Here is a 72,089-nt window from a genome sequence, read left to right as displayed (position 1 = left end):
TAATTCTTCCCTGTCATAGTCTGGTTTTAATCCTGGTATAGGGACGCTTTAATAAAGTTTATTGCTGGTATGATTTATTGATATTTTGGAGAAATGATTTAGGATATGAGAGAAGGGGAATTATAGTTCTGCCCGGAACATAAGTTTACTCTATTGTAGGGGTTGAAAATTAATCACCAGGGGATAGCTTGCTAAAACTGCGTTAAGCAGGTTAGAAAGAAACAAGGAGAAATATAACTGAATAAACAAAAGGAAGAAATGGAGGCTTTAGATGTATTGACACATGAAACTGCTTTCTTGACAATAGGAGCCCAGACATTTAAACGAGGAAAGAAGAATGGAAAAGAAGAATTTTGATTAGGATAAATAAAATTGTAAGTAATGTAGTTATCTTCTTGTAAGTGCATTTGAGGAGTACTAGATGTGTTAGTTTGGCAGTATACACTTGATAACTGCAATCACTCTTTAAAATGTTGGTGTCTTTTGGTTTAAGGAATACACAGATTCATTTAATTTTTGGGGATGGTGTGTATATATTAGTCTGTATACCTGACAGAGGTTAGTACAGAAATGTTGATCAATACACTCCTTGAAATGGAAGTGGTTTAATGTTAGATAAATATTGCACAATAAGATCGCTAAATGTAGAAAAGTTTATGTAAAAAGAAGAACTAGAGTTGTTGATTCTAATAAGTGTAAAGTATTGATTCAATGTTTTTTTTTAAAGTATTTTGTTTAGACCCTAATGAAGTACCTTTTACGGATGAAACGCAATGGCTGGGTCTGTGTTTTTTAGTGTGATGGAAATGGATACTTAATAAAAAAAACTTCATGGAAAAAGACACCAACGTCTGGAAATTTATTGAAAAACGAGATATGTAAAGTAAATGAAAACGAAAGAGTGATTACAGATACATGCAATTTGAATCGGAAAGTTAACTTGAGCAAGGAAATTAGGTTGCCCTCCTAATATTGTAAAAATGTTTACCAATGATTGAGTTTTTTAGGCAGTCAGAACTCCAGGAATGGGCATAAGAGAACAATAAGATTGGGCAATTTGATTGATGCCGTCCAGATACACCACTACTGGCTGTCTTTTGGAAATTCATATTGGAAATCTGTTTGATTATATTTATTTCATTATAATCACATAATTGATTCCAAAATAAGGAACTTTATTCTGGATTATTTGATTCAGGTGTCTCTTATACTCATTCACTAGGCCATATTAATGATATCCCTCAAGACAGGAGTGGGTCAATAGATCGTCACCAGCAGTAGCACCAGCATATCCAGCCCCTAGCATATTTTAAAGGGTCTGTGGCATCCAAACCTCATGACGGTTCCCTCTCACAACATGACCTTCTGGCAAGGTTAGGGTCTTCCATTTCATAAATCTGTGGGAGGTGAGCACAAGGGAATTCTGGGTGTTACAGCTGACCTGCCCGGGGCTCTGCCATCCCATCCTTACCCTAGATATTTTCTTTAAGAGCTTGCAGCAATTATTCCATCTTGCTCCTGGGGGTGGAACTCTAACCGGACTAAAATATGTCGGGATCAAAGGAAATATACTTACTGGATCAACTTTTACCTTAAAGACAGATTGAGCATTATCTTTATCACCCCATTTTTCTCCATAGAGCATTTAAAGAGGAGTTCCACAAGAATCAATAAACTACTCACTTTTGTTCAATGTCTACATCAAACCACTCCCGGAAAAAATACATTCCTTCAACTTCCGATGCTACAGCTATGCTGTTTGTACGTGCATACTCCTTAAACTTAATAAACGAAATGACCTTTTGCTTCCTAAACTAGATGACTGCTTCAAAGTCACTGACTAATGGGTGATAGCCACCTGCAATGCCTTTAAAACAGAAATGCTAACTTAGTGGAAAGGAACAAGGTACAATCCACTAACAAAGTGACCTGAAGAACTAGGAACATGGCCATCAACTTCCACTGAGTTATAGAACTTACATATTACCATTTATTCAGCCCTCTACATGATCTCACAAATCAAGGAATGCTCAAATCTACATTCCACACCACAAGGACACTCAAGTTCATCTTACATTATCTATGATTACCACTGAAGACCCAGGAAACCCCACTTGCCTATCTTATCATCTCTGGTCAATGCCAGTGGACTATTCCATAAAGTATCACTATCTACTATGTGACACATCAACCAAATTTGCAATGCAGGAACAAGAAAGCATCAAAACCCTAAATTGGCGATGACATCTCTCCAGCTCTGAAGGCTCTGCATTGGCAGAAGATTTGCCTTCGAAGTACTGTGCATAGTGAACAAGGCAGTGAATGGAAATTAACCAACATTTCTGCAGATGAAACTCCAGAAATACTGCTAGACAGGACGCAATGCTCCAGATTGACACACAAACTTCTGCCATATAAGAAAACTGTTAGTGGTACGCCCTTCTCCGTCGAAACAGCTAAACTATGGAATTCACTCCCAGCAAAGATATGGTCTGCCATCAATTGCCTAAGTGTAGAGGATTGCTGAGTTCATCACTCTTTCACACTCGAACCTCGCAATACAGAACAGAGTAAGGATCTATCAACAGTAAGTGAGACTCAGTGTAACACCGATAAAAATGGAAGGACCATGACCCAAAAATTAAAGTGTCCCAGAAAAGCACATCTCACACATCAACATCATTAACAAAGATGGAATACTATGTTACATTCCGAAACGAGGTTGAACAAAGGCCTGCTTCTGATGATATGCACATCATTTATTTTTTTTGTATGTTCTTATATAGCGCTCAATCACCGGGGAGGTATCTCGGCGCTTGCCTTGGGAACCCGTCCTGGCTTTTCCCTGTGAGATAGCCCCTACAGGGCATCCCCAAGGTGAAAGCCCAGCATCCCGCCGCGGGGGGGCCGTTGTGGAGATTAAGCAAGCTTAATGCCCAGAGTTGCAGAGTGTGAACCCATGATTAGGTCAGGCACCGAAGCGAGAATAGTCGAGTCCGTGGACATTTGAGCTCAAGACCCTGCCGCGTCGGGAATCGAACCCTGGTCCCGGGTCTGACCTCTGCTTCAGGGTCTGCCTGCTCTAACCAGTGAGCCACACTTCACACTTGCCTGAATGGGGAACCCAATGTACCCCTGGCAATGTTGACAGACCAGCCCCCCTGCTGCTTTTGTTACTGGGTGCTGATTTAGCAGCCCTGCTGCAAAACCGGCCCCCAGAAACATAAACAGCCCCCACCGTTGCAAAATCGGCCCGCACCATTCCAGCCTCCCGGGGAAATGCCAGATGCCCCCTAAGGCCACTCCGGCCCTGATGAACATCTAAGGAGACCTAAACAGCACCAATGACATCCTTAAAACTTTCATTACTTAGAATACACACCTGTTTATTACAAATAAAAAGCCACCAATAAAACTGTCTTCCTGTTCTTGTACTCCTTGGCCTGACCTGCATGTGAACCATCACCAATTGAGCATTACTCGCATACAAGGGTTTAATTCATAGCCCTATTAAATGAGTCTGTCAGTCCACGTGGCCTTCTGCCTAAACTCTACAGAACTCTTCTCCCCACCTCACTGACCCAACCTGTACAATAATCATGACCCAAAATATGTCTAATGGTAACCTCGAAAACAATACCACTTCGATTAATGCCATCCGATGGCACAGTGTAAAAGGAAAACCAAAAACAGTAGAATACATGTGCCACGCTGCACGCGTGCCATTGCTTTTGATTATAGAGACACAACGAGGAAACCAAATCGCCAATCGGCATGCAACTGAAGCTTCTGCATGAAAAACAATGAACAACGACCTTGCTCTAGACTAGAAACGGCATGAAACTAATTGCCATACAAAACCATAACGTTGCATAGTGTGCTATTAGAACACTTACAAGTAGCACTAGGGGCTAGCTCTAAGCTACACAGGGAAGAACACTACCGGTCTCCAAAACACTGCAAGGCCTTGTCAGTGGTAGTAGGCGCTATATAAATCTATAAAGCAATACTTGTGCGAAAGGCAGCATTAGGCTTTCAGATAACTTGCTCCATCAGCACTTATTTATTCGTAGTGGTTTTATATGAGTCTTGAACCTGATGGTGTCTTGTGTTTAGGTGCCTTCTCCCCTCGCACATCTCAGTGACTCTCCTTTCCCTTTCAAGTATAGCTTGGGGGTGTTCTGGACTGTTCACAATCTGTCTGGCAGCCTAAACAAATCTCCGTGATTGTCCTAAATGTTTAAGCAGACACTTGCCTTATTGGCAAGGACAGGACACATCTTTCAGACTCACTATGCCTTCGGGCATTTCTCCCTCCTCCAGTCCCTAGGTTGTCACCAAAACTCACTAGAAATAAATGCAAACCGGGAAGATACTGCTGAATAAGGTTAGAAGACAGACTGGGCTGGGCCATCAGCTCATCTAGACATGACCGTATATCTCTAAATCACAAAAAAAGAAAGCAAGACGAAGAGCCCGAAGCACCCACACCCTTTAATTAGGCCTGGGTGGTGAACCCCATTAGCAGAGTTTGCATTGTTTTCTGCACTCCGCACTCCACTGAGCTCATGGAGTGCAGAAAACTCAGCTGCGCTCCTTCCTTGCTCGCGTTCGCCAATGGGATGTTGGCGAGCGCGAGCTGCTGCTCGGGTAGAATTTCTACTCGAGTGGCAGGAAGATCAGCACAAATGGCACTTTGCGCCGCACTCACTGCTTGCAGAACTCCACAGAGTTTTGGGGAAAGATACTTGTGTAAACAACTGTGTTTGAAAAGGATTGAAGGGTAGTAGAAGTAAAGCAGTTTCTAGTGTGTGTATGTTAAACAAGCATTGGCAAAGCCACAAAATCTGGCCTTGGCACTCTGGTTAATGATTTACATTTCGTTTTTATTGCAAGCATGTACCTCAAAAATCAAATGAATTTTGTTACCTAATCATATGCACGCAATAAAAACATTTAAAATTTAAAACTACACATTTTACTTGTGATGTGCACCACACATTTCATTAGTATCATTTTTTAAGGAGACCAGACTAAATAAAGCCTTAACAATGCACTCAAATTGCAAGCAGCTATAATGTTACAGTGTCACTTACACACTTTATAACAGCAACTTTACAAAACAAGCATTTGCAATGCAATAGGTCTCGCATTAGGAAAGTTTGAGCTATTGGTATTGTAAATGACAAATTTTGTATTTATGTGTTGGTTTTGAAAATAGCTAAATTAATAGCTTAGTCATTTACAATGCCAATAGTTTTAACTTTCGCAAATGTGACACCTATAGCATTTGTAATGCAATATGTGTTGTATTTTCGTGACTTAAATGTATTGCTATTACAAATAACAATGGCTTTTTTTATAATAATTAATACTTAAATAAAAGTTATTGTAAATTATAATGGTAATAGCTTAAACTTTTGTAAATAACTTTTGTGAAGATTATGTTCAGTGTATTTTATTGTGACGAAAATCCAAGAACAGAAGTGAAATATTAACATCTTTTTGTGACATTTTTAATAAAGCTTGAAACATTGAGAGAACATATTTGAACCAGTTGTTGTTGAATGGTTGCACAGATTGATGCTGTGGTGGCGCTGAGTGATGTTGTGGTGGCGACGAGTGATGCTGTGGCGTTCATTGATGTTGTGGTAGCGCATAGTGATGTTGTGGTGGTGCTGAGTGATGCTGTTGTGATGCGATAGATACAATGAGGGCGTTAGATAGAGGGAGGGTGATAGAGTGAGGGAGGGTGATAGAGTGAGGGAGCTCAATAGATAGTGTGAGGGCGATAGATAGATAGAGTCAGGGGATAGATAGATAGAGTGAGGGCGATAGATAGATAGAGTGAGGGTGATAGATAGAGTGAGGGCGATAGAAAGAGTGAGGGCGATAGATAGATAGAGTGAGGGCGGTAGATAGAGTGAGGGCGGTAGATAGAGTGAGGGCGGTAGATAGAGTGAGGGCGGTAGATAGAGTGAGGGCGATAGATAGAGTGATGGCGATAGATAGATAGATAGATAGATAGATAGATAGACAGATAGAGTGAGGGCGATAGATAGATAGGATGAGGGCGACAGACAGATAGAGTGAGGGCGATAGATAGATAGACAAAGTGAGGCGATAGATAGACAGCGTGAGGGCGAAAGAGTGAGGGCGATAGATAGAGTGAGGGCGATAGATAGATAGAGTGAGGGCGATAGATAGATAGAGTGAGGGCGATAGATAGATAGAGTGAGGGCGATAGATAGATAGAGTGAGGGCAATAGATAGATAGAGTGGGGCGATAGATAGAGTGATGCGATAGATAGAGTGATGCGATAGATAGATAGGAGTGAGGGTGATAGATAGATAGGTAGATAGATAGATAGATAGATAGATAGATAGATAGATAGATAGATAGATAGAGTGAGTGAGGGCAATAGATAGATAGAGTGAGGGTGATAGATAGAGTGAGGGAGATAGTTAGAATGAGGGTGATAGATAGGTGGAGGTGTAGAGAGAGAGGTAGAGAGAGGGGTGCAGAGAGAGGGGTGTAGAGAGAGAGGGGTGTAGAGAAAGAGGGGTATAGAGAGAGAGGGGTGTAGAGAGAGAGAGAGGGGTGTAGAGAGAGAGAGAGGGGTGTAGAGAGAGGGGTGTAGAGAGAGGGGTGTAGAGAGAGGGGTGTAGAGAGAGGGGTGTAAAGAGAGGGGTGTGGGGAGAGGGGTGTGTAGAGAGAGGGGTGTGTAGAGAGAGGGGGTATAGAGAGAGGGGGGTGTAGAGAGAGGGGGGTGAAGAGAGAGAGCGTTGTAGAGAGAGGGGTGTAGGGAGGGGGTGTAGAGAGAGGGGTGTGTAGAGAGAGGGGTGTGTAGAGAGAGGGGGATGTAGAGAGAGGAGGATGTAGAGAGTGGGGTGTGCAGAGTGAGGGGCATAGAGAGAGGGGCGTAGAGAGAGGGGGTTGTAGAGAGAGAGGGGCAAGGGGGTTGTAGAGAGGGGGCTGTAGAGTGGGGGTGTAGAGAGGGGGGTAGAGAGAGAGGGTGTAGAGAGAGAGGGTGTAGAGAGAAGGGGGTGTAGAGAGAGGGGGGTATAGAGAGAGGGGTGTAGAGAGAGGGGTGTAGAGAGAGGGGTGTGAGAGAGTTAAGGCGGGCCTTTATTTAAGATGACTTATTCATTGCACTTCCTTAATTAACTATGCTGGGCCCCAAGTCACAAGAGCCTGTTCCGAACTTTTAAAATAAACTGTTATGGGAAAGAGAAAACACAGTAGCTTCAGCCTACGCCACCAACTAATCATTTCAAATGCATCATCTGACATGAAAAAACACAAAATGCTAGCTTGGAAACCTATGCATACATAGATTTTATAGCACAACCACCGGTGCTGTCAAAGCGCAGGGTCTGAGGAAAAGAGTCTCTTTGGCAGTCCTAGTGCTTTCAGTGGGATGAAAAGTTCAAGAGCCCACAGAGACGGGGGTAGCGTTAGCCGTTTATAGCGCAGGCGGAAATACAACGAGGTATCATGATCTGCGCACAAACTGTAGATACTGACTGTTCTCACTTTAAATTAAAAATAAAAGGCTGGTAAAATGTCATCACGCAAAGTTGAACTACGGCATACATAATAGAATATTTAAAATGGTGCATTAAAAAATAAACGTTTTGCCTCATTGCCTATTAATTATATATTTTATTGTTATATAAACTGAGGGAGCTTGTGCTTTGCCCAGGAGTGAATATCATTTGCTAAATTCCTGTTGCACAAGCAGAAAAAATCCAGGAAACAAATGCACACACACAAACAGCATATATAATAAGTCTTATTTTAAATGATGGTGACTCTAGAAAAGTTAAGTTGTGTCTCTGTAGTGGTACAAGGGCCGGGTGATACGTGAGCCTGTTATTGCAACAGCATGGGGGTATTGGCCTGCTCGCTGGACATGAAAGGGTGCCCGCAGAGAGGCGCTTAATTACCCATGACAAAGGAAAGGCAGATCGCCGTGCTGGGTGCTCGACTTAAAAAGCATGAGCCAGGGAATGAGGTTAAAGGAATTAGACAGACAGAGAGACAAGGCGGAAACGCGTTCTTTGGAATGAAAATGGACACCAATGCAATTCAGGAATTTCCAGGGTGATCTGGGCTTCCTCCTGTAGTGCAAGGGAAAATCCCACATCAGCTAAAGATAACACACCAATGCAGGGGTGTATCGATGGACTAGACCAGGAGTTGTTAAAAGAAATACCGAGTACACAACATAGGTGTTGAATGCGAAAAGCAAAAACTTGTGATCACTACTGTGCAGTGATTTGCCCACTATGTAGTGATAAACAGGTTCAAGGGTTGCCATACTACTATTACTGTGCCGTAGCCAAACACATTGACATACACAAATGTTTCGGTAGAGGAGTGAATGGAATTAACATGACGTTTCACATATTCACACTACAAAACCAAACCGTAGTAACTGCAAGATCTACTGATGCACATTCTGGGGGTCCCACATTAATTTCCGTATATGCGAGTTTTAGATTTCCTTTCACGATACATCTAGGACATTTATCACAAGGGAATGGGAAGGGGATCAACAGGCAATACAAATACGCCAAAAACACCCTGGTGTCCATCATTCAACTCGTCGCACGCTGGTATAATAATAATTTAGCTATACAGAATTGAAAACATAAGCCTTGCATGCAAATCACAAGACATAGGGCACTGGCGTAGAGATGGACGGGGAAGTGGCAGCGCCTGTGTTCGTTTCTCCTGCGAATATAGGTACCTAGATATTTGCAATACCTTTTACACTTGATGCGATTAAGAATAAAAAAAAGAAAATCTAGGCAGCTGCTCAGCGGGCACTATTTTTAGCATTATAGAGTATTAAGAGCTTACGATCTAAAGTCCAAATACTTCATCCTTTCAATGGGCATCTCTCACACCGAAGGGTGCGAGCTAGACTCCAAACAACCTTTTAGCAATGACATCCTTCTCGTAACGGGGCGAATTACCTAGTGCTTGCAGCGGTGCCAAACTACAACACTTTAGTGTAAGAGGGCTGTAAAGTAAATCACATGCGTATTAGTCCTCACAGGGACCCGAAGTTAATCGTTGAGAACAGCCCAATTTCTCAAAACTCTGCATCACCAAGCGGATTATGATGCAAATTTGCGATTAATATTACATTCAGTGGAGAATTTGGTTCAGACATTTACCCTCTTAATTCAACACTACGATTAAAGAGGCTGTGCATCACCCGAGAAACAATTCAGAATATCCCCATAATGATGTGGCCAAAAGGTGACTAACCTGCCAAGGAGTGGGCGGTAGCTTGCTGAGGTGAGTGTGACATCACATTGAGCACAGATTAAAAGCAGTAGCTTGTCCTTTCCTTTTCAAAACAGTATTTATGCTCGGTTTATACAACAGCCAGTCACTAAAATCCCTAGTGAAATGTAGAAGTGGGATGTCAATTACAAACACTACTCACTTTAAAGACCGTATGGCCGGGAAAAGGGTTGAGCAACAGGCAAACAGTATAGTGTATTTTTTATTTCTTTTTTACACAGGACGTGCCAGTGTGCTGTACGTTCCGAAAAGCAGATCCAATATAGGGCAAATCCACTTGCACTAAGTAAATGAATAGCCTATTGAGTTTCATAGATGTGCTTCAGTACATTGAGCTTTAAGCCATAAAGTATACGTAGTATAACCATCACTGTGTCGCTTTAGGTTACCTCACAAACTAGATCACTTTGCAAGTTTCTAAACTAAATATATGCACAGTGGTACAGGAAGGTACAGCCCATGACACGGATGCAGCCCATTAGCAGTCGTATTAAGTCACCCGCACCACTGTTTCTCAGAGACTTTGTAGCTGCAGAGGGTGCCAAGTTAAAGCTTGCACTGCGAGTGAGAGGACAGGCAATCGTTACTCAACACCATATTAAACAAGCAATGTCCTGAGCAAATGGTGGGGGCCTGAAGCAGTGGAGTGGGAGAGGTGAGGGGGGAGTCAAGGGGAGATTAAGGGACAGAAGGCAAGCGGCCGTGAAGTGCAGGCGGGGGGCGGGGAGCAGAGCCTTTGAAGAGCCAGAGTCAGTGAAGTGAATAATTAGGGGAGGAGAACTGGCAGGCTGATAGGCAGAAGGCTCAGGCAAGCTTGTGCACGAGGCGTGCACTTCCCAAAATCCGCTGGAGAGCCCTTGGCCTTAAGTATGGTTTGGCTGCATTAGGGCACTTTTCCTATTCCTGCGGAATAGGAAAGGGGCGAGCCCTAAGGAGGTGGAAAATAAATTAAAACCAAAGGGGATGATGGACGGACTGCTGAACATTGCAAGCACTCACCCCCAATCCACTGATCTGGGTTTAATCCATTATCATTCTTTAGCTCACTCCACCACCCCAGTTCAGACATGGCCATAAACCGGTCCCAGGATGCTTGTTTCTGGTCCAAGGAAAGACATGGCTTGGCAGTTCAGGCTGGACTGTTCCCATGAGGCACAGGGTCAGACTGATTTGCATATGGCCATGTCTGAACTGAGGTGGCGGAGTGATCTAAAGAATGATGATGGATTAAACCCAGATCAGTTGACTGGGGGTGAGTGCTTGCAATATTCAACACTCTGTCCATCATCTCCTTTGGTTTAGCTTTGTTTGCCCTAAGTTGGCAAGGAATGCCCAGACGTGGGTCCCTTGCTCACTTTGCCACTGGATTCAAGCTAGCATGGCTGATGACAGCCGATTAGCCAGAAACCGGTCCCAGGATGCTTGTTTCTGGTCCAGGGAAGACATGGCTTCGCAGTTCGGGCTGGACTGTTCCCATGGGGCACAGGGTCTGACTGATTTGCATATGGCCATGTCTGAACTGGGGTGGCGGAGTGAGCTAAAGAAGGATGATGGATTAAACCCAGATCAGTTGACTGGGGGTGAGTGTTTGCAATGTTCAACACTCTGCCCATCACCCCCCTTGGTTTTGCGTGGAAAATAAATTGCCATTTCATTGGGCACCGGAAGTGCAGGTAAAATAAACAATGCAGAGGAGTGGTTCACACTCTCTTAAGAATGCCTGATGGTTTGGCCGTCCGTCTCGGGCTGGCCACACCATTACGCACACTTTGCATGTTCTCCACCCAGGCTGCATTACAGTCTGGGTGGAGAACATGCCCAGGCACCCTGTCCCCTGAACCATGGCGCTCAGACCAATCACATCGCTGCATTGCAGTATTGTGGTTGGCTTAGGAAAGCCTTGAAGCCAGGGTGCTTCCTCTTCCTACTTCCTTTCCTTTAAGTCCTGGAAACAGGCAGAGGAGCGAGAGGCGTGGCAGACACACAGGTAAGTCAATGTTAATTGTTTTTTCCATTCCCTTCCCCGCTACCCGCCCCCCACCGCCCTTAAATATCAGTCACCACTTATCTTAAAGGTATATAGATGTAGAACTATCAATAGTCCATACTTAATTATATGTACTTACCTTCACAGCATTGTGGTAGTCTATATTTTGGCTATAGTATATTTGCACTACGATATTTTAAACGCATTTTGTGACATTCACCGGTTTCACACCATTTCAGTGCAACAGTAAAATAAAACAAGTCTTAATTTTAGGGTTGTTTTCAGTGACAATTTGGTAGAGAAACTTTTCTTAATTTTTTTAACTTACCTCTATTAACTTTAAACCATTGCATGTGTGTGTCTCATTGAAAGAGATATGCTGCACGACTTTCCTCTCTAATTGTGTTACAATAACACTTTTGATTCTGCTAAAAACGAAGTAAGGCTACATGAAAAGAGATGCTTACCTCTCGTGATTTAAAAAAAAAAGAAATCATATTAGAAAACTTAATATGTATGGTAAATACCAGAGTCAAAGTGATATCGCAGATTTAAATAGAGATATGTTTCAAGTAACGAGTTTACAAGTATGTCTGCAAGTTTATGCAAGTCCCAAAAAATTAACAGTGAAGCAGAAGTATTAGATGAACCCTTCCAGTATATTCATCTTCTAAAATACCTCAAGCTCATTAACTGTATTATGGCCTGTGGATACCACTTTCAAAGTCAAAATCTATCTTGCCCTCCTCAGCCTCAAAATTTAATTTCTATTACCTTTGTGTCTTAGGGCTGTTCCATGTTCTACTTCAAATACATGTATTAGGTTTCCAATTCTATTTATGAAAATTCGCAGAAGCATGTAATCTGATATTTTCTGTCATGTTTTTTTTTTACACAAGAGCTCCATAATGTAATCACAATATGGTTATTGAAGTTCATAAATGTGCTTATTTTAAGACAATTGTGTTGAAATGCGTATGTTGGTTTCACGCAATTGAGGAGATGACACTAGCAGGTAGATGCACCAAGCATTTTTGTGAGCGCAAACGGTGCGAATCGCAAAATTCGGCCGTTTGCGCCCGCAAAAATGGCATTTGAGATGCATCAAGGGTTCATGCCCTCGCAATTTTAGAATTCGCAAATAATTGCGAGTTCTCAAATTGCAATTGCATTTAAGGAATCGTAATTTGCGATTCCTTAAATGCAATGCATGAACCATTCCAACATTGCGAATTCGCAATCTGGGGTCGCTATTTACCGCAAATCTAAACTACGTGGTAAAAAGCAAAAACTTAGAAATATGCACTTTAGTGCATTTTTCTAAGTTGTATATTACACACACACATGTCCTTGGGACATGTGTGTGCGCAACACCAGTGAACATTACCATTTCAGGGGTGCAACAGGGTGTCCTTTGGACACCCTGGCACCCTTGAAATTGCGGCACGTTTGCGATTCGCTAATTGCGAATCGCAAAAAGGGAATGGCTTTCCCAATTATTCCTATAGCCCATAGGAATGAATGGGAAAGCCATTCCTTATTTGCGATTAGCACTTAGCGAATCGCCAATAAGGAATCAGTAGGAATCGCAAATAACATTGCGATTCCTACATGCATCCTGTTTTGCGAGTCTTTAATAGCGATTCCCTAAAATTCGCTATTAAGGACTCGCAAAACACAACTTTGATGCATCTGGGGGTAGGTCCGGTAATATGTTGACACAGGGACAGGGAGACAAAAACACTTGAATTGGGAGGCTCGGACACTTGGAAGAGAGAGCATGGGTGAAGTGCAAACACTGACACCTAGATTGAGAATAAACACAATCCACACACAGGGACAATGAGGCACTGGCGTGCGCACTGTAACATTTGGATTTTGTTGGAAGGTCCCAAAGCTCAACCCCATTAATCCTGCTTCCCCCCAACACATACACACTATGGCAGAACCCAAACAAGTTGTACAGCATGACACCCAACAACACCAAAGAGCAAGGAATGGGCAAATTTGCTCCTTATAAAAATTCACAAAACTTACAGTCATAATTTCAAGTTGGAGTGTGAGGAAAAATGTCATAACAGCAGAGTGGTGGTGCTGGAGGATCAGCAGTGAGAGGCCTTGATGTGCCACTTTAGGTGAGGGTTCAGCAGGAAGTGGTCATGGTGTGAGACTTGCAGGACAGGACTCTGAAATAAGAGGTTTCAATAAGAGGAGGAAGAGGACTGGAACAAGAAGAAGAAGTCAAAATATGGGATGTGTGTGGAGAAGGTTCACTCGTTAGAGGGGCCCAGCAGTAAGAATATGAGACTGAAGATGCTGCCTGAAGAGGAAGCGTTTATGACATGAAACTGGTTTTGCAGGAAGCTCAGGAGTGGCAGTTTAAAAAAAAATAGAAGACTTAAAGGGGTGTGCCTGAGGTAGGAGGTTACAATATGAGACTAGTGGTGTACGAGGCTCAGGTCTCCATACTAGACGGAAGGGTTTGATTTAGAAGCCATTAAATGTGATACGAGTGGTAGGGATCAGGGCCCTGATTTACTAAGCCATTGCGTTGCGCCTACATCATGTAAGGTGACACAAGACAACGCAAGGACTTAAGTCAGATATACCAAACGATGCAGAAGCAATCCTGGTATGTTTTTGGGGAGTTGCGTGGTGCAAGTGCTGCACTGTGTCGGCCTGCGCTGTGCAGGAGTTAGTGTATGCAAGGTAGGTGATCTTACACAAAATCCAATGGAACAGTAATGCTGTGGGTTTTGCAAACATATCACTGTGTGACGCATTGTCATGCAGAGTAATACAAGGATGAAAATGCATCAGAATGCTATGTATGGTCAATGCAGACACACACAATGACACAAGGCCAACAGTATAAAAAGATCTCCAACCAAAAACTCTCTGGCAAGTTCATCTATGCCATGGAAGTAGTTATTTTCAATTGGGAGTTGTTGCAAAACAGAGAAGGAGGAAGGCACTCATATTCAAGCAAAGGATCTCCCTCATTGATCTCAGGGAGGAGGAGGTGTCCAGCTATACAGACACAAGAAGGAGAGCATCCTGGATTTGTTGGCAGGAATTTGATCAAGTCTTCAACCAGCACCAGGAAGGTCCAATGCCATCCCCTCATGTCAAATTGATCGCAGTCTTACACATGTTGGGCTCTGGATCTGTTCAGAAGACCTTAGGAATGCAGACTGGCTTATCACAGTGTGCCTTTTCAGCATTTCTACCATCTGTGCTGGATGTTATCATAACGCCAACGACACAGTACCTGCTGTTTCATAAAATCAGCCCATAACAATTAGCCACCTAGCAAGGATTTTAGAACATTGCAAGATTTCCACATGTTCTTGGAACAAAGGATTGCACCCATGTGCAATGGGTGCCACTTGCAGCTTCAGCACATATATATTGCAGTAGGAAACACAACTATTCCATCAATGTGCAGGCAATTGTGGACCATAATGTAGTCTTCACCAGTGTCCTAGGCAAGTACACTGAAACAGCCCATGAAGCCTATATATTTCGACACAGAACGATAAATTAGCATTTCCAGAATGGAAGATATAGAAATTTACCCATAGCTGTGTAAAGAAACCAAACAGATCGCCAATTATGTACCTGTAGGGGGTCATATTTACAAATCTCTCATGCAATGCAACCCAGCAACAAAAGTTAGGCTAAAGGGCGCGAGGACAAATCCACCATATCTGCAAAGATATTGAGCATTTTTAGGCTCTCCATGTGCTTGAGCACTGCGTGCAGTCTACTAACAACACAGGCATCATTGCACAGTCTTGCAAGGGTGTCTGTTATGGTTTGTAAACGTATTGTTGCCAGAAACGTATACAATTCTGCTGAAAAATAATACTTAACACCATTGTCTTCTTTCCTTCACTTTAATACATGTTGACAGAGGAAATACTTGGAGTACTAAAGATGTGTCACTATGTTATGCCTGGGTGTTACACTATTAACATGCATTCACATAGTAAGTAGCTGCTTTCAGTCTGGCAAAGTACAGAAATCATTGAGTTCAATATAGTCCATCTTCGAAACATGCAAATAAACTGTTTTCATATATGTGTCTGTGACTTACAATACTTCATTATTCTGTATCTCCAAAAGATATATAGTACTACATGTCATATGTGCCAAATATACATTGTACATCAGTAAGTGAAATTTTCCTAAAATTCTAGATTAATATGTCCTCAATTTAGAGAAGATCAACATATTCTATGCCCATTTTTGCATACAACTATTGATGCTCAACATATGTTGAGTGTACACTGTAAAACTACATTCTGAACATGCATGTGTCAAACTTCCCTTTTTCACAACCACAGGCACACTAACATTCCAAACCGTAAGAGAAAGTCAAATAGTTGTTGTACATTGTTTCCACAACTGTCACCCATCCAGCATTAATATCTAAGTTGTCAACTACTCTTAATATGTTTTACTATCTCTTTCATCGGGTAATCAAGGTTATGACCTAGAGCATTGCTTAAGGACCCTGTTTACAACAACCGTGACTGAGGGACAGAACAATTCACTATCTCATTGAGAATGACCAGAAATGTAGTGGAGAGAACTTTTGGCATCTGGAACTCTTGTTTGAGATGTTTGGACCAGTCTGAAGGACGTGCCTCTACACACCTCCATTGGTGTGTACAATAGTATTGCTATGTGCAATTCTGCCCAACTGATGTGAAAAAAGACATCTTTAATGGCACTCTGAATATCAAATACTATCTGAGGCAGAAGACAATGAAATTTCGATGGTAGATATTGTGCACTCACAGGAAGGGAGCACAAGAATAAATATTCATTTTTTGCATACATCAATAACATTGTTAAGAATTCATCCTATAACTGTGCAGATGTGTCCAGTCGATAAACATTTCTATTTTTATAAAGAAGTTCGAAGTAATGTTTTCTGTTCATGTCAATTAAATGATTGAAAAGTTCATAATATGTACAACAGCCCTCATGGTTATCCATATATCACTGAATTAACTATGTGGTATAGCAGCAGTTGGAGTTGGAGTTCCTTTGCAATGTCACACACCTGAGGCTTAAGCAAAACATAGATGTGCAATCTGTTGATGTATGATGATTACAGAGTAGAGGCATCTAACATGTATCAATATAGTCAAACATAAACCTCATCACAAATTTTAATGCCATAAGAGTAGTATTGCAGATGTTGTCTCTCAATGTAATGATCCTAATAGGCATTTGGTGATACTCGTTCTGACTCCATGAGTCATGCTGAATGTGTAGAACACTAACAAAGCAGAAAAGGTGATGTGTGTTGGTGTGTATATGTGGAGTATCAATAACACTTCTCAACACACCTCTTGTTTTTCACAGAACGTAATTGGTATAAAGAATCTTCTTACTCTCATCAACAAAATAACATATGCAAAGTATGTAGTATCGGTCATGGATTCATAGGGGCATGTAATCATGTCATTATTACCAAAGTTGTTGAGTTACGAAAGTAAATGAATTCAAAAGCACAATAAATGTTTACATGTATTAAGCCATGCTAACCCACTTTATGTGGCTATGTGTGTGCTGTTAAGTCAAAAATAATGTGGCTTAATGCATGTTGCTTCTGTAGGCTACCTTGTGTTGTGAAGTACTTCCATAGTAGGATTATGGCTGTACCTATGCATATACTCATCTATGTACGCAAATTTTGTCAGTTACACAGCATCACTGAAGCAGGACTGCTGTTTTTGAAGAGCTGGTAATATGCTTAACATCGCATGTGTTCGAAATGGGGGTCTCTAGTTGGCAGTGGTATGCACCCTAGCAAAGTAGGGATTCTTCCTTCTAGTCAGGGTAAGGGAGTTACACACCCAAGATAACCCCTGCTCACCTCCTTGGTAGCTTGGCACGAGCAATCAGGCTTATCTCAGAGGCAATGTGTAAGCTATTTGTAGCTAACACACACATTAACACTGTAAAAACACTATAAATGGACACCACACCAGTTTAGAAAAATAACCAATCTTTAACTAGATCAAACAAGACCAAAATGACAAAAATCTAACATACATAAGCAAAGATATCACTTTTTGCAGGTTTATGCAATTCTGCCATAGAACTCTATGGATGTGTTGATTTTAGCACAAAGTATCAGAAAACCCAAGCAATGCAGCAACTCTTGAGTGCCAGGGAAATGGAGGATTCAGTTCTGCTGCATGCTGGAAAAGTGTTGCGTCGATTCCTTACTGCGCGGAGAAGTAATGCGTGGAAATCCGAAGAATGTTCTGGTCTGTGGGGTGATGCCTTGGAAATCTCTGTAAATATTTTTGCCGAATTCAAATGAAATCGTTGGCAAGCTTTTTAATGAACATGTGTTCCTTTTTTTATTAATGAATAACTGTACACGTTTTCATTATTGTTTTAACATATTAGTTTTATCATGTGAAAGTCACGCAGATTTACTATTTGAGCTATACTGCCTCAGGTTTATTTTAGAAACTATTTCTCAGTGGTTACTAGGAAGGAGTGACCTCTGAGAAAAAATGGATACATAAGTTTTATTTGACGCATAGAGCATGTATTTCTCTATTAATGTATTTCTAATTTTAAAGACATTTGTTGATTATGTTGCATTTATTATTTCGCATAGGGAGTTTTTCCTGCATAGAAAAACACCGTCCTGATGATGGTCTATCTGACGACTGCTACCTAGACCGAAACGTCGACACTCCATCATCTCCTGTTACGTTGCTCTGTCACCAATTCGCAACCTTTTTTTATTAATTAATTTTGGTTGTGTCTTTAAATATCTGGAGTTGATGTTCCTAGTTATGAACTGTAGTGAAAATTTGATTGATCTCTGTTCATGACCTTTTTGCTTTACTTCATTTGTATTTGTCTCCCTACTTTTGTTGCAGTATAAAGAATTTTTTGAACACTGAATACGATTCTTGCTCTATATGTTCTTTTTGCCTTCCACCAATTTATTTGTTACAGTTGATATAAGACGGTTATCCTGTGGATACATAAGAGTGCGTTACATATGTACAACTCATTAATGAATTTAAATCTGTTTCAAATAAGTCCCTTGTAGCACCCCTTGACTTAAACTACTTTGTGCCCAAGCCTACAAGGGTTTATTGGGTTTCCCCTGCCTTTAACAGCCTTGGAAACTTGGCATGGAAACTATGAGTGGAAATCCGGACGTGCTGGGGTTGATGCGGTGGCGGCGAAACAAGTGCTGCATTGATTCTTCCAGCTGCAGATGGGTAATGTGTCATTTTCTTTAACCGGACAGCAAGGCCTGCTTCAGATTTGGAGCGGGAGGTCTTGGAGTTTGGAGACAAGGTGCTCTGGACTTAGGCTTTCTTGAGGTCACGAACAGGTGCTGCATCAATTTTTCAGCCACACTGTGGCTATGCATTGGTTTTACAACGGCATGCACCACATGATGCGTTAGTTTTTCAACCACACGGCAAGCTTGCAGCAGGAAAAACGGTGCTGGAAGTGAGATGCAGGGATTTTTAAGCTTTGAAGAAGCAGAACCACCTACAAAGGCCCCAAACTGGAATTGGCACCACTTGGCATGTCAGAACTCCCAGCAGTAGAATTCAGAAGTATTTGATGGCCCTGAGACTTCTTAACAGGAGGCAAGCACACACAAACCCTTGGAGAATCTTCTGAAGCAGGATACAAGTCAACCTTGCGTCTCAGTTTGTTTTCCTAAGACACAAGGTCGACTTGTATGCTTTTTCAATTGACATACCCTGATGAAGGGCTGAAGAAGCCCAAAATGCATTGGGATGATTTGAATTTCGCAGGATGCATCTGATTCATGAATTAATGAATAATTTGCAAATGAGATGTTATTCATTACTAACATTCTAGTTATTCCTGAATGAAGAAATTCTTGAATGATTCAAACAAGCTAAGTAACTAAATTGTGTACCACTCAATGATAATTATCAACGAATATTGGATTATGTTCCTTCTCTGGTAACTCAGCAGTGCATGCAAGGGACATTTACTCCAGGGGGGAGCGTTACTTATACATATTCATTACGCTTTTGATCAGACAGCGATACCTTACTACACGCCCTCAACCCATCAAATGAATTATCACAAGCTCTTATTCAACAGAAACAAACTGAGTGCATGAGATAACCAAATTACTTACTTTCCAAATGTGGCAATTTAAAAACCACCTTCACAGAAAGGTGTGTTCTCAGTTCAGGGAACCCAAACTCCAAATCTCTATCTCTTCCCAATTGAAAGTTATCCTTGTAAAGGGTTACAAGGCAGCTCAAATGGTAACCTATGGGAGAGATAGTCCTTGCAATAGTGAAAAACAAATTTAGCAGTATTTCACTATCAAGACATGTAAAACACACCAATGCATGTCCTACCTGTCACATACACTGTACCCTGCCCATGGGGCTACCTTGAGCCTACCTTAGGGGTGCCTTACATGTAATAAAAGAGAAGGTCTGTCCCTGGCAAGTGTGTGCATGCCAGGTTGACACTGCAGTTTAAAATTGCACTCAAAGACACTGCAGAGGCAGGCCTGAGAAATGTTTGCAGGGCTGCCATGTGGGTGGCACAATCAGTGCTACAGGCCCACTTGTAGCATTTAATTGTCAGGCCCTGGGCACACACAGTGCACTTTAGTTGGGACTTACCAGTAAATCAAATATGCCAATCATGGATTACCAATTACCAAAACAATTTACACAGAGAGCACATGCACTTTAGCACTGATCAGCAGTGGTAAGGTGCCTAGAGTCAATAAATACAGGTAGGAAAAAATAGGAAGAAGAAGACAAAAAGTTAAAGGATAACCCTGCAAAAAGGTCCAGGTACAACAACATGACACACGCTCCACCCCATCTTCACGGCCGGTGATAGAATCAAGTACAACCATGTAACTGAGCTCATCTGGACAGACCACGCTATCGTCCACTTCACCATCACAGGACCCCCAAGCTACTCCCAAGCTGCTCAGCATTTCGTACCGCAGTTGGAACAAGGTCTCCAAGAGCCAATGGACCGATAACCTCAACCACCACAACCAACATAGAGAAGGCTGTCAAGAACTTCTCTGCCTGGATCACAGATGGCGTTGACAGGGTAGCCCCAGCAAATCCACCAAGCTCAAGAGGTCCGTCAAGCAAGCCCGTTGGTACACTACAGAACTAAGACCCATGAAGCACACCTGCAAATGACTCAAAAGGGAATGGTGCACCAGCATGGAGCCCATGAACCGAACAACATTCAAAACAGCTTTCAACCAATACCACCAACTCCTAAAATAAAAATTTGAGGCCTGGCCGGCCGCATTGAAGCAAGTCCCAACCACAGCAAGGAACTCTTCAACATAATTAGAGTTCTCCAGCACTGCAGCCACCGATACCATCATCACCCCTCCACAGGAACTTTGCAACTCCCTGATGGACCTCTTCCACGACAAGATATCCACCATCTACAGAAACTTCGAACCCCAACCCACCAAAATCCTCAGCCATCTGGCCCCCACGAATGAGGAATATAACCACCTGCTCACCATCTGGTGCCAGCTCACCACGCAATTCGCTATAGAAATCGTGAACCCCGTATACTCAAGAGCACCCACGGACCCCTGCCCCATCACATCTTCAACCTCAGGATTAAGCCAATCAGCATCAAGCTCATCTTCATCACACCCATCACAACGGCCACCTTCGCTGAAGAATGGAAACATGCAGAAGTCAAGCCTTTACTCAAGAAACCATCCACTGACTCAAGGACAACCGCCCATCCCTCTGCTGCCATTTCCAGCCAAAGTCCACAAAAAGACCATCACCGCCAGCTCACAGAACACCTGGAGAACAACAATCTTCTGGACATTTCCCAATCTGAATTCCACACCAACTGTAGCACCGAAACTAACTTAATTGCAACCACAGACTACACCAGATCCCTCCTCTACCAAGGAAAAATGCGACACTGATCCTCCTCAAACTCTCAGCTGTGTTTCACACAATATCACACCACAACCTTATCAAAAGGCTTCGTAACATTGGAATCCAAGGAGACACCTTCAAGTGGATCGCCTGCTTCCTCACTGGAAGAACCCAAAGAATCTGCCATCCTACCTTCACCTCGGAACCCAAGAACCCTTTCTGTGATGTGCCTCAAGGCTTGTCCCTCAGCCCTGTGCTGTTCAACACCTACATGACTCACTTGGCAAACGTCATCGGATTTTATGGATTGAACATCATATCCTACGCCGATGATACCCAGCGAATCCTTTCTCTATAAGAAGACTCCTTCGCCATGCTGATCAACTTCAGCAGTTGCATGACTAACATTGCTGACTGGATGAGAGATAAATGCCTGAAACTCAACACAGTAGGAACAAGGAGTATCCCAACTGGTATTATTCGTGGGCAATTAATACGGATATGCATACACTATTATCCACTAGGAAACAAGGAGACTCTATTCAAATGTAGCATGTGCTCTGTGATGATCTGTATCATATGTTATGTGCCTGTATCTTTAATAGTTTAGAGTGTATGTGTAGGAAGATTCTTAGAATGTAAATCTGTGTAGATTGTCAGTTAAGCTGTGACCGTTTGTGGCTGAGGTGAATACATCCGACATGCTAAAAGAACCACTGGAAAAGTAGTATTATTTACATGTGGGGAACACCACATGCTCAAGGCATCATTTTTTATAAACCATTTGAGGAAAAATGAAAAGGAAAAAAGGGAGTAATTTACAGTTGTAACATCACTGTATTACATAAATAAAACCAATTATTGCAACCCAAATTGCACATGGTGCTCGTGGTTTGTGAGTGAAAACCAGAAGTAGCAACTCAGGTGACAATGTGAAACTCAACACAGACAAGACAGAAGTGCTGATTTTTTGGAACAATGCCTCCTCTTGCAACGACTCCAGTTGGTCTCCCGAACTAGGAGCCATATCCACTCCGACCAATCATGCCCTCAATCTTGGCATCATCCTGGACAGTAAGCTCAACATGAAAAGACAGATCAATGTAGTATTGTCTGCCTGCTTCCTTACCCTTTGCATGCTCTGCAGGATTTTCAAGTGGCTCCCCATCAACCCCAAATATATCGCCACACCAGCCCCGGTCACCAGCCAAGTGAACTACATCAACGTACTCTATGTAGGAATCACCCGGTACCTCCTCAAGAGTCTGCAAACAATACAGAACTGAGTGACCAGACTCATCCTTGACCTCCCTAAATTGACCCACATCACCCTCCACCTCAAGAAGCTCCACTGGCTCCCAATTCATAAGAGATTCCAGTTCAAGATGTTGATCCAAACCTTCAAAGCCCTCAACAACCAGGGACCAGCGTGCATCAATTGACTGAACTTTCACCTTACCCCATACACTTGCGCTCCACCTCCCTCTGTCTCACCCACACTCCCCACATCTGCCGAAGCAACAGTGGAGGATGTTCCTTCTCCTACCTCAATGCAAAGTCCTTGAACGACCTCCCACTTCACCTATGCACCTTGTAATCTTTGCTGGATTACAGAAAATAGCTCGACCCAGCTGTTTAACTGAGCCCCCTGTGGCAGCACTCTCAGCACCTGGATACCCTCACAGGTGATTAGACACACTATACAAATCCAGATTAATTGATTAACAAGCGTGGCAACTCATATCATTATTGTAGGTCATGATGTCTGCAGTTAAGAAAACATGTTAGTGCTATAGGTTGTATACATACTCAACCAGTTCAAAATCTTCAGCCCATTAAACACATCCCACAACATATATGAACAATTGTATGTGTCACATAATGATATTTTCTGCCCACACTAGTGATATCTCAAATGATGTACACTCTGCTAAGGTACAAACGTCCAGATTCCAAAGTGATGCAATACAATGCTGCAAGTCAACTTGCTGTGCTGCATTGCATCACAGTGAGAGTGCACGAATGCACCATAACTAAAAATATATAGGACTTTCCTGGCCTTTCACTGCACTGCTGCATTGAGTGCAGCCTAGTGCCAGCCCAGGCAGGCTTGCGTCATTGAAGGGTTCCTGCATTACAGAGAGGAGTTTTTTTCTGTAGGAAGTGATACCTTCCTGCACAAAAAGAAGTCCTCGAGGCATTTTCCTCTTTTGATGTGTGCGGCAGAATGCAGCACGCATAGAGTGAGGAAGTAACGAGGTGAAATAAACATAGTTGTCAATGTAACGCCTCTGATGGAGCAAGTATTTGCACGTTACGCGACTTGCTTGTATTCAAGAACCTCAAATAACCCTAACTTTGTAATCAATCCGTTTTGTCTTACTAATATTGCACATTTTACACTACACAGGGTGTCCCAGAGACGCTTGCCTATGTGTTTATTAATCATAATACGCTTGCCTTTAAAATGGTCGCTGCTTTGCGGGAATTTAGTCTGCGCATGCGTCGGTCATACCCATGTGATGTGCCGCACTCGCAGTTCTGGAGGGAAATTGTTGCTCATGCGCAATGCACTTAAAATGTCTGCTTTGTTTTCTCATATGCTCTTTGCTTGCATTGCCGCTTTTGCAAAGCTGTGTGTTCTGCACTTACCCTAATGCTATAGTTATTATAAAGTAAGGGGCGTAGTATAGCCAATCATGGTATACAGTGTATTTATTTTTCCTGTGTTTCTAAATTGTTTTCGCTTGCTTTTCATGTATCGCATTCTTTGGGCCTGAAAGGCGCTTTTTACTCCATAATTGAAGCTCATATGGTCCCAGTCACGTGATGGGGGAAAAGAAAGTCATGCATCAGTGGAACTCAGCCAGCTGGCGGCCGAAGCCAAGATGCTCATGAGAATCGACCTGTAACCCAGCGGGAGGAAGCTGAACTGTACCTGCAATTGCAACAATTGTATTAAACTACTGTGTACCCTATTGTACTCTGTAAATGTTATGCCATGGGAACTAGAATGTAAGGGGTATGTACAAAAATTGAATATTAAGCCTGCGAAAGTTTAAAATCTAGGTGGTGTGATGATCTAACCTCCTCCTTTGGTAGATAAGTTACTTGCTGATAACTGTGTAAATTAAAAGTGCTGCTAAAAATTTATTGCTGCTAAATCGATCGATCGAATGTAAAAATATTGCTTTGAAATTTTATGAAATGTTTTGAAATAATTTTGATGAAATGCTGCTATATGAACTTATGTATTAACAACTCGTTAGTGATTGTTATATGTTGTCTGGAATCCCCGGGGGCAGAATAGCGGGTGGTGAGGAGAATCCTCTTTGCAGAGAGGTCACTTACAATGAGGAAAATTAGTGCATGGTTAGGCAGAACCGGAAGCGCTAATTAGGGTTTTCTGTATGAATAGTTGAATAAATGATAGCAACGAGTTCGCTAATGAAACTTCAGTTGTGATATAGCCTAGTAAGGGTCACACGAGAAGGAGTAGTAGGTTCATCAGAGCTTGAGTGATAGCAAAAGAGTTCGCTAGTGAAACTTTAGACTTAGTATATATCCCGAAAAGAGTGGATGAGTCAAAGAAATAGCAGGTTCTCTAATGCTTGTGTGAAGGGTAGGCAGAAGGGTCTATCCGCAGTATATGAAAAGTAGACAGAAGTGGTTTACTTGCAGTGAAACAAATCTTTCCTTTCTAGACACTCGAGTACAGTGGCGAATGTTATACGTTGTAAATTAAATAGAGCACTTGCACTTTAAGAAAGAAAGAGAGTGTCTGTTACCTTGTGAAGGAGGGAGTGAGTCGCGGAGCTGCGCTGACGTCACTCTGTGCCGCGCTGGTATTGGTCAAAACAGCGGGTGTGTAACGGAGCTGGTATTGTAAAGGAGGGGTGAGCGCAGAAGCGTGAGAACCTGTCTCACGAAAAGGCCGCGCACCCATTGGCCGAAATTATTTGCAACCACAGTGTTGATTGGTTGTTGAAATTTACAAGACGCGCTAGCATTGGAAGAAAGTTAGTAAAAGGAGTACGTAATTCACACACGAATTAGGTTTTATGAAGTATATGTGGTATCCCAAATTTCTTCCTGATCCGAAATACTTAGGTTTTGGTAAGGATCAGATGCTAAGAGGCAGACCTTATAATATGTACGGAAGCAAAAGAAAAATGACTCTCGTAGACAAAGTTAAAAATTACTTCAAAAAGGATAAACCCATCAAAACCAGAGAAGGTATAATCATTCCACCACCTAATACTCCCGCATCTTTCATGTTATTTGACAAAGGGTATCATACATGTGTATGGTTGGAAAATTGGGTGGAATATACAAAAGATGACAGAGTTTTAGCATGTCCTTTAGACTGTACTTTTAATGGTAGAATTTTGTTTAACTTAAGGACCCGAATGAATGATTTACATCCCAGACCAAGGTTGACGCAATATGAGGCTTTAGAAGAATGGGAGATTGAGGCCTTTGAGCGAGACAGACCTAGAATTGACAAGGGAATAAGCAAATGGTATCCGAAAATGCATGGGGAGGCAAAAGAGAAAAAAATGAAGCAGTGGAGACAGAACATGATGATAGAAGGACTATTTCCAGTACGTACTGTAGACGAACCCGTAGGAGGAAAAAGGACAGAGAAAACCAGACACTTAATGACTGCAGGGGATTCAGAAGATGAATACCTGGAGGATTTATTAATGAAAACTCCACCGCCATATGATGAGGAGTCTACGTCCTTGAGTACGAAAAATCCATTCTTTAGACCTCCCAGTAATAGAAGGGCGAGTGCATCTGATACGACAGGTCCAGGTAATAGGCCTAGTGGTAATGAGGGGTCGAGCATGCCTGATCCAACTGTTCCATATTATAGGCCGTCATGTGGTGAGGTACCAAGTATGACAATTCCAACTGCACCGAATCTTTACCCTCCTTTAATTCCACAAGTATTACATGAAACCTCCATGGAAAAGGTTTTACAGGAACGAGAAAGAGAAGCTCTAGTTAAACAGAGATCAGACCTTATTCAAAAAATATCCCCGTTAAATTCAAGTCCTGAATCTCTGACAATTCCAGTAACTATTGGCCCAGTTGTCCTTCTGTATGGGGATAGACAGGCTAGTCCAAAGACTTCAGTTATTACATCAGCTGTGGTGCAGCCAAGAAAAGAGCCTTAAATAGTTGATGACCAGGCAAGTGAATGCGAGTCTGTAATTTCCCTAATGGATTTGCCCATAAGGGACCCAGAAGGTAGTGCACAGAGAAAGAACACTCAGACTAGTGCAAGAGAAGTCCTAATAGAGTCATCTACAGGTACTCGAAATGCCACGGTAATGACTCCGGAAGAAATAGATCGATGGACCAGAGAATTAGAAAAAATAAATCCTCAGCCAAAACCATTAGATATTTACAAGTTAAGAATAGAATTGGAAGAATTGATGGCTGGGAACGAGGGACTAGACAAGCTGAACACCCCTAGTGAGGAAGAGTTACTATTCATTTGCAAAAGTATTACCAGAAACACCAGAGTGTTCCATGAGAACCTAATGGACACAGCAGCTAATATGGGAATAGACGTCAGCAGATCCAAAGTATTGCAAAAGCCCTACAGAGCAGAATTTTCTGACAAAGATTTAGAAAAAGGGAAAAAGGTGCAAATAAGAGAATTGCTGAACCTGTTACAGAAATGGGGAGATTAAGAAAAATGGAAAGCCCGGTGGGCAAAGAAAAAGGAAGACAGTAGATCAAGACAAGTGTTTTCTGAATATGTCCTAAAAGAAGCTGACAAGGCAGAAAAATTATATCCTAAGAGAGAAGTGCCAGGTGGAGGATATGTACATGTTCCATGGTCCAGACAGGATATTGTGTAATTTACAATTGATTTCCCAAAGTTACGAGAGAAACCTGTAGAATGGTATAGACAGGTCGAGAGATTTGTTAAAGTTCAAAAATGCCTCCTGAAAGATTTAGATGGGTTCTTTGACATTGTAGTTCCCGTAGATTTGTGGACAGAATGTAAGATTGCTGTTGATTGGCCAAGTGAAGAATACGCCAGAGACTCAAAGACAGGAGCTCCTTCAGCGGAGGTGATGAGGAAGTATGACCAGGTGATATTGTACCTGAAAGGAAAGGTAAGGTGCCTGCTAAAGAAACAGATTGGACTCGAATAGATGGAACTACCCAGAATAGAGATCAAACTGTGCATTCATATTATGAACGGTTGTTACAAGTGTTCAAAACGTATAGTGGCCTAGATAACATTGAAATGAAGGACATGACCCACTTCATTTATCGATTCGTGTTAGGGTTAAGATATGAGATTTCCCAGTGGATCAAAGACAATAAAATCTGTTGGCAAGCTAAACCTATTGATGAAGTCCTGAAGTATGCCAAATATTGTGAAGATGAGTTGGAAAATAAACGAAAACAATTAAAAGAGAAAGTTATGTGGGCACAAGTAATATTAGCAGAGCGCCAGGAACATTTATTTATTTATTTATATATAAAGCGCTCTGCAACCCTACGGGCATCCTGGCGCTGAACAACAGTTAAGTAAAATGAACGATACCCAGAATCAAGGCCCTGGGGGTGGAGGGAAGCCCAGAGTGGAAATGAGCCGAGAAGAGGCACGAAAGAAGTTTCCCTGTCACTGGTGCGGAAAGATAGGGCACTGGAGGGACGAGTGTAAGGCTGTGCAGAATGATAATGTGCCAAATAATGATTTAAATCCGCAGGCGCAGAATGAGGGACCACGGAAGACACAGCAACAGGTAAAATAGAATCAGTTGCCTTGTGCACCTAGACCAAAATATAGGAGCAAAGCACAACAGGGTGAGGAAGCAGAGGTATGGGAAGGAAGGGAGGATAGAAATGCAGCAACTTCGCAATTTTTGTTGAATGATACATTCCTCTGTGATGAACCTTACTGACGGTGCCTGAGGGGGGAGGGCGAGGAGTGCGTGCTTAGCGCCTCCTTGCCGGTAGACCAGTCAGGGCCATACATTGAAGGAAAGGTTGAAGGAAATGACGACACCTTTCTGTTGGACACTGGTGCTACTCGTTCTACTGTGAGAACAGCAGACGTTCCAAACCTACCCCTCTCAGGAGAAGCAATCCAAGTAGTGGGTGTTTCTAATCAATTAATTAGTACCCCAGTTACAGAGCCCAAGTAGATCACAATAGGAAACTTCAAAGAAATGCACAGATTTGTTGTCTGTGATTCCAGTCCTGTGAACCTACTAGGACGTGATTTGCTGTGCAAAATGAACTGTACCATCTTTTGCACACCAAAAGGCGTTGAAATTCAGACTCCAGATGAAGACGGAACTTATAAATTAATGTTAATACGGCCTGACTCAGAAATTAAAAGACTGACAATACAAGACTTACCTGAAGAACTCCAACAGACAGTGAAACCAGAGGTATGGGATTTTACTGGGAAAGATGTAGGACTAATGGCAAATGTTGACCCAATTAAAATATCCATAAAAGAAGATGCAGTTTACCCGAATACTAAACAGTATAGAAATGAGTGCAGAAGTAAAAGCAGGGGTTGCCATTGAAATAAAAAGATTGTTAGAAGCAAACATCATACAAGAGGTAATGAGCAGTCCTTGTAATTCGCCCATAATTGGAATCAAGAAACCGAGTGGTAAGTACAGGGTAGAGCAGGACCTGCGCAAGGTCAACAAAATTGTCGTCCCTTGCTGTCCCATTGTGCCAAACCCTGCAGTGATTTTGTACCAAATTCCATGGAATGCGGGATGGTTTACTGTCACTGACCTATGTCACGCATTCTTTTCAATTCCATTGCATCCAGACAGCAAGTTTCTTTTCTCATTTGAATTCGACAGTCATGTTTACGTCTGGAATCGTGTCCCTCAGGGGTACACAGAGAGTCCTTCAATTATCAATCAGATTCTAAAAAAGTGCCTTGAATCTTTGGTCTTACCTGGAGAATCAGTTCTGGTGCAATACATAGACGACCTCTTGGTGGCGTCTAAAAGTCGAAAGGACTGTGTTGTTAAAACCATTGCCTTACTGAACCATTTAGGTGAAGGAGGACATAAAGTATCACCAGACAAACTACAGTTTTGTACCTCTTCAGTGAAATATCTGGGGCTCCAGATAGAAAGGGGTATCAGTAAGGTTACCACAGAAAGAATTAGAATAATTCGAAACATGGAACTACCAAATACTCAGAAAGAAATCAGAATGTTCCTTGGAGTTGTAGGGTACTGTAGATAGTGGATTGTGGGATTTGCAGTCCTAGCAAGACCATTAATAAAATTGACAAAGAAAGGAGCAAAAGATCCAGTGGAGTGGGATGATGAAAGCATGTCAGCTTTTACAAAGTTACGAGAATGTCTGTGCACAGCTCATGCATTGGGAAAACCTGACTACTCGAAAGACTTTGCACTGTTTTGTGACACCCGAGACAATTGTGCACTTTCAGTCCTAACTCAAATGCATGGTTTGACTAGACGTCCAGTGGCATATATTTCCGCTACCTTGCATCCAGTGGCTGCTGGATTACCTGCATGCCTAAAAGCTGTAGCTGCAACTTGCATGAGTCTTGAGCAGAGTGAATCCATTATTATGGGATATCCTGTAGCTGTGTATGTTCCACATGCAGTTGTAATCTTACTGACCCGAACCAAAATACATTATCTCACATCTAGTTGGCTTACTAAGTATGAGAGAATTCTAGTGGGTGCAGCAAATGTAACCATTACTCGATGTAACATACTGAATCCAGCTACCCTATTACCCAATTCACTGATTGCAGAAGCAAAGGGAGAGGCCGAGCATAATTGCATTGATCTGACTGAGTTTAGTACAAAACCACGCCCAGGTATCAAGGAAACGCCCCTGCCTATAGAAGATTTTGAGTTGTTTGTAGATGGCTCATGTCTGAGACATGAGGATGGAGGCCTAAGCGCTGCCTATGCCGTGTGTACAATAGCACGTCCAGTAGAAGCATCCTATTTATTTGGAGTAAAGTCTGCACAAGTAGTCGAATTGGTTGCATTGGCAAGAGCCTGTAAATTTGGGAAAAGCAAAAGAATAACCATATACACTGACAGCCAGTATGGTTATGGGGTTGTGCATGACTTTGGCCAGTTGTGGCTGCAAAGAGAATTTATGACTTCTTTGGGTACTCCTATCCGAAACGGAAAAGTTGTACAAGAACTACTGGAAGCAATCCAGTTACCTAAAGAATTTACAGTGGTCAAGTGTGCTGCTCACAAATCTGGCGATGACAATGTGACAGCAGGTAATCGATATGCTGACCGACTGGCCCAACATTGTGCAAGCCATAGAATGTCAGTCAATATCAAATTGGGGGGAAGTGGAAACAGCTTCCAACATATGGTGTTTGAAGATGTACAAACATGGGAAGAACTAAGAGATTTGCAGAAGGCAGCCGGACCAAAGGAAAAGAGAAGATGGAGAAAGTTTGGTTGTCAGCAAAGGAGTGAGGATGGTGTCATTGTTTATACTGATGGTATGCCTCTGTTGCCAGACAGCTTGCTTGCTCCTATGGCTAGGCTAATACACGTAGATGCACATGTAGGCAGAGATACAATGGTCCGTGTCTTCAGGCAGACATGGTTCAATTCAAAGTTCAGGAACATAGCAGAGGCACTCTGCCAGAGGTGCTTGAAATGCCAGCAATACAATCCCGGAAAGAAAACAGTAGTTTTACCAGGTAAAATTGGGAAAGCAGAAGGCCCTTTTATCAGATTACAAATGGACTTTATTCAGTTACCCCCCTGCAAAGGAATGAAGTACGTTCTTGTCATTGTTTGCCTATTTTCAAAGTGGGTAGAAGCTTATCCTTCAAGAAAGAATGATAGCATCACTGTAGCTAAATTGTTACTAAGGGAACTAATACCTAGGTACGGTTTTCCAGTCACAATTGAATCAGACAGAGGTGGGCATTTTCAGAATGAAATAATAGGCCGAATCTGTGAAGCATTCAAAATTACACAAAAACTGCACTGTGCATATCGCCCAGAGGCTTCTGGAGTGGTAGAACAACTAAATGGCACTATCAAGTCAAGATTGGGAAAAATGTGTGAATCTACTGGAATGAATTGGATAGATGCTTTACCCCTTGTCCTGATGGGACTCAGAAGTATTCCAGATCGGAAGACAGGCCTGAGCCCCCATGAGATACTGATGGGAAGAGTAATGCGACAAGCATGGGTACCAGGACACAAACTGATAAACATTTCTGATGATTTGGTGCTAGAGTACTGCAAGCAACTGGGTGACCAAGTGCGTTCTATCTCTCACCAGATTGGGGAAGACGCCGTCGCCAGGCCAGCAACTCCAGCCCATAATCTAAACCCTGGTGATTGGGTTGTACTAAAGAAACACACCTGGTCGAGTTGCCTTGCACCGAAGTGGGGAAAACCAAGACAAGTGATTCTTGTTACCACAACAGCGGTGAAGTGTGCAGCTGTGCCACGGTGGATCCATGCCAGCCATACGAAAAATGTGACAGAAGACGAAGAAACTGAGGCTGAAGGTTGTGCAGCTGAGGGGTGTCCTGAAGTTGGTCCTGAAGTAGCTGAAGAAGAACAACCGAGCACTAGTCAAGATGATTGGGTCCCAGTAATCGACCTGACATTCGATCGAATAAGAACCAGAAGACAAACCTACTTAGATAGAGAGTGGGATAGTGAAGACGAGACAGGAATAGAAGAAGAAAATCAGATCATCGAAATTCATGTCAAATCTGATGGGGAGGAAGGTCAGATAGGGACAGAACAGGTTATCAACACACCTCCAAGAACTCCTGAGATTGAAAAGGGACAGATAGAAAATAGGGCGGAAGTTCAAGCGGAAGAAGATCAAAAGTTCGAAATGCTTGAACAGGATCAGATAGGACTAGACAAATGCGTTCGGGAAATAGAAATTGAAACAACCGTAAGTCAAGATAAGCATATACCTGAACTAGGCCAGCTTAGTGACCAGGCAGAAGAAAGTGATCTAAGACCTGGAACTAGTCAGACAGATGGGGAAGAAGAAAATATTAAAGCAGATGTGCCACAACTGAACGAAAATAAAAGAGCATTTGAAGAAAGCCAAACTACAGTGCCAGTTAAAAGATTCAAGAAAAAGAAAAGAGAACCAAGATTTGTCAAAGACTGAGACTGATACTAAAAACTGTAGAGGAAAAACTTGGGCAAGAAAATCAAGACTCCAGCGAAACTGACCTGTCTGGAGCAAAGCCTAAGAGAAGAAGTGCCCGAATAAAAAGACTGAACAATAAATATCAGAATCCTGAATGGACTTATCTGGTGTTGGAGGAATTTGAAAATCTTGATATAAGTGATGAAAGTGATGAAGAACTGATTGTTGATAAGACGTCCGAAGAAGAAGAACCAACCTGAACGTTGCCCGGTGTAAGCAAACTGTGCAAAGTTACAAAGAGGGGTTGAAAAACTTCTTTTGAGCCAAAATGTCTGATTCCAATGTGAATGGAAGACCTAGACGCAATTGATGTAAAACATGCTGTAAAGTATGTTTGTGTAGTATAGCATTAGTACTGATATTATGGATAGGAATAACAATTACTATTCCTTACATGATGAGTAAGTATACTAATTTGTACCCTACTAAAATAGTGACAAAGGACACAGAAGAACTGCAAACAAAAGAGACACCACAAAGTGTAGAAAGACCTGAGAAAACACTTAGCCTTAGACAGACCAGAATGGACTTAGATGCATCAGATGAGGGCGGACTACATTATCACAGAATAAAGAACAGAACTCATTTAAACGTATTTGCAAACCTGTTAGTACACTACGTAGAAGCAATGGAAATAGAGGACTGCTATGTCTGCATGAAGCTACCAACTTCTGTGGCTGAAGGTGTGACATATCACCATTTACCACTAACATATGGAATTTCCTGTAGTATTTTAGCTAGTTTTTTCTACAAAAGAGGACCGTTACAGTACTATTATTCTAACTCAGACGTCATCTTTTTTGAACTTCCTATACGTGGAAATCTGAATCCTGTACATACTAAGAGTGATGTTACACGTTATATGGGAGAATATTTTCTAGCAATAGGTACAATAGATTTAGGTGAAGCACATAGAGATAACTTGACATGTTCATTACATGAACAAGAGAAAATGTTTCTAAATATGGCAGAGAAAAGAATAGAAAGTTTCCAAAGAAAAGCGAATGATAAAAGACAGAAAACTCCTAAGTGTGCTGAAATCATAGGAAGCACCTCAAATGGTGGAGCTTATCCTGCTTTGTTGCTGGATTTCGAAAGGAAAGGGAAACTTTGTCTTCACAGAGAAAAGACTAGTTATTATAATAACATATTCATTGGTTCCAGTGAATGCGAACACAATTACAAGGTTATTGGAGGTTGGGGTTTCAAAAATGGGTCAGAACCTGTGTTTCCCGGAAATTATTATATATGTGCTAACAAGGCCAATTTCAAATTGCCGGATCACTGATATGGAAACTGTTATTTTGGAATTGCCTTCCCAAAAATATACCATGAAAATATACCATGCGAATTAAGTTGCTGGAAGCAATGAAAATACTAATGGATTAGTGCCTAATAAAAGAGAAAGTGTAGGAGAAATATTAGGTGATATATTTAGTGCATTGATACCTGCAGTGGGAGTGACTCTGAATGCGCACAGAATTTGCAAATTGTCTACAGTAGTAGATCGGTTATCAACTGACACTGCTGCAGGTTTCCTGATGGTCAATACTGAAATGGTTGCGATCAGATCTATGGTTTTACAAAATCGACTTGCTCTTGACACCTTATTGGCAAAAGAGGGCGGAGTCTGTAGAATGTTGAGAGCGCAACATTGTTGCACTTACATTTCTGACAAAAGTGTTGAAATTAAGAAATATGTGAGAAACATAACAAATTTGGAAAAAGAGCTCAAACCACTGGAGGTTGACAGTGCCTGGAAGAGACTAACTGATGGTCTCTCCTCTGTAGGTAGTTGGTTTTCTAACCTAGGAAAAAGTCTTCTGAGTAAAATACTGATGCCAATATCAGTAATAAGTTTAATTGTGCTGATCATAATAATTTGCTGTAAATGTCAAAAACACAAAAAGAAGTATGCTGTGAATAAGAGAGGAATGAAACGGAATGTTGATGAACTTGAATTGGAAGAACTGAATAATCAAATTTACAAAAGAGCAAAGAATTTCCATCCTAATAAGGATGCAGGGAAAAGGCTGAACAAAAAGTTTGAAGAAATTGAATTGGGTGAAATGTGAAAAGTTGGCATCTGGTTCCATTAATAGTCATGATAGTAAATATCATCAAAGAGGGGATTGATGGAGCAAGTATTCGCACGTTACACAACTTGCTTGTATTCAAGAACCTCAAATGACCTTAACTATGTAATCAATCCATTTTGTCTTACTAATATTGCACATTTTACACTACACGGGGTGTCCCAGAGACGCTTGCCTATGTGTTTATTAATCGTAATATGCTTGCCTTTAAAATGGTCGCTGCTTTGCGGGAATTTAGTCTGCGCATGCGTCGGTCATACCCATGTGATGTGACGCACTCGCAGTTCTGGAGGGAAATTGTTGCTCATGCGCAATGCACTTAAAATGGCCGCTTTGTTTTCTCATATGCTCTATGCTTGCATTGTCGCTTTTGCCAAGCTGTGTGTTCTGCACTTACCCTAATGCTATAGTTATTGTAAAGTAAGGGGTGTACTATAGCCAATCATGGTATACAGTGTATTCATTTTTCCTGTGTTTCTAAATTGTTTTCGCTTGCTTTTCATGTATCGCATTCTTTGGGCCTGAGAGGCGCTTGGTACTCCATAATTGAAGCTCATATGGTCCCAGTCACGTGATGGGGGAAAAGAAAGTCATGCAGCAGTGGAACTCAGCCAGCTGGCGGCCGAAGCCAAGATGCTCATGAGAATCGACCTGTAACCCAGCGGGACGAAGCTGAACTGTACCTGCAATTGCAACAATTGTATTAAACTACTGTGTACCCTATTGTACTCTGTAAATCTTATGCCATGGGAACTAGAATGTAAGGGGTGGGTACGAAAATTGAATATTTAACCTGAGAAAGTCTAAAATCTAGGTGGTGTGATGATCTAACCTCCTCCTTTGGCCAATCAGAAATTGGGGATCCTTTCACTTGCAACATTAGCGGGGGGTACACTGACCCGAAAACAGTATAACTAGCCTAGGTTTAGCTAGAAAAATTGTCCGACTTGTCCGAATAGCTGACCTGTCATTGACCCAACGAACTCTATAGGTGATTGTTACAGAGAGAAAGGGGAGCACTCTGTGCGTATTTTCCACAAACTCAGTCGGGGTTTTGGGAACCTTAAGTGCTGGCGAAGCACTTTGCTGGGAGATTCGAGAACCCAATCGGGGTTATTGGCAGATTCCTTGCAGAGAGGGAGTAGCGCAGGCGTTGCAACCGAAGCTGCAGGGGTTGGTCGTACCCTTTGGTGAGCCCGGTCCTGATCCAAATCCTGGGGTTATCCTGTCCTGACTGTCCATGAGCTGTACCTGCTCGCCTACTGGCAACTTAAGTCCTTGAGGGTCTTTCCCGCCTTTTCCAACTGACTCGTGGCCAGGGTTGGTCTTCATTCTGTCCTAGGTAAATATAAATTCTACGTGGGTGTTTGTCTATCTAAACCTTCTCTCTCTCATCTCGAATAAAGCATAATTGCCTATGTCTTTCCTCTGTCTTTCTATAAATGAGAGTTTTCATGCATTATTGCCTATCAGCATGTTCCACTTTTCTACCTACCTTTAGTCAATTTACTGATTTGTTTGCATATATAGTATGTTCCATTCTTACCTTTCCTATAGAATATAAGCACATCTTGATAAGTCAAATTGCATAAGTTTCGTTTTCTCTGAACCGTTAGTGTATGTTCAAAAGCTTACTTTGATTAGTATGTTCCCTTTCTTTACACGCCTTTAGTACAATTGGTAAAGTCTGATTAATCTGAATAGCGTGTTCCTTACTTTTCCTTCCCTTTATCTCGGTTTCTAAATGATTCTTAATCTCATTCATAGCTATACAATATTTCTAATTCTAGTTATAGATAGTTTTGATCTGTGTAAATTTCATTCTCATGGCATATGACGAAGATGATGATTAGATAAAGGTGTTTAAAACTTCTTGAGTCTGTGGTCATTACAAAAGTATAAACATTATTCAATGGTACATGGTATTTGTGTTGTCTACTTACTCCCACAGCTAGCTCCTTGATCCATTGTGATCATAGGTACCTGTTTCGAGGATTGGTAAGTCAGGTACACGGAAATAGAAAGAAGGGAAACTGAATTGCTGATAATAGTGTGTAGGTTACCTGATTAAGGTTTAGTGAAAACATTATATTTTTATGGGCCCAAGTGTGCATTATCGGGTAACGAAGTTAGCCAGGTGACCTGCGCGCTCTATCACCTCAACAGGGAAAGTATTGCATTTGGATCCATTACCAGGTACAGTTGTCTTAGTAAATTTGTGAATGCACCAAACAACATCAGTGGATGTGTTGAAACACCCATGCCCCACCCACGTAACGCTTTCCGAGTGTAGAGGAAACCAAGGCAGTGACTTGCTCAGCCTTGTGTTAATCTAGATTTATCATGCAACGCGGAGCAACATAAGGTGGCTCTGTGGGGAATAATACATCTGACTTAAGGGCCTTTGTTGCCTTATGTTCCATTGTAAATAAATGTAACTCAAGCCACTTGCTTGTGCTGCGTTACGTTACATTAAAATGTTTAGTAGTGTTATGGGTGAAGCATGGATGTTACCTTGCATACACAAATGTTTTTGCCATATTCCCAACATTACTAATACCTGAACACGTGGGACTGCGTCCAAATGCTAAACCTTCACAAGTGTGATCTAACATGCACTGAAAAGTTATGATCTCAGCTTTATGTACTCTTTCCATGTGTGCTGCATAAGGCAACGCACATAACAAGAGGAAACTTACTGAATGGAATTCATGTTGTGCCGGAAAGTTTCCCTTCCTGCTGACCACCAAACTGTCTCTAACACAGACACCCGAGCTATATAGTGCAAGGTTCCCTGTGTTGGCGCCAGGCACCACATAGTGCAACACCACTACGAGGAAGAAGAAATGCAGCACATCTCTGTAAGTATAGGGCATTTCTGCTGTTTCCTTGTCACATAATGCAGTGCAGCAAGGTGCATTGATTTTCTGTATAGTGTCACTTCTGATTGAATGTTGACCCAAGTGTGTGCACTGCCCTGTGTTGCGTTAAATGTAGCTTCACACAATGGTGCCGAGCTCAAACATGTCTTCCGTGGTAAATTAGGACGCTACCTAGTGCAAACTGCGTCAGCTCTGCATGATGAAATAGGATGCAAACTTGTCTTGTGTGGGTCCTCTGTGATAAAATAGGATGCTGTGTAGCACAAACATGTAGTGCATGACCCTTGCATCGTAAAATAGGACCCAAAGCGACACAATTCGTTTGGAAAGATTCCGAAAATTACTTTACGGGCATAGCTGCATGCCAGGAAGAGTGTGAAATTTAGTTTCACTTTCTCTTTGTGCTTGGTAGATGTGTGTCGAGTTGGTGCATTACGAGAGTATTTTCTATTGTGTGGCAGGTCTGATTTGTTGAGTTTGTCATCAATATTGTCTGTTTTTTTATAACTGTGTCTAATTTGTGGGTCTATAAAAGTATTGTTACCTTAACCTTTTGTTTGTCTGTCTGTATAGGGTTTTAGGGGTGTTAAGGTTTTTTTAGGTTAGTGATTAGGTATAGTGTGTCATAGGAATATTTCGGGTAAGAGGAGAGAGGAATTTTATGAGAGAAAGGTAGAGAGGCCTCAATAGGGCTTATAGTCCACTACTTCCCTTGTATTCTTGGGGCAGGAGGGAGAGTCAGCCAGCAAGTAAGGAGCCATGGAGCGCAGTGTCCACTGGGAGCGGGTCAGGAAAAACCTGCTCCTAGTCATGAGGGTGGATCGCACCATTCACCAACTAGAACACAGATGGGCAGATGTGGTAGCAGATGAGGCAGAGCTGCTAGACCTACTGGGGCTGGAGATAGCTGGACCTGTATGTATGTATGTTTTTTTACGACATTAGCACTTCATCAAATCTATGCTAATATTAAATTATTTTAGAATTCGAGGAGCATGTAACATGAAAATATAATTATTGGTCTTCAGTGATTTCCATAGGCACTGACTATGGTGGGGATACCAAATCATGTAGACACGTGGCAAAGGACATGTGTAAAGTGAACTATAAAACATTTAAATTACTTTCACACATGTTGTGTACGATGACGTAGGTATATTGTTGTTTCTAAAAATGTTCCCGCATTTAAAAGAAGTGGATACATGAGTAAATTTGTTGTAGGATAGCAACCTCTCCATTTGTTGGATATTTGAAGATATTTGTATCCTATCAGTATGTATGAAAGGATATTATTAGTACTATCCCAAACTTGTTTTATCTAGCTAATCACTACTCATATTCTGCATCTCATTCTGTAAACATATGATAAAATAAAACTGCGGCTAGGTCATACTCTGTTAGTCAAAAAATATAAATGTACCTTTCACTGCTCCATTGCCTTTAATATTCAGTGGTTCATGGCCCTAGATACGAAATAATACAGCACTTACCGTGTGCAAACTAAATTGATCCTTACTAAATTGTATGTATCTGGTAATTTGATATAAATGTGCAAAGTGTGTAATATATTTCTACCTCATTAATTTGACAATTAGGTACCCATTGTTATCATGTCATTGGTGCCTAATGTCGTGTGCGGCTACATATGACAAATCTCTGTTATCTTTAATTTCAGGCAGATACAAACCATATGACGATGCCGTAACAGCGCCTTTCTCCAATCCTATTATTATTATTATTAAATTAGTTTTGTAACGCGCACAGCTACCCAAAAAGGGTTTCCCGGTGCCTAGCACGCAAATTACTAGAAAAGGAGCAGTCAAGAACCATTTGCTACTACAAGAGCCAAGTTTTAAGATTTCTTCGAAAGCTGAGATAGGACGGGTCATTCTTCAAGGACACCAGAAGAGAATTCCAGATTTTGGGGCCAAGACAAGAAAAGAAGCGGCCTCCCATTCTTGCAAGCTTAAATCTGGGAATCACAAAGTCTCCGTGGGCTGTAAAGCGCAGGGGACGAGTGCCACACCTTGTTTGATTTTAACCCCTTCCCTGCTCATGACGAGCTCAGCTCGTCATGAGGCACACTGGAGCTGTGCTTATGACGAGCTGAGCTCGTCATGAAGAATGGGGATCTAGGATCTCCAGCACAGGAGGGGAATTCAGCTAGCAGCGATTTGATTAAAGATGTAACACAGGGTTTTAAATGTAATTCTTTGATCAATTCGAAGCCAGTGAAGGTCACGTAAATACGGCGAGGTGGAAGCCTTATAATCTTTGCTGGAATACAGAAAATAGCTTGACTCAGCTGTTCAACTGAGCCCCCCTGTGGCAGCACTCTCAGCACCAGGATACCCTCACAGGTGATTAGACACACTATACAAATCCAGATTGATTGATTAACAAGAGTGGCAACTCTTATCATTACTGTAGGTCATGATGCGGATGTATACGTACTCAACCAGTTCAAAATCTTCAGCTCATTAAACACATCCCACAACATATGTGAACAATTGTATGTGTCACATAATGATATTTTCTGCCCACACTAGGGATATCTCAAATGATGTACACTCTGCTAAGGTACATAAGTCCAGATTCCAAAGTGATGCAATACAATGCTGCAAGTCAACTTGCTGTGCTGCATTGCATCACAGTGAGAGTGCACAAATACACCATAACTAAAAATATATAGGACATTCCTGGCCTTTCACTGCACTGCTGCATTGAGTGCAGCCTAGTGCTAGCCCAGGCAGGCTTGCGTCATTGAAGGGTTCCTGCATTAGAGACAACGTGACAAAGAAGGCGTACTGCACAGTTCTGAACTACCTGTAGCTTTCTCAGTACCGTTTGTCAGCTACCGAGATAGAGAACATTGCCATAATCGAGGCGAGAGGTGATGAGTGCCTGGACTTCCTTGCATTGGGTTAAGACAGGAAGCCTCCAAATGATCTTACGAAGCCACCTCAAGATCGTAAAACAGATGGCTGCAACACTCGCCACCTGTTGTCTCATAGAGAGACTATCATCAATAATGATGCCCAGATTACGGACATGGGTGACAAGTTGGGGATAGGAACCCATTTCCTGAGGCCAATGGTGAGGGCCCCAAAGGTCCTTGTGCTTGCCCAGGATAAGGACCTCAGTCTTATCCCCATTTAACTTAAAAAGTTAAGGCTTATCCACTCTGGGCCCGATTCACAGAACTAACTTAAGACAAAATGGTATTCACAAAAGTTAGGATTTTGTCTTAAGACAGACTTAAGTTAGAATTCTGTCTTAAGATAAACTTAAGACAAAATCCTAACTTCTGTGAATACCAATAGTAGTAAGTTTAGGATTTTGTCTTAAGTTAGGTCTGTGAATCGGGCCCTCTGTCACTTGCCGTAGGCCGCACTGAAGGGCAGATGTCATAGCGTCTTTAGTGGTGGAAAGCGAGAAGACAATCTGCGTATCATCTGCATACGAATATAGGGAAAGAACCACCTCTTCCACAATCTCTGCCAGAGGTCTGACATAGATGTTGAAGAGCAGGGGACTTAAAATGGATCCCTGTGGGACTCCACGTGCTGATACGCAGATCTTAAATGATGCCTTAGCAGAAAAGACTTGAAAAGTGCGACCCTCAAGGAATGAAGCAAACCAGGATAGGGCAGTGCCGTCCAGCCCAAGGGACCTAAGGGCGTTAAGCAAGATGTTATGCGAAACAGTGTCGAATGCGGCACTCAAATTTAATAGAATGAGTGCTGCAGTTTCCGTTTTATCTAAATACTGGCGCAGTTTCTCAGTAACCCCAAGCAGAGCGGTTTCAGTTGAAAAGTTGGGTCTGAACTCGGATTGTGAATAATGAAGAAAGCCAACTTTATCTATGTGTTGTGTCAGTTGAGTATTGAGATGTTTCTCCAATATTTTGGAGAAAGCCGGAACCAGAGATATAGGTCTAAAGTTAGATTGTACAGAAAGATCTGCTCCGGCCTTTTTCAACAAAGGGATGACCATGGCTCGCTTCCACTCGGGGGCTACCAAGGCCTTCCGCATAGAGTCATTAAGAAGATCGATAAGGACGCCTTTAGATGTGGCAGAGAGCTGAAAAAAGGATGTTAATAGGCAAAGGATCAAGAGCAGACCCAGATTTAATACTGTTTAAACAATTTTGGAAAGACGCCTCTTCAAATGGGAGCCAGGAAGAAATCTTGGCTATCTGCTAAAAATTACTGTGATATGTAGGGTCAAATGCAGAAGCCATACTACACAAGGAAGGGGAAAGAGCAGAGAGTGACTTGTTAATAAGTTCAACCTTCTGAATAAAGAAGTCAGCAATGTTGTTACATTGATTTTTATCAAGGACAGGAGGAGGAGGGATGGTATCAGAGCCAGATAACTTCTTCACTCCCGAAAATAGAGCCCGAGGACGATTAGATGCCTTAGTTATTGTGTTAGCAACGTAAACAATGCGTGCCTCTTTACACTCTGAATCATAACTTTTAAGAGCAGCTTTGTAAGCATCTTTACAAATTAAAGAGTACAATCTCCTCCTAATAACTTTAAGATCGTTTGTAAACCATGGGGCAGGGGGATGATGAGTAAAGCTGCGTTTGGGTACAGGGGGCAGACAGATGTCAATGGCATTGGTTAGCCAGTCCGAGACAACAGTATTTAATGAAAGCAAAGGTAAAGTGACATCAGGTATGCTAGTAGACAGAATAGTATTAAAAGACTCCATATTCAACTTTCCCCAAGATTTGAGATTACCTGAGCTAGTAGGAGGGGCCACTATCCTAGATGAGGAAGGCTACAGGTTGAATGGAATTAAAAAATGGTCGGACCAGTCTAACTGAAGCGCAGGAGTACTACATAGCAAAGATTGGACACAATTGGATCCAAAAGGTGTCCCACCTTATGAGTAGGGCCCTGATTGCATAACCGTAAGCTTAGATCCTCCAATTCAGATAGAATAGTGCGGCAGATGTTATTCTGATTATCTTCTAGGTGAAGGTTCAGTTCACCTAGAATTGTAAAATTCGCTGCCTTTAAAATAAAGGGAGCGATAAGGTCAGGGAAAGTGGAGACCCAGGGACCGGGCTTCCCCGGAGGGCGATAAATTAAAATGCCAGTTAAGGTCAGCTGAGGGGATACAGAGAGTTTAAACAAAGCCGCTGCACACTCTGTGATGGAAATAGCTTCACATTTACAGAAATTTGTAGATTTATAAATTATAGCAATCCCCCCGCCTTTGCCGGTGTCTCGATCTTTCCTGGTAATGACATATCCAGGTGGAAGAGCAGTGGCAAAGTCGGGGCCCGAACTGGCATGAAGCCATGTTTGGGTCAGAAAGAGTGTATCTGGATGTTCAGTACTAAGAAGGTCAAAAATATGCTGCTTATTTTTGTCCAGAGAACGACATTTAGGCTCAAAAAGTACAAATTCTGGCAACATGCCATTTTGGCAGAGGTGGTGCTGTGACAGACCTGAATGCCTGTTCTGGAAATGGTGTTTGTAAGGCGCATTGGACCCAATGTAAAATTGCATTGAATGCAAGTAAAGCCGCGATAAGGAGGAGTACATACACCGCATTTAGGAGAAATATATTTACTAAGTCTATGAAGTTGCACAGCTGAGTATGTAATTTTCTTACAGTGATCGCATTTTGGCCATAATTTCTGGCCGCTGGGCGCGTCAGGGTGCGGAAGGGCGCAGACGGGCTTGCCTCTGGCACGCCATCGGCGCGCGCCCTCTGCGCGCACTTGCATCTGTCCACTAAAATACAGTCAAGGACCATAGAGTGAGGCTAGAATGTTGCTCAAAAAGATACCAGCGAGAGGTGTTTGTGGGGCTAGAGAGGCTGAAAGTCAGGGGGCGGCCATACCATAGAGTATGGGATCATGCAGAGCCAGGCAAACAACTACCACAGGTACAAATTTAAAACGATTTTAAAACGAGCATTCCTAATGAAATACAACAAAAAAGTATATATAGAACTAAGTTCTATGTGAATTAAAATTTTAGTGTGCAAGTATGCGAAAATGCGGTTCTTTTTAAAAGAGAAAAAAAAAACTACAGTTAAAATTAGCATTTGACAAGCATTTAGTGAAAAATGTAACTGACACTCAGAGGCTGTGCGCTTGCATCTGTCCACTAAAATAGAGTCAAGGACCATAGAGTGCGGATAGAATGTCGCTCGAAAAGATACCAGTGAGAGGTGTCTGTGCGGCTAGAGAGGCTGAAAGTCAGGGGGCAGCCATACCATAGAGCAGAGGTCTTCATACTGTGGGGCGTGCTCCCCTGGAGGGGGCGCGGATGGGTTCCCAGGGGGGCGCAAATGCCTCTGCCAGCACATGTAAATGAAGATTGCCTGGAAGTGCAGCAATATTTATTTGTTGCATTTCCAGGCTGTCTTCATTTACTTGGAACCCTTGTGAGAGCTGTGATCAGAGTGCCGTGGGGGCGGGGTCAGGAAGTCTGCTGGCTGGGTCAAAGAGGTTGCTAAAAAAAACAATCCTTTGCCGTGCAATAGTTCTCCCATTTGTGAGTTAGAGCTATTGCATTGTAAATGATGTTTCTTGACGAATTGCTTAAAGGAAAGACATTTATGTATTTTTATTTTTGCCCCATTTAAATTCCTGACTTATGTGAGGATGGCTCAAGAATGTATTTAACTAACATCCTGATAACAGCAAGCGTTCCAAAATAAGTACTTCAAAACACATTGAATATCATTGAGTTAACAATTGGCTGTTTTTACTGTGATGGATAAACATCAATGTAAGGCCTTTATTGTGAAAATATCTGTAGTCTGAATTCCGGTGGAAGCAGTTTTTGCTGCTTAAATCATGTTTATAAGATATGCGGTAATTACAGAACCACACAGTATTGGTAAATTCTATTATGGTATTTCCTATGAAGTTTACACACACACACGACAAACTGAGGGACTTACAGGGTACTGGGTGGATTGGAAGGTACTGCCCTCTTCACCCCTGGAGATTTGGAAGTGGCAATTGCTTCACAGCACTGAATTTGCGACAGAGCAATTGCTCTAGGGAAGCACTAAGCCTCCCAACCCACCCTGGTAGAGGAACAATATGCTTCAGCAGCAGGTTGGGCACTGGGAAAGAGATGCAATCAGAGGAACGGATATTAGTCATTGGGGTCATGCTCACCGAAGGGCACTAAGGATGGGTTTAGAGGTAAGAGGGAAAAGAACAACGAAAAGTAAGAGAAGAATGGAGAAATGAAAGGAAGGCATGCTTGGTCCAGCGGCAGACAGGGCAGTTCAGCGCAAAGAAACATTGGAGTCAGGAGAAAGGGCAAAAGTGCCCTTTACTAATGGAAGTTGTCAAGTTGAAGTTAAATAAGAAATTGTTAAAGGGGGTGGGAATTGTTTAGCGGCAATGGGAATAGTTAATGTTTGTTAGAGTGCTGTGAGGACATATTAATCTGTGCAGCAATAAGCAGATGATTGATTTTATGTACACCGAGCTCAAACGGCCTAATGACAACAGCAACGTGTGTGTGGTGATCTCATCCCAAAGTAGGTATGGGAGACAAAATGGCTGCTGAATCCACGCTCAACATATTTAAAAAAAAAAAAAAAAATTAAACAACAAGGGGTGGTGATGGACAGAGTTTCTGAATTAAGCAGAATACTCTCACCCAGTCAAGAGATCAGGGCTAGATCCAACACCGTTTTTTAGCTCACTGCACCATCCCAGCTCAGAACCTGGCTATATGCAAATTAGTCTGTTCCTGTCCCAGTACATGATGGGAACAGGGCAAACCAAACTACAAAGCCAATTCTTTCACTGGGAAGGAAACAAGCTTCCTGGGACCGGTTTCTGGCATTACAGCCGTCTTCGGCCCGGCTTGCTTGAATCCTGATGGTGCAATGAGCAAGGGACTCACATCTGAGTATACCCTTCCACGCTTATGGTGGACAAAATAATTAAACAACAAGGGGTGGTGATGGACAGAGTTTCTGAATTAAGCAGAATACTCTCACCCAGTCAAGAGATCAGGGCTAGATCCAACACCGTTTTTTAGCTCACTGCACCATCCCAGCTCAGAACCTGGCTATATGCAAATTAGTCTGTTCCTGTCCCAGTGCATGATGGGAACAGGGCAAACCAAACTACAAAGCCAATTCTTTCACTGGGAAGGAAACAAGCTTCCGGGGACTGGTTTCTGGCATTACAGCCGTCTTCGGCCCGGCTTGCTTGAATCCTGATGGTGCAATGAGCAAGGGACTCACATCTGAGTATACCCTTCCACGCTTATGGTGGACAAAATAATTAAACAACAAGGGGTGGTGATGGACAGAGTTTCTGAATTAAGCAGAATACTCTCACCCAGTCAAGAGATCAGGGCTAGATCCAACACCGTTTTTTAGCTCACTGCACCATCCCAGCTCAGAACCTGGCTATATGCAAATTAGTCTGTTCCTGTCCCAGTGCATGATGGGAACAGGGCAAACCAAACTACAAAGCCAATTCTTTCACTGGGAAGGAAACAAGCTTCCAGGGACCGGTTTCTGGCATTACAGCCGTCTTCGGCCCGGCTTGCTTGAATCCAGATGGTGCAATGAGCAAGGGACTCACATCTGAGTATACCCTTCCACGCTTATGGTGGACAAAATAATTAAACAACAAGGGGTGGTGATGGACAGAGTTTCTGAATTAAGCAGAATACTCTCACCCAGTCAAGAGATCAGGGCTAGATCCAACACCGTTTTTTAGCTCACTGCACCATCCCAGCTCAGAACCTGGCTCTATGCAAATTAGTCTGTTCCTGTCCCAGTGCATGATGGGAACAGGGCAAACCAAACTACAAAGCCAATTCTTTCACTGGGAAGGAAACAAGCTTCCGGGGACCGGTTTCTGGCATTACAGCCGTCTTCGGCCCGGCTTGCTTGAATCCTGATGGTGCAATGAGCAAGGGACTCACATCTGAGTATACCCTTCCACGCTTATGGTGGACAAAATATTTAAATGGCCACTATAGGTGTGGCAGGGTATACTCAGACATGAGTCCCTTTCTCACTGCTCCATCAGGATTCAAGCAAGCCGGGCCGAAGACGGCTGAAATGCCAGAAACCGGTCCCCGGTAGCTTGTCTCCTTTCTGGTGAAGAATTGGCTTGGTAGTTTAGTCTGCCATGTTCCCATGATGCACTGGGCCAGGGACAGACTGATTTGCATATAGCCAGGTTCTGAGCTGGGATGGGGCAGTGAGATAAATAACGTTGATGGATCAAGCCCTGATCTTTGGACTGGGTAAGAGTGGTCTGCTTAATTCAGACACTCTGTTCATCACCACCCCCTTTTCTGAATCGTTTTTGGCCACTATAGGTGTGGCAGGGTATACTCAGACATGAGTCCCTTTCTCACTGCTCCATCAGGATTCAAGCAAGCTGGGCCGAAGACGGCTGAAATGCCAGAAACCGGTCCCCGGTAGCTTGTCTCCTTTCTGGTGAAGAATTGGCTTGGTAGTTTAGTCTGCCCTGTTCCCATGATGCACTGGGCCAGGGACAGACTGATTTGCATATAGCCAGGTTCTGAGCTGAGATGGGGCAGTGAGATAAATAACGGTGATGGATCAAGCCCTGATCTTTGGACTGGGTAAGAGTGGTCTGCTTAATTCAGACACTCTGTTCATCACCACCCCCTTTTCTGAATCGTTTTTGGCCACTATAGGTGTGGCAGGGTATACTCAGACATGAGTCCCTTTCTCACTGCTCCATCAGGATTCAAGCAAGCCGGGCCGAAGACGGCTGAAATGCCAGAAACCGGTCCCCGGTAGCTTGTCTCCTTTCTGGTGAAGAATTGGCTTGGTAGTTTAGTCTGCCCTGTTCCCATGATGCACTGGGCCAGGGACAGACTGATTTGCATATAGCCAGGTTCTGAGCTGGGATGGGGCAGTGAGATAAATAACGGTGATGGATCAAGCCCTGATCTTTCGACTGGGTAAGAGTGGTCTGCTTAATTCAGACACTCTGTTCATCACCACCCCCTTTTCTGAATCGTTTTTGGCCACTATAGGTGTGGCAGGGTATACTCAGACATGAGTCCCTTTCTCACTGCTCCATCAGGATTCAAGCAAGCCGGGCCGAAGACGGCTGAAATGCCAGAAACCGGTCCCCGGTAGCTTGTCTCCTTTCTGGTGAAGAATTGGCTTGGTAGTTTAGTCTGCCCTGTTCCCATGATGCACTGGTCCAGGGACAGACTGATTTGCATATAGCCAGGTTCTGAGCTGGGATGGGGCAGTGAGATAAATAACGGTGATGAATCAAGCCCTGATCTTTGGACTGGGTAAGAGTGGTCTGCTTAATTCAGACACTCTGTTCATCACCACCCCCTTTTCTGAATCGTTTTTGGCCACTATAGGTGTGGCAGGGTATACTCAGACATGAGTCCCTTTCTCACTGCTCCATCAGGATTCAAGCAAGCCGGGCCCAAGACGGCTGAAATGCCAGAAACTGGTCCCCGGTAGCTTTCTCCTTTCTGGTGAAGAATTGGCTTGGTAGTTTAGTCTGCCCTGTTCCCATGATGCACTGGGCCAGGGACAGACTGATTTGCATATAGCCAGGTTCTGAGCTGGGATGGGGCAGTGAGATAAATAACGGTGATGTATCAAGCCCTGATCTTTGGACTGGGTAAGAGTAGTCTGCTTAATTCAGACACTCTGTTCATCACCACCCCCTTTTCTGAATCGTTTTTGGCCACTATAGGTGTGGCAGGGTATACTCAGACATGAGTCCCTTTCTCACTGCTCCATCAGGATTCAAGCAAGCTGGGCCGAAGACGGCTGAAATGCCAGAAACCGGTCCCCGGTAGCTTGTCTCCTTTCTGGTGAAGAATTGGCTTAGTAGTTTAGTCTGCCCTGTTCCCATGATGATTTAGAAAAGGGGGTGGTGATGAACAGAGTGTCTGAGTTAAACAGACCACTCTTACCCAGTCCAAAGATCAGGGCTTGATCCATCACCGTTATTTATCTCACTGCCCCATCCCAGCTCAGAACCTGGCTATATGCAAATCAGTCTGTCCCTGGCCCAGTGCATCATGGGAACAGGGCAGTTTGGTTTGCCCTGTTCCCATGATGCACTGGGCCAGGGACAGACTGATTTGCATATAGCCAGGTTCTGAGCTGGGATGGGGCAGTGAGATAAATAACGGTGATGGATCAAGCCCTGATCTTTGGACTGGGTAAGAGTGGTCTGCTTAATTCAGACACTCTGTTCATCACCACCCCCTTTTCTGAATCAACATATTTAAAAAGCATGGCAGAAGACCACAAAACAAGTGAATTGTGCAGCAAACTAAACAGCAACATACATAGACCTAGGTTCACTTAAAAACATGTGTGCAACAAGAACGCATTTGTCTTCCTATACCGCAAAATACAGCACAATTATCGAAAATACTATAAATCCGCATCACTATGCAGCAGATGATGGATTAAGTAGCAAATGCAGAAACATAAGAGACCTTTTTCCCCCTTTTTTCTTTAAAAAGGGCCATTCATTAGTGCAGCTGGTACTGCTGCCAGATGTGTAAGTGGCCACTGCTAGTTATCAATAATTAAGCAGATGCAGCAGGACTGGGGCCCATGGGTTTGAGGGGCCCATTGCATCACAACTATCACTGTCTACCTTTAAAAAAAGAGGAGTGGGAGCTTATTTTCCTTTTGAGCATTAGAACAGAGGGCACCTTTTGCAGATAAAAGGGAGACAACATGTGGGGGCTCTTTTTTTCCTGAAAGGGACAGAGAGCATGATTCAAAATCGGAGTGATGGTCAGGCATGAGGGGGAAGAGGTGGAAGATGCAGAAGGGATAGCCTGCTACTCAGAACTGCTATTCTTAATGCAACAGGTGTAGTTGCATTGGGGTCCAATAGTGTGAGAGGCTCACAATACCCCAATTATGGGGAGCAGAGCTTTTGGGACCATACATGTTTTTGTTTGATGCATTTGCTGTTCTATAAGTATCATACTTAGTACGGTTTATGAGCTGTAGAAAAAGTACTCCTGAAATCATCTCATAAACCCCATCCCCTGCATACAGCCATGTCCCTCACGCTGCCCCAATCATTGCCTTTAGGTTTTGGAGGGGGGCCCAACCTCAAAACATTTTGCTTAGGGGGGGCTCAGAGCACAAAAGTTTGAAGACCTCTGCCATAGAGTTTGGGATCATGCAGAGCCAGACAAACAACTACCACAGGTACAAATTTAAAATGATTTTAAAACAAGAGCATTCCAAATGAAATACAACAAAAAAGGTTATATAGAATTACGTTCTATGTGATTTAAAATTTTAGTGTGCGAAAATGCGGTTCTTTTTAAAAGAGAAAAAAAAACTACAGTTAAAATTAGCATTTGACAAGCATTTAGTGAAAAATGTAACTGACACTCAGGGGCATGCCAAAGGTAATCCTCAGTACTTCAGTACCATTTTAAGCTTACTATTTGAGTGTTTTCTAGGGACATTATCAATAACTGAAACTTACTAGGAATATGTTTAGTAAACTAATTAAAAATGCCTGCATGTTGTTAACAGTCTGATCTTATGTCTATGGCGTGACTCTACATTCTCACAAGTCCATGTCAACATGCAATAGGTGTACTGTATGTTTTATTTGTGAAGGATGGCCATGTGGGTGGGTAACCACAACATTGATGGAACATGGCTGTTTAGTGAAAGCCAAATATATTGCTTCCTTCCTTATGCTTGCCAACTACAAGGAATTGTTTCATATTATCATCAGACAGCTACCCTTTCCAGTCCTGGACTCATTATACAATACATTTACAGACAACAATATGTCAAATGTATCAACTCTCATATGAGATTTCCTATAATACTGCACATGTCTTGTAGTTCAACGTTTGGGTAACATATGTCCAAATGATGAAATACATGCACAAATACTGTATGCCTCTAAGCAACATCCAGCTTTGCACAATTTTCATATACTTGCTTGATTAGTTATGATCATGACATTTTTAGTCGTTAACATTATGTGTGGTCTGTATGCTGTCCTAGTAATGCTGTACTGTATGCTTCTCAGCCCACACTCAGGCAATATCTGTCCATGGTGTAAGTGCGGCAGCATTATAATACATTGTGTATGTAAATGAAGGAAGGCATCCTTGAACTTTTCTGAAAGGATAAACAATACACCTATGTGCAGTTTTTGAAGGTGAGAATGTAATACTTTGAATGAATTTGTCATAATTAGGGAACCCAATTTTCGATTTTTAATGATTTTTACAGATACAGACAAAAAAACTTTATTTTCATGTCTGTATTTATTTTTAAACACAGGAAAATATGGAAAATAGGCTTTCTTTGGATGTTTTTTTTTCTACTGTCAATCATGAGTGCCAGATCAGTAGGTGTACCGATTGAGAGGTAGGAGGAATGTAAAAATACAACAGTTGTCCCTATAGGCTTAATTAAGTGCAGCTCTACAGTTATTTGTGCTATTCTAAATGCAAGTCTTTTCAAATAACACTATTGCACTGGATACTGCTGAAATCATTTGGACATTCAAATGCGAGTATATTTTTATCAGTTAAATAAATGTTGAAAAATACCCATTTCAGCCTAATTTATACAGAAAACCCAAGTAAACATGGATAAATATGGATAAGTACAGACGGAAATGTCAAGAAAATAAATATCATAAAACCGGGAGCCCTAGTTATAATCCACCATACATATGTTCATCCTTTTGACAAATGTGAATGGTTTATCCTGAAGTTCAATATTGGAGTTTTAGAAAACACAGTCAAGTATTAGCATAATGCATTTTTTATCACGTGTGCTCGCATGGTTAAACAAATGTTCAAGTCCTTATTTGTTTGTTGTATAAAGTCTGAGGGAAGTCTGTGATATGTGCAGCTTAAGTTTACTCTGAGGGTAATCACAATCGAGAGGGTTATAGTATGAGTTATTTAGTAATACCATCAATAAATACATTTAACTTGCTTAAAATGGTGATGCATGATAGCAAATCTGTTTCTTCCATTAGTTTATTAGGGTTATTATAAAAGTTCACACAAGAAGGACACATAAGCAACATAAATACATACAAAGACACACAATGTTTGATGTGTTTGTCCTTGATTGGCATCATAACACATTTAGAAGTACAAAACATGCTATAGGTATTCTACTTCATGAATACTTCAGTGATACATGACATGGGTACTTAGTGTACATTGAATTTGGGCTGAACTGTTCCCATGGGGAGCAGGGTCAAGACTGATTTGCATATGGTTGGGTCTAAACTGGAATGGCCTGGTGACAAAAAAAGTTGAATTTAGGCCCTGATCTCTGTATTGGGGGTGAATGTTTGACATTGTTCAGCATTCCATCCATCAATTGTTATTTTTGCATTTGTCACTCCGAGTGGGAGAGGTTTGCTCAGACATGGGTCCCATGCTCACCATGCCACTGGAGTCAAGCTAGCCTGGCGGATGAGGGGTGATACCCCCAAACCTGTCCCAAAATACTTGTTTCTGGTCTAGGGAGGACCTGCCCTGGCAGTTTGGGCTGGTCTATTCCCATGGGGAGTAGGGTCATAACTGATTTGCATATGGCTGGGTCCCAACTGGAATGGCATGGTGAGCAAAAAAATGATGTATTTAAGCTTAGGTCTCTATACCGGGGATGAATGTTGACATTGTTCCGGATTTTATCCATCAAATATTCTTTTTGCATTTGTTGCCCGAGTGGGATGGGTTTGCTCAGACATGGGTCCCATGCTCACCATGCCACTGGAGTCAAGCTAGACTGTCTGATATGGTGTGATACCCCAAAACTGGTCCTAGTATGCGTGTTTCCGGTCCAGGGAGGACCTGGCCTGGCAGTTTGGACTGGACTGTTCCCAAGGGGAGCAGGGTCAAGACTGATTTGCATATGGCTAGGTCCAAACTGGAATAGGGAGCAAAAAAATTATGGATTTATATCCAGATCACTGTACCAGGTGAATGTTTGACATTGTTATGCATTCCGTCCATCAATTTTCCTTTTTGTATATGTCACCCCGAGTGGGATGGGTGTGCCCAGATGTGGTTCCTGTGCTCACCATGCCACTGGAGTCAAGCTAGCCTGACTGAAGAGGGGTGATAATGGGTTCCAAGATACTTGTTTCTGGTCCAGGGAGGACCTGGCCTGGCAGTTCGGGCTGGACTGTTCCCATGGGGAGTAGGTGCAAGGCTGATTTGGATATGGCTGGGAGTAAACTGGAATGGCATGGTGAGCAAAAAAACAATGGATTTAGGCCCAGATCTTTATACTGGGGGCGAATGTTTGATATTGTTCTGCATTCTGTCCATCAATGTTCTTATTTGCATAATATACATTTGAAACCATACATCCATGGGTAATTAGTAGTGTCAAAATATACTTCTGGTAGCCCACGTGGGGCCACATTCTGGATGTAGCTCACTTTTCTTGTTTGCACCACTGTACACCTTTCAAAAGGGGTGCCAGTGTTGTGGGGATTCTGCTCATGCACAGAACTATGGACAGGAAACCAGGACCTCAGTGAATTGTGGTGTACCAAAAAACTCACCTCAGTACCCAGAACCCCTATCCGACTAGCATCAGTGTCTCATTAGCTCTCTGTACTACAGCAAAGCTCCCAATGATTAGACAACCCAGAACATGCGACTTAGGGTACTCTCGGGAATAGTGGGAATCAAGAACACTCTTTCATTTTTATTCTCATACCAGTCCACAACGTGAGTAATCAGAGACACAGAAAAGTTTAAAATGTTTATATTTAACTAAGTGCTCTAAGATGCAGTATTTTGGCTAACACAAACAGGCATATGATTAGAAATAAAACAATCAGCATTGTTACAATTCCATAAAAAACAAAGTGAGGAATCATGTTACAATGATAGTGGAAACAGTTCATATAGTAACATCAAAACAAAGAGTCTCCCTCTGACCTACAGTTATTTTACATTGACATTATTTCAACTTCATATGTGAGCCATCTAAGAACTGTTCAGAACACAAACCAGTTCACAAAAATATCTTTTTAATTTATTTCTTTTATCAAAAATATGATCTTATTCTCTTTTTTTCATATATAAAATATTTGTCTTTTTTTTCACAATTATAGAATAACAGTACATGAATTATTCAAAATCAGAATATTTTTATACAAAAAATCAAAAGGCATAATATACACAACAAATATTAACCCAGAGAGAGGAAACACACAACCACCTTCATACCACAAAATCACTTTCCCCAACACACATTCAAGCAATCTGGGAGGATCTGCTACAGAATGATATAGTAGTTTCCGTAGACCTGTACGGAAACTACTATATCATTCTGTAGCAGATCCTCCCAGATTGCTTGAATGTGTGTTGGGGAAAGTAATTTTGTGGTATGAAGGTGGTTGTGTGAACTTGTTGTGTGTTTCCTCTCTCGGGGTTAATATTTGTTGTGTATATTATGCCTTTTGATTTTTTGTATATATATATATATATATATATATATATATATATATATATATATATATATATATATATATATATATATATATATATATATATATATATATATTCTGATTTTGAATAATTCATGTATTATTATTCTATAATTGTGAAAAAAGACACATATTTTATACATGAAAAAAGAGAATAAGATGATCAAATATTTTTGATAAAAGAAATAAATTGGAAAGATATTTTTGTGAACTGGTTTGTGTTCTGAAGAGTTCTTGGATGGCTCACATATGAAATTGAAATAATGTCAATGTAAAATAACTGTAGGTCAGAGGGAGACTCTTTGTTGTAATGTTTCTGTACTTCCCCTCTTCTCCCTGACCTCTTATTGCTCTTTCAGAGGGGGTCCCCTTTATATTGCGCAACAGGTCGTATAGCACCTTGTGAACCACCCTCCCCTGCTAGGAGCTAGGTTTTATAATAATAGAAGGTCTCTTAGGCTTGAATGGGGAACCCCATACCTCCAAGATCAGTAGAGGTGAATCACATCTCAGGATCAGCAAACGCCCTCTGTCTCTGGAAAGTTTTTTTCTCCAAGTGCCCGAATCATGCATGCAGTGCAATAATAAAGGCACTAGAATTTCAGTTGGTTGCAGCTGTGTGCCTGTTGTGTCTAGAGCGTGGGCCGATCAACCTGTACCAACAGCATACATTGTTATTATGACCTTGAAGACTTAGGCACACAGTGTACAGACTAAGGTCGGGGTGTGAGTCTAGGGATGTGAAAAACAGACAGTTCTCATGTGAAGAAAATCAAGCAGTTTAACTTACAACAACAGTTACATGTAGTGGCGTGTGCAAAAGCTGCAAAGTGGCAAAATGGCTTAAACTTCTGATACGCTTATGCTAACATAGCAATGCGTGCAAGCAGAACCCTGTCTTCACTACACCAGGTGCAAGGGAGGAAAGTGCACTGTTTTAGAATGAAGGCACTGCCCCAGGGCAGCCGTGAACTTGCTCTGCCTTGGGGATAGCTCATTCAAGTGAAATACCGAGCAGCTGCTTAAAAGCTGCTCCATATTTCACTATGCAGGCGGCAACTCACCTGCACTTTTAAGGGGATTAGAGATCCCCTTGCAAGTGGCTGTAGTGAGTGACTGCACCCGCCTGCAGAGGGATGCCTGGGGGTCCATGGGACCCCCATTCTCCCCCTCAGAGGGCTGCTTTATGAGGCACACTGAAAGAGCGACACTTTTTTTTGGCCCACTTTCAGTGCGCCACTTAAAGGCATGTTTGCCTCTTCACCCATGTCGCCAGTAATGTGACGCGGGAGCAGAGCCAAAGTGATAACCTCATTTCCATTGGGTCACGCCCCCATGCGAATGAGGGAACACCTGCACATGATGGCGCTGTTGCAACATGTGCTCCAGTGCTATCTGTATTTCAGGAGGCACAAGCATCTGGGCCCCTTTTGGAATTCAATTGTGCCCAGGGGGTGCTCAAAATTGGCGCAGATGCCAGTTGAGCCTCGGGGCCCAATGAATGAAACAGGCCCTGGAGATGTGTTCAGACTGTACTTCTAAGACACACACTCATTAGTGTCAAAATATTTCTTTATACTACTCTTCAGGTTATTTTTCAAGTTGGCATTAGTTAGATGCTAAAATGGATACAGATAAATGGGTGTAGTGTTGCACTGAGTGCAGGTAGATATACACTCATATACATCAGTCAACCAGAACATTATACAAATACCTAGGCTCACTGGCCAAGATGGTGGCTGAGTAGGACCTAAGGAACTCACCTCCACATCGCTCCGGAGCTCCGAAGTCCTGACACCCGAGAGATGCGCCCATTGATCACGTATCAGGGTCAGCGTCGTAGAATCACGCAGCGCCGGTGCCTCAAGTTACGAAGTGAGATCGGTGATGCAGGCGGGCTGAGAATCAGCTGCTGGCTTGTGGAAGGATCACGCTGGCAGGCACTCGTAAGACTACTGCTCACTGCGCTCGCCGGCAGGCGTGAGAGCTTTAGTATCAGAGCCCGGCCCTGGTTGCCAAGCAACCGCGAAGGCAAGGAGAAGGAGATGGGAGAAGCGTGCACAATGCAAAAATGGCAGCTGCTCGTGGTGGAGCCCAACAGAAGGATTGCAGCACGGTGCCAGGCCCCGCATCAGCCACTAGACAGGAGAAGAGGGACAACGTGAAGGCGGGACAGGTGAAGGCGAAACCTGGTACCAACCCCGGTAATCCCGGTAAGACTATCAAAGACCCGGGGGAAAAACTGCCAAATCCCAACAAGTTAAGGGCTCAGCAATGGCGGACAAAAAGCAACCGGTCATCTCTAAAATATTTCATAAGAAACAAAATGTGGACCGGGGGCAGACCCTTCCCTAGAACTCATGGTAAAGCCCAGCCCCGGAGAGGGCTTGAAGGAGAATGAGCTAATGGACTCTCCTGACCCTCCTGACTCAATTGAGCTGAAATCTAAAAATCTGGTGCTGGAGGATAACCTTTCAAACAGGGAGGTGCGCATATCATGGGGGGCAAGTAGCGATACGACGGTAGTATGGACTACTGATCCATCCAGAGGGCGCACGACCCCCGGAAAGACCGAGGAGCAGGCATATCACACGCTGGGCAAAGATACTCTGAGCACCCCTGAGCTAGGATCACAGAGCAGAGTTAAGCGTGACTCAGAGGGCCAAACGTGATAACAACTTAAAGACATACAGATGGCCCTTCATGATGCCACAGAGCTAGGATATCAGTCGCCGACTCCCACGGAAAATTTATTTTCAGTAAATGAGGAGTCATTCGGTTCTGAATCCTCGGGGTTACCTAGCAGTAGTGATGCCGAGGAAGCTGATACTTCAGCAAGCAGTCAGCATGAAGGTACAGAAACTCTTAAAAAGCAAAGAAAGTCTTCTGACAGGAGGAAACCGACACGGAAAACTGATACTGAGGAAGAAACGGATCTCCGTTGGGCTTATTCTGATGCACAACTAATGCCAACAGAGGGGCATGAAGCTTTAGAAGGGGCAGATAAACAGACCAAACAGAAGGAGCCTCTGCATACACCCAAGCCAACACTAGCTACAATTCTGGAATCCCTGAGTACATTCCACAATGAGGTCAAGTCAGTGAACCGGGTGGCTCGCGTGGCAGCAAAGAAGCTTCAAGGGTCTATGCGCAAAATTGGCAAAACATGTACGGAAATTGCCAAAAGAATGACTATGGTAGAGACCCAAACAGAGATTTTGGAAACTACAGTGGACACCCTGAAAACTCAGGTTAAATCACAGGAAAAGACGGTAACCGATATCATGTGGAAACTTGAAGAGGCTGAAAATCGTCAACAACGGAACAACCTCCATATTCTTGGAATCCCAGAAAATAGTGAAGGCAGTGATATCCGAACCCTTATTATCAAGCTGTTCAAAAACGCCTTCCCAGAGCTAACGCAGTGGGATTGGGAAAAGGAGATACAATGGGTGCACAGATTTCCGCTTTCACTACCTAGACAACCCCGTAAAGAACAAGCTTTTCCTAGAGTCATTTTGAATTTCTTTGGCAATTTTCTGTTACGACAAGCAGTTTATGATTTGTCCCCACTAAACAAAAAAAGGAACGGGGAGGGGTTCTCCTTTTTTGCAAAACCAGACTTTGCACATGCCACAGTGGAAAGGCGATGGAGGCTGCGGCAGCTGATCACTCCCTTCCAGAAGGCAGGGGCCCTTGCCTATCTACAAAACCCGGCCAAACTGAAGATAATTTCACAGGGTCGTACAATGTTTTTCTCCTCAGAGATAAAGGCCGAACAGGCTCTGAAAGATATCATCTCAGGGGGATCAGGGGCTAGCGGAAAGCATTAACAAAATTTATTTTTGTTTTTGTCCCCTAAACATCAGGTTGTCGCTTCTCGCTTTATTGTTGTATTCTAGCTCTTTCACCCTGGACCTTTCAGGCGTTGTGAGACTAACAGGCTAACAGCCTGCAGGATTTAGAAAACTCCCCAATTGATTCCTTTAATAGACGCGCTTGAATATTGTAATGACTTATGCATCACTTTTTTGTTTAATGATTTAATGATCTTTTTCACATCTACGGTAATGTATACTTTACAGAGGGTTCTATACAGGGCACAATTCGTTTTCACGTAAAGGCAGGAGTGAAGGAGGGGTGTGGAGGGTGGAGTGAGGTCGGTCAGACGTTTTCACACAAGCTCAGGATTGAGCTTGGCGGCCTAAAAAATGGTGGAGGGTGGGGGTGGGCCGGGGGGGTTGAGGGGGGAAAGGCCAAGGTAGGATACATTTCAGAACAATGTGGGCAGCAGTCAAGGGTGAAATCGGTCAAAAGAGACACAATAAAAAAGAGATCGTCAAGAAAAAGAGTAGGTGCCAAAAATATGGCTATAGGAAAAGTACGAGGAAGAACCAACCAGCAGGATGGCCAGGGTAAGAATTGTAACATTGAATATATGTGGTTTGAATGACATAAAAAAGGCAGAAGGTAGCCATAGGGGCTGCAAGCAATGGAAGCTAATATAGTCTGCTTACAGGAGACACTTATAGAGGGTGGACAACAGTATTTCTTAAAAACGTTAGGGTATAAACTTATAATTGCCTCTACTCAGGGTACTAGAACGAAAGGGGTAGCTATCTTAGCGAATGGGGAGGCCTTCAATTTACAAGAGCAATATCTGATACATTCGGAAGATGGGCCATCACGGAATGCCAATACAATAATGGGGAAAATAAGATGACGATATGTACCGTATATGGCAATGTGGGAGATGACCCAGAAGGCCTGAGTAGTATCACTAATGAATTGGTACACTAGCCTTTACCCTTAATTGTCTGTGGGGACTTTAACTTACATCTACCTGGGGAGTAGTCAACAGATCCTACATATAAATATCAACGGAGGAAACCTAGGGTCTTCAGGGCATTTAAGGATCTATGTGTCTTACATGGGCTGATTGATAGTTGGCAATAGAATCACCCGGGAGACCATGGATTCACTTTCTACTCCTATCCACATTCACGCCATGCGCGACTTAATTACATGCTCATCTCCAACTCTTTAAGAGACATATGCACTATAAATAAGAGACCAAGAATAATAGAAGTAACCCCATAATGAGGACCTGGACGTTCGAAAGTGCTTTTCTAAAAAATGAGAATTACTGTAACCACATGAGGGAGTGGATTACATCATTTTTGGCGATAAATATGGGTAGTGTCCCGATTGAGATAGTCTGGGATGCCATGAAGGCAGGTATCAGAGGAGAAACACTTCAGTTCTCAGTCAGGACCAACAGAGAAGGAAAGGCACAATTAGCTATGCTACAACAGAACCTGAGCAAAGCAGAGGCAGACCTAATTAATGCGACAATAAGTGGGCAGGTAACGGAGGAACTGGCATGAGTGGCCGTTGCTAAAAACATGGTATTGGAGGTCTTTATAGAGAAAGCCATTATTAAAGCCACCATATACAAGAAGAAAACATATGACCTTAGCGAACAAGTTGGGCACCAGCTAGCGGTTCGTACAAAAGAAGAGTTGACAGCTAATATTATAAAGGGCAATAAAGATCTAGATGGAGGGCTGAGAACCGAAGCATCCGAAATTAGAACAGCATTTCAGCGGTTCTATCAAGAACTATATAAAGAGCCAGACAGTGACCAGGAGAACCCGGAGGAGTATTTAGAGCAATGCGAGTGCAGCTGTCTGGATGAAGAGGATTAGGCTAACCTAGATAATCCCCTTGGGTGGGACGAAATTCTGCTCTCTCTGAGTTCATTGGCGAATGGCAAAGCAGCAGGGATAGATGGGATACCCTCGGAATTTTTTGTGAAAATCACGGATCAGCTTAGACTAATCATGCTGGAACTATTCAGCTCTATCTTTCGGGGCGGGAATCCACCTCCTTCTTAGTCAACCGTGAAAATTATGGTTTTCCTGAAAAAAACAAGGACCCCATGGAAATGAGTTCTTACCGACCCATCACACTGATAAATGGGGTCTCAAAAATTTATTTGAAACTCCTGGCTGCCCGATTAGCGCCAATTATTCATAAAATTGTCTCCGCTCGCCAAAACACAGGTTTATCCCTGAGAGATCAATAACGGATCATGTACAAAGAGTGATCTCGTTATTTTATTTCACGGAAAGAACAGGAGACCCCATGGCGCTAATTCTACTGGACGCGGAAAAGGCGTTCGATAGGGTCTCCTGGAAGTTCCTATGGGCAGCCATTAATTGATAAGATGAGGGATTACTAGAGGCTTCAATAAAGCCACCCAAGGATTATATGTTGGCCCAGGAGCTAGCGTCATGATTAACGGGATCCTGTCGGAGAAACTTAAGATTACTAGGGGAACAAGAGAGGGGTGTCCATGTTCACCTCTCTTATTTGCGGTTTATATTGATGCATTCATCCGCAAACCGGAAAATCACCCATCATTGGCTCCTATTCGCATATTCAATCACGACACAAAAGTTTTAGCATATGCTGATGATATCGTGTTGGTCACCTGCGATCCCAATGAAGCTATGGTAGTGATTGAGGAGGAGGCCCACAGATTCGGAAAGATATCAGGTTACAAGCTGAACTCAAGGAAAACACAGATTGTCATCAATGATAAACTCAGGATGAGTGATAACAGGGTAACAGATCATGCAGTTTACCTTGGAGTCAATATAAGTGCAAAGGTAGACAGTATTGTGAATATAAACCTTGATCCACTGATCAACCGCACCAAAAAAGATCTAACCCGACTGGATAATCTGCATCTCACAATCGGTGGAAGGTGCAATGTCATTAAAATGCTTTTCTTGCCCAGATTTCTGTACTTCTTTCATACAATATGTCTGGAGTTTACTCCTCAGCAGTTTAAAATCATTGAGACTATGTTCTCCAGATTTATTTGGGGTTTTAAGAGACCTCGCCGAGCACTCTGCCTAAGGAAAGAGGAGGACTAGGCATGCCTAATTTCAAACTATACTATTGGGCAATGGTAATTAGATACTGTACGGTGCTTATATCCAAAGAAGATAGCAACCACCCTATTCCAACACCGCAAGAAATGATCCTGGGGCGGGATGTGAGGAGTGCTTAAGGAAACATGTTCACAATAACTACTTTAAGAAAGTGAAACTTAAGAGCAATTCTAGCATTTATAAAGTCTGGATTAATATAAGAAAACTGCTGGGGTTGGGCCGTTATTCATTTTATACACCAGTTAACCGCAATAATGATCTACCAGTGATCTTTCAGGATAGCTGTATGACTAGGTGGATAGAGGCAGGTGCAACCAGCTAGGCTGTTTTTATACACCAAGTGGCCTAAAAAGCTTCTCAGAGCTGCACTCTGAATGTGACATCAGCCATAGAATTTTTTTTAAATACCTACAGATTAGGGATTTTTTTGCTAAAGAAAGTAGGGGTCGGGAAAAGTTTCAAAATAGTATCACAATAGAAACCATATGCCGGCAAAACACCCCTAAAATCGGGGAAATTTATGAAATACTAAGTGAAACTTTCCCTGATGACATGGCAAACAGCTAGCTGATTGGCAGACCAAACTAGCAATTCAGCCTTCAACCAGAGCGTGCACATGAATTATCACAGCTATGTCTAATGTCCATAAAATTGCAGGCACAATTCTATAAAACTATAAACACATTATCTAATTTGATAAATGAAATTTCTAACTTTTTATCAGGGATTTTTCATGTAAGAATGTCTATTTCAACTGAAGAAATAATATTAGGAGTAGCCAATATCCAGCGGCCTAGTCAAATGCAGGGATTGATTTTCGTAGCCATGGCTGTTTTCTGACTCTGCATAGCCTCATCTTGGCTTGACCAAAACCCACTGGCTTTCGCACAGTGGAGGACACGATTATTAGCGATATGTAGCCTGGAGGTAGCTATATATAAAACCAAAGATGTAATGTATTTTTTGTATGTATTCTCATTTGTTATTGTTCTTTATTTGTTTCTTGTATGGTATGAAACATTACCTTGGTCTCAGGGGGGGGGGGGTGTATAACTGTGAGAAAAACTTGAATAAAGATATTTAAAAAAATTAAAATAAATAAAAACCTGGGCTCCAGTGGTATATGGTTTGTGCTTTGTTGATATGCTCAATGCAGTGTCACAGTGCAAGGAGAGATTTTGAATGCTACAATTTGAAGACATATGCAATGATCAGTGTTCTGTACCTTCCGGCCAATGAGAAGAAGCAATTTGATTTGCCACCCTATGTCTATCATGTGTAATTGAGGTCAAGATGTTTGTATATCCTATCTATAGACCAGCCCCCATGCAGGTTGTTCAATCAATTACACTTCAATAAATGCATATATGTGTTGGGGAGCACTTACATGAGTTTGCCAGTGGTCACAATCACAGTACAATTCTCATCTGTGAATGTTGTGTGTGCAGGTATGTATGTGTATGTATATATATATATATATATATATATATATATATATATATATATATATATTAACTCTACACTTCCCCAGTGCCTTGGTGCACTCAAACAGGAACACAGACTCGATAGTAATCCCAGAATCAGATTTCTTTATTTCATTTTTAAATAATTTTTAAATACGTGGAAAGGTGCATGCCTCAGAAGCGTTTCGGACACGAGGCTGTGTCCTTGCTCGCTTAACAAATGAGGAGGCTAAACAGTGAAATTTAAAAACACCGATTGGCGCCAAACACAGTGGTATAGTCATAGAAAGCGGACAAGAACCAATACATTGTGAGTATGTTCTGGCGCAGCCATCTTATAGTGTCTGTCCATAGCTATGCCTGCTAATGCATCGCCTGCATATAGAGTACATATCTAAAACAATCCGCATAAGTAACATGGGAATTATAGTATCGGGTGCCCTCGATAAAATTAGTGCATTTAAATAAATACAATGATACTATATACACTAAATTATTGTTCTAGGTCATATATAAAGACCTAAATACTGTTAAAGTGCAACGTGCAGAAATTCATATATATTCAAATCTATATACAATTTCATATATAATACACAAATGTATACACAATACGGGCAAATTTCAATAACGGATATCATAAGATGTACAAAAATGCAAAATGCAGTGCAAGGTAGTGCAAAATCAGCTATTTTTGACAGACTAATTACTGCAAAATAAAGTGTGCAAATACGCTATGGACATGAAGGGTTAGCATTTCCTCATTCCATGTTTCCTTAACCTGTCGGATTGTCAACCCGACACTCAATATGTGCAATACATTTAATTTAATTTGGCACAATCCAAATCTAAAAGCATGTCTGTACAAATACATAAATAGACTTGGGATAATGTTGCCTGGTATACGGGAAAATACATGCCCTCCCATGTACCAATGTATGGCTGGATGACTGAAACCAAGTTATTTAACTAACCGCCTGCTATGCTACCCCTATGGCGCAACCCTATAGATCGACAATAGTAGTGTGTAGTGCTGTGCAAAAAAACTCATATACATGTAAAGCCCAAATATATACAAAACACAGTAATCAGCAGATTACTGTTGTGACCAAATACCTGTACTGGTGCAGAAAGGAGGATTTTTCACTGTGCAAATTGAGCGGAACTAAATGCAGATCATGTGACTTCATAAACGAGAATTTCAGCTTATAACCGGGTGATGGAAACTGTAATTTTCTATAGAGTGGGGGCATCAGATGGCGATGGTATGGCATTATAGGAAATTATAGAAAAATATAGAGGTCCTCCCCTAGATTCAAACCTGCAGGTGCTTTACTATTCAGATTGACTATATACTTAGACTTCAGTTGTCTAAGGCATTTCTCCCTGTTGCCCCCTTTCCTATTTGCTGCCACGGCATCAATGACAAAATATTGCAAATGGCTCAAATCGTTGTTATGAGTGGTCTTAAAATGCCGAGCTACCGGATACGCTGGATCCGAATGAACTATTGCTCTTAAATATTGCAATATTCGTCTATGTGCTTGTAGCTTAGTGCTGCCTACGTAGAACATATTGCAGCTGCACTTCAAGAAGTACACAGCAAATTCTGTGCAGCAGGTGTAATGCGCTTTAAGGGCTATTGGGATGCTGGAAAAAGGAGTCAAATATGATGTGGTGTTAACACCGAATTTGCACGCTCGACAAGAGCTATATTTGAAAAAACCCTTACGAGGGGACAACCAACTGCCTGTCTGTCTGGTCTCTGGACTGCTAGTCACTAATTCATTCCGCATAGAATATGCTCTTCTGAACGTGACTGTAGGGGTCATAGGCACTACCTCCTTGAGGACCTGGTCTGTTAGAATGATAGGCCATTCCTTTTTTACGATTTTAGTGATCTGCCTGGCCTGTCTACTCTAACCAGTGATCAGTCTAAACTCCTCTACGCTAGCTTCATCACCATCACTGATGGTAGAGTCCCTGTCAGGGTCCAACAGGGATGGATGGGCAAGGGGATTGGCATTCATTATTGCTGAATCTAAACGATCAGAATTATAGCCTCTAGCCATCAGCCTGTTTTTAGCCTCCTGTTGGCGATACTGCCTTGTTTCAGTGGTACTGCAGGCTCTGTGAATCCTAGGAAATTCCCCATAGAGGATGCTAGCCCTCGTGTGCTGAGGATGGAAACTGTCAGCGTGTAGTATGGTGTTCCCTGAGGTGCTCTTCCTATGAAGACAGGTTTCAATCTTGCCATCTTGTATTCAAACTTGTACATCAAGGAAATTAACCATTTTAGCATTGATAGTGGCAGTAAAATGGAGATTTAACTCATTTTCATTAATGGTACTAACAAAATCTCTGGCTTTTTTGTCATTACCTTGCCAAATGATGAACACGTCATCAATGTGACGCCAGTATTTCATGATGTGTGCGGCCCAAGCAGTGGCATGCTGTACCTTGAGGACATGTTCCTCCCACCAGCCAACATGGAGCCCCGCGTAGCTAGGGGAGAAACATGCCCCCATTGCCACACCTTTCAATTGTTTAAAGACAGAGTTGTCGAACATAAATATATTGTTATGCATGCACCTGTCAATCATTTTGATGATCATCTGGTTGTGGCGATGCATTTCAATTGGTCTTTTGTCCAAATAAAATCTAGCCGCTCGTATGTCATCGTCGTGGGCTATACTGGTGTAAAGGCTCGATATGTCCATGGTTAAAAACACCAGATCTTCAGACCATTCACAATTATTTAGAAGATGTAAAAACTTGGTTGTGTCCTTGATGTACGCTGGTAATGCTGTTACAAATTCCTGGAGATAAAAGTCAATATATATTGAAGAATTCTCAAAGATGCTTTTTATAGAAGAAACAATGGGTCTCCCTACCACAGGTATTTTCTCTTTGTGCACCTTCGGTATGAAGTAGATGTTTGGAAGAATGGGATATTCATTATAGAGAAATTTGTATTCATCTTTGGAGATGAGCCCCTCACCTCTCCACTCATTCAAATCGTCCTTATATACTTTCTGTATACTTTTCACTGCCACCATGTCAATTTTCATGTAGCATTGTGTTTCAACTGGGTGCCGGTGAGCCTCTTTGACATATGCCTTCTTGTCCCAGAGAACAACGTTTCCGCCTTTGTCAGACTGATTGATAATGATGGAATTGTTGCCTTTTAATTTCTTCATGAGGTCGGAATATTGTTTCATATATATATATACATATATCCAAAAAAAAGAGGTTGCTGCTGCTTTGCACGAACGAGAAGCGCAGCAGGAGCGGTGTGTTTGCAACCACCTGAGGCATATGTGTGCTCATCCCTGCATGTGTGATGGCTTCATTTGGGGCAACCTCTTTTTTTTTGGATATAATGCGGCTGGTCCAGCCGCGAAGACGGCCGGCCGCCAGAAGAGGCGGATCCACGAGTCCCGCAAACACGAGCTCGATATGGAATGCGGGGGACCGGAGCCTCAGGTATATATTGGATGTACCACAGTGAGCCTGGACTGCGCTTTTATCTATTTTAGATTAATGTTTGAATTGTGCTTGGTACACTAAAGGACTGTGCAAATACCCACTTGGGTCTGACTGGGACTACGAGCTTGGCTTATATTTTTGGACTACATCATCCACAAAGCCTTGGTGCAAACCATGTGACGCCTATGGGGGCGGGGCTTGTTTATGAAGAAAATGGTGCCCCAAAAATGAGTTGCTGCTGCCTTGCACGAACGAATGCCTGCCAGTGAACAAGGGTATCTTATTACTCGAAACGCGTTTGGCTTTGAGGAGAAGCGCGGCAGGAGCGCTGTGTTTGCAACCACCTGAAGCATATGTGTGCTCACCCATGCATGTGTGATGGCTTCATTTGGAGCAACCTCTTCTTTTGGATATACATACATATATATATATATAGATATATATATATATATCTGTATATATATATATATATATATATATATTTTTATATTACCTACTGGCGGTCGGCAGTAGGTAGTTATAGTTAGGATTTTTTTCAATGTTAAATCTCAAAATTCTATTTGGAATAACTTTGGCGCTGGTTGTCGAATCTGACTGAAAATTTCCTCAAAATGGCCTCGCGGCGTTCCGGCCCTTCCCTGAACGTTTGGGGGGGATTCGTCAAGCGGGGGCCGAGATAAAAGGGGGGTCCCAAAATGCGTTTTCCCCATGTTAATTTCCATAGGGCGGTCGATTTCACTTTTAGCCCGAACGGCTGAATGGATTTCGACCAAATTTGGCAAAATTGTAGGGACTGGTAGCCCGATGTGCCTTTGCTATGTCTCAAGATATGTGCTCCAGTGGATTTTGAGTAATTTAGGTTCAAAAAAATATATATATCTATGGCAGCGCCCCGGTACGCGCCCCGGGGAGCGCACCGGGCGTGCTAAGCGACTTGCGCATGGAAAGCTGATTGACTCTCGGGTGTCTGTAAACATTCGAAACAGTCCGGAGTGGCCGCCATCTTGTGTCTCGGTAAAATAGAGACACAAGAGGTGGCTAAAACAAAGGGGGAAATGACAATAAGGGGGCAGGGATAGACCCCCCCTGACCCCCTAGGTTTGATGTTTGTGCCAAAAAAGGGCCCTGCGGGGCAAAAGATTATTATTTTTTTAGATTTGCGCGGGGGCAGCGCCCGGTACGCGCACCGGGGAGCGTACCGGGGAGCTTACCATGGGGAAAAAAGAATGACAGTTTTAAAAAGAAGTAGCCTTTTATTAGAAATTGGAGGTAGTTCTAAAAAGAACTGTTTTTTTCTTCTTTTTGTTGTTTTATATTTTTTTTATGTTTTATGAACATTTTGAACTTTTTTTGGCTTTTCAGAACACTTTTATATTTTTTTTGTATTTTTCATGGGGAGAAACGTAAAAATAGGGAATTGGAAATGGCTCAACTGGAGCGAAAAAAAAGAAAAGAAATAATTAGGGTCGATTGGGGCATTTGTGGTTGTCCCCAGCAAGGACGATGAGCTTTACGCTCTGTTCTCCGTAGGAGATGGTCTTCCCACAATATTTGCATGTGATTCTGAAATCTGCAAATCGTGGCTGAACGCAACGCATCGTTTCATTTTCTTCTGGTGTTGAGGGAGTGGGTTGCTTTCTTTTTGAGCTGGTTCTTGTTGATGGGGAAGGGTTACTGGCCAGTTCCTTCATCTCTGCAGCAGAATAGTTTATAGGATGTGGCGGATCATTGTGTGATTTCCAAAGGAATATTTTTTAAGAGGGTTCCCTCTGGAAAGTTCCATGCCACAGATTAGGCAAGTCACCTTGGCTGCATTTACCTTTTTCTTCCCCTGTGGAAGAGAAAAAAACTCCCAAATAATGTGTGGTCTAGGCTGGTATGGGGTATTGTGTTCTTGGAGAAATGTTCTCGTCCTTTCTTCCTCCTCCTCCTCCTCCTCCTCTTCCTCCTCTTTTTGACCACCAATGAAAACTTGTGGTGGTCCTTTTGGTTGTTGTGGTGGTGGTGGTGGTGCAGATGCACCAGCTGCTGCTGCTACTGAAGCCATTATAAAGATGAAAATTGTACAGAGAGGTACAAGCAGGTCTTCCTCAGTCAAAGGACAAAGTCAGAAGAAAGGAAAAAGGTGGGGTCTTTCATCAGAAGGAAAAAAAAAAAGTTAGATCCAATGAAAAGTGTTATTTTCAGGTCACATGACCAGGGGCTTCTTCATTATGAAACCAAAACTGTTATGAACCAATGAAAAGTGTTATTTTCAGGTCACATGACCCGACGTGCTTACGCTACGTGCCCCGGGGCGTGCCCGGGGGTGCGCCCCTGGTCGCGTCGCGTAAGCGCGTCGGAAGTTTACATTGCGCGATCGTATTCGCACGAGTGCTTCTGGGTGCGCTTACGCCGTGCGTTTCACGCAGACACAGCTACGCGATACGTCACTATCATGTTTTCGAAAACGATAATGGCGCTTACGGGACGCTCCCCGGTGCGCTCCCCGGGGCGCTTCACATAATTACGCTTTCTGGGGCGCACCCCGGGGCGCGCACCGGGAGCGCACCAAGGCAAAAAAAAAAAAAAATAATAATATTATATTTATATATATTTTTAAAAAAAATAGGCAAAATTGTAGGGACTGGTAGCCCGATGTGCCTTTGCTATGTCTCAAGATATATGCTCACGTCGTTTTTACGAAAATGAACTTTGAAAAATATATATTGGGCTACATTGGGCTATATATATATTAGAGCCAAAATGTAGCCCAATGTAGCCCAAAGATGGCCACCAGAGACAAAAAACAAAAAAAATGTAGCCAAAAAAACAGCCAAAAAAACTCAAAATATAGCCCAATAACAGAATGTCCCAGAGAACAACTAGTGCACTAACAGTCTTACTTATAAACTGAGATTTATAGTTAGGAATTAGAATTTAAAAAACCTTTGAAATTCACGGAAAAACCATAGGTTTCACACCAGTTATAGTTAGGAATTAGCATTTAAAAAACCTATGAAATTCACTGAAAAAACCATAGGTTTCACACCAGTTATAGTTAGGAATTTGCATTTAAAAAACCTTTTTAAATTCACATAAAAAACCATAGGTTTCACACCAGTTATAGTTAGCTGGAAATTTTACTGACATAAAACCATTGAAATTCCCACGTTATAGTTAGTTGGACTCACTATAACTTGCGCGTGCAATGCACTGCTGATGACGTCACATATTACATCACTCATGACATGGTCAGTGACATCACTCATGACATCACTGATGACACCATCCAGTGAATGTGTGACTTTATGAAAAATAAATATGTTTTATATATGTATTTGGAAAGGTTGATGGAACAATACATTTTTAAAAAAGTGTCTTAATGGATGTTTTTTTTTTAAAAAAATGATTGGTTAACTGGCTTATTAAGTGTATTTTAGTGAATACAAATATTAGGGAGTAATGTTTAAAAATTAAAAAATATGTATCAGTGTTTCACTTTGTGCATAAGTGGCTGCATGGGTTGGTGAGTAACTACATGTGTGTGTGTATGGGTTATTAGATGTTTTTTTAGTATCAGTATGAGTGACTGTTTTGTTTAGTGTGGGAATTACTTACTACACTGACTCTTTTTTGTATGTATTTTAAAGACTGCATATGTGCAGGACTGCATGGTTGAATAGTGTGGATAAGTGTATGTTAGTGAGTAAATGACTGTCTCACTAGTGTTTTTAACAGTAACTACATATGTTTTAATATAGAATATGTGAATATTGATGCATATCAGTGAGTATATGTGAGAGTAAGAGATTGTAAGAGTTCCTGTTTAAATAAGTATGTGTTTCGAAAAGTGATTGTTTAAGAGAATAAATATTTGTAATTTTCATTAGAAGTAAGGTGGTAGTGTGTGTATTGCTCTATATGCAAATAAATGGATGATCAATAGTTTATTTGCATGTGTGAGTATGTGTGTGAGTAACTTTTGGATCACTGTCGGTGTGTAACAGGATGTATAGGTGTATCACTTCATATGATGGGTGAGTATATGTATGAGTGACTACAGAGAACTGTTGGTGAATGAGTGGATGTGTATATAGATGGTGGAATTACTGAATTGGTTGTTGTAACTGAAATGGGTAAAATTACAGTGAAAGGAGATCTGTCACTAAGTCACAAGAATGGTATCATCAGTGATGTCATGAGTGATGTCGCTGACCATGTCATGAGTGATGTAATATGTGACATCATCGGCAGTGCATTGCACGCGCAAGTTATAGTGAGTCCAACTAACTATAACGTGGGAATTTCAATAGTTTTATGTCAGTAAAATTTCCAGCTAACTATAACTGGTGTGAAACCTATGGTTTTTTTATGTGAATTTAATAGGTTTTTTAAATGCAAATTCCTAACTATAACTGGTGTGAAACCTATGGTTTTTTCAGTGAATATATATATATATATATATATATATATTACCTACTGGCGGTCGCCAGTAGGTAGTTATAGTTAGGATTTTTTTCAATGTTAAATCTCAAAATTCTATTTGGAATAACTTTGGCACCGGTTGACGAATCTGCCTGAAAATTTCCTGAAAATGGCCTCGTCGAGCTCGGGTCCTTCCTTGAAAGTTTGGGGGGGATACGTCAAGCGGGGGCCGAGATAAAAGGGGGGTCCCAAAACGCGTTTTCCCCATGTAAATTTCCATAGGGCGGTCGATTTCACTTTTAGCCCGAACGGCTGAATGGATTTCCAGCAAACTTGGCAAAATTGAAGGGACTGGTAGCCCGATGTGCCTTTGCTATGTCTCAAGATATGTGCTGCAGTGGATTTTGAGTAATTTAGGTTCAAACAAATATATATATCTATATGCGCTCTCCGCGCGCAGGAAGCTGATTGGCTCTTGGGTGTCTGTAAACATTCTAAACAGTCTGGAGCGGCCGCCATCTTGTGTCTCGGTAAAATCGAGACACAAGGGGTTTGAAAAAAAAAGGGGCAAATGACCATAAGGGGGAAGAGTAGACCCCCTCTGACCCCCTAGGTTTGATGTAGGGGCTAAAATAGGGTCCTGCAGGGCATTACATATTTTTTTTTTTTTTCGTTTTGCGCGGGGGAAGCGCATGGTACGCGCACCGGCGAAGCACGGGGAAAATCCAGGACCATATTTATGAAGGCCTTGCGCTGCTAGTTTTGCGCCTCCTGTGCGTCAATTTTTGTGACGCACCAGCGGTGTAAAAAAATGCGCATTGTTATGCAATATTTAAAAAGTGACGCATCTATCTAGATGCGTCACTTTTTAAATATAGTGCAACGAGGCACATTTTTTTACACTGCTGTTGTGATGCGTCACTTTTCTGTGCGCACTCCTTATGACATTCCAGATGTGTCATATTTAATGTATGACGAATCATGTTGCAAGGAGTTACAGATACATCAGTATTTCTGACATATCTGTAAACATAAAAGTGATGCGAGGCAGGTGCAAGATTTTGACACAACAGCATCCTAAAAGTGACGCAGAGAAATCTTATAGATTTCAGTACGTCGTTATTACCAAGCTTTTTGCGGGGGAATGCCCCCTTTGCATACATTATACCTGACGCAGATATAATGTGGCGCAGAGTTTTAAAAAGTGACCCATGTACCTAGATGCGTCACTTTTTAAAAATAGCGTCAGGTATAATGCATGCAGAGGGGGTGTTCTCCCGCAAAAAGCTTTGTAATAGCGACGCAGTGAAATCTTTGAGATTTCACTGCGTCACTTTTAGGATGCTGTTGCGTCAAAATCTTGTGCCTGCTTTACAGCAGGTGTTAGACTGACGCAAGCCCTTTCACATGGTGCTTTTTCCATGTGAAAGGACACATTACTGGAGTTGCGTCACTTTTGTGACGCACTCCAGCAATGCGTTACTTGGAATGTCATAAGGAGTGCGCACAGAAAAGTGACGCATCGCACCAGTGGTGTAAAAAAATGTGCCTCGTTGCGTTATATTTAAAAAGTGACGTATCTAGGTAGATGGGTCACTTTTTAAAATCAAGCGCCACATTATATCTGCGTGAGGTATAATGCATGCAGAGGGGGTGTTCCCCCGCAAAAAGCTTTGTAATAGCGACGCAGTGAAATGTTTGAGATTTCACTGCGTCACTTTTAGGATGCTGTTGCATCCTTTAAATATAGTGCAACGAGGCACATTTTATTACACTGCTGGTGTGATGCGTCACTTTTCTGTGCGCACTCCTTATGACATTCCAGATGTG

The sequence above is a fragment of the Lissotriton vulgaris genome, chromosome 9 (genome assembly GCF_964263255.1).
Source record: "Lissotriton vulgaris chromosome 9, aLisVul1.2, whole genome shotgun sequence".
Classification (NCBI taxonomy): domain Eukaryota; kingdom Metazoa; phylum Chordata; class Amphibia; order Caudata; family Salamandridae; genus Lissotriton; species Lissotriton vulgaris.
Note: the sequence above shows the minus strand (reverse complement) of the source record.